Source organism: Castanea sativa, chromosome 5, assembly GCF_040712315.1.
Source record: "Castanea sativa cultivar Marrone di Chiusa Pesio chromosome 5, ASM4071231v1".
Lineage (NCBI taxonomy): Eukaryota > Viridiplantae > Streptophyta > Magnoliopsida > Fagales > Fagaceae > Castanea > Castanea sativa.
In genome coordinates, this window is record NC_134017.1 from 79,265,117 (window position 1) to 79,337,205 (window position 72,089).

Genomic DNA, 72,089 nt, shown 5'->3' on the forward strand with positions numbered 1-72,089 from the left:
TATTGAAATCTCTTTGATTTTGTTCTTTCATAGATTGTGGTGAAAAGGTTCAAATTTGTTGAATCAGAGGGTTTTAAATCTTTTGATACAATGATTTGCTTTGATCTTTAATTTTGCATATTTATGTAAAAATAATTGAATTGTCTATTCAAATTGTTAGGTTACGGAGAGGAATTACCATATTCATCTTGCTTAATTTGTTTCTTAATATTTTGAGTAACATTGTTTACTAAAGTAATTTTGTTAGTAGGGACTGAAAATGTTTCCAATCCTTAGATAGTTAAAAGTACAACACAGACATGTTTGATGCCTGCAGCCCACTGTTATTAATCTGAGTGACATCTTTGAGAAGAGGATTCCATGAAAATTGCATTATCAAATTTAAACCATAACTGAAATATAAAAGTTGCATTTTATAACTTAAAGATATAACATTAAACCTAAAGCATAAGAGCTGGACATAAAGAAATTACGTCTCCATAGACTTATGGGGGATAAACTTGGTAATAGATGTATTATCTCATATAAATTATGTATTCATTTATTTACGTTTTGTATACAGTTGAATATTATGATGAGGAGGTTGCTGGTAGAGTGCATGATCTTGGTACCTTAAATAGACAATCTATATCAATAGTTAAATGAATAACATATTCAGTTTATACAAGGTTGAGATTTCTCAATGAACAAAGTTTCTCTCCAAACTAGTTTGGAGAGAAACCCTACAAACTCATCATATATATTTTATATTGAGTGTGAATTTTAAAAATCTAACCATTAGATTGCATGTTCTTATTACATTCTTAATGCTTACAAAATTTCAAGAAGATCAAAGATCAATTGTTATGTCATCAAATAAATGTTATAATTTCAAGTTTTTGTGATTTAAAGTTGTATATAAAAAATAAGTTAATTGATCAAATAGTAAATAATATCCAATTTGAACGAAATTTGATACATATGTTAAGAACATAAGGAACATGAAATTCAATGGTTAGATTCTCAAAATTCACACCCAAAAAAGAAATATATGAGAAGTTTGAAAAGTTTCTCTCCAAACTAGTTTGGAGAGAAACTTTGTTCTTTTTCAATTATATACAACAAATTGTAATATTCAGTTTGATTTTTATACATGGTTGAGATTTCTCACAGTTAAACTGGCCTTCATTTGGGTTCTATTGAATATTTTGTTGCTTTAATACAATTGGTAGGTTTGTCATAAAAAAAAAAAAAGTGAAATTGATAATTTGGTATAAATTAGTGGCACTACATTTTTGGAATCGCTCTTATAGTGAAAATGTGATTTTTTTTTTTTTTTGGCTAAGTGAATTTTGTGAGACTATTTACTACTGTAGTTGATGTAATTCATAGGTTATTACTATAGGATTTGAATTTCATGATATTTGAATTATTAATTATTGTTAGTTGAAGACATTGGTACTTGCTTCTAGCAAAAACAAAGACAACTATGAACTCTATTGGACCACCCTGATTTTTTTTTTTTAATCTTTTTGGAACTTTGGAACATGCTTTAACTAATTAACTCTTTTTTTTTAGAAAAAAAAAAAAATTAACTCTTGGACTCGAAAGAAAGAAAAAAAAAATCACTTTCTTTCATTTTCTTGAGTGCATGTGTGATGAAGGAAAACTTTTTTTTTTTTTTTTTGGGTCTATTTCAAATTTTGTTGAATGAGCAAGAAATTTCAAGATTACATTTCATTGTCTCTATGTAAGACTCTTAGAATTTAGGTTTTTTTCTCGCAATATTTTTTTTTGGGTATTATCTAATTATGAAAATTTTAAATTTTCACCTATAGTTTGTCTTTTATAATAAATAAAAGTATCCCGCACATTATGCGGGTTATAAGCTAGTTAAGAGTAATGACTAAGTTTTATCACTATAGGTTGTAGTTCGAGATTGCTTCACTGGTGATCACGACTTTACAACAAGAGTGGGGTTGGCATTGGACACATTGGAATAATGACCTATATCCACACATAGCTGTACAACAACAGGAATAATGACATATATCCACATGTAGCCCTACAAAAACAACCCTTACACCTTCTATCCCTGTCAATTTTACTAAATAGGAAGTTCCTAACACAGACCACACGTTATGTGTGTCACATCTCATAAAGGTCCCGGCAACTTCTACCGAAAATGCACCCTCTTTAGGTAAGCCAACATTGCTCTCTCTCTCTCTCTCTTCCATATTCTACCGCGCGTGTTTATGGTGAAAAGAGTACTTGGAGATTTTTTTTGCTAAACAGAGTTCTTGGAGATATTAAAGAGTTCTCTACCGTGTTTATGAACCTTTTTTTTTTTTTTTTTGAAAACCATGTATGAACCATTTAAATACTGTTCATATATTCTTGGTCTTGGTTTTATATACACTAAAAAAGTAAATTTCTTTTGGAAATTACAATCCACTAACGATATATACTTGATGTTAAATTCTTGGTCGCATATATACAAATAAATAATTAAGTATTTTCCTTTTGACAAGATGGCTTTATGATTTGATAGAACTAGTGTATTAGGTTGGTTATGATGTTATGGCCATCTTGTGTCTAGTGAAAGTTTTCACTGGACACAAGCTGCACTCATGGCCATAAATATGATTTGATGGAACTAGTGTACAGTGGAAAACTTTTTTTTTTTTGGGTCTATTTCAAATTTTGTTGAATGAGCAAGAAATTTCAAGATTACATTTCATTGTCTCTATGTAAGACTCTTTGAATATAGGTTTTTTTCTTGCAATTTTTTTTTTTTTGTGGTATTATCTAATTATGAAAGTTTTAAATTTTCACCTATAGTTTGTCTTTTATAATAAATAAAAGTATCCCGCACATTATGCGGGTTATAAGCTAGTTAAGAGTAATGACTAAGTTTTATCACTACAGGTTGTAGTTCGAGATTGCTTCACTGGTGATCACGACTCACGAGTTTACAACAAGGGTGGGGTGGGCATTGGACCCATTGGAATAATGACCTATATCCGCACGTAGTTGTACAACAACCGGAATAATGACATATATCCACATGTAGCCCTACAACAACCGTACCCTTACACTTTCTATCCTTGTCAATTTTACTGAATAGGAAGTTCCTAACACAGACCACATGTTCTGTGTGTCACATCTCATAAAGGTCCCGGCAACTTCTACCGAAAACGCACCCTCTTTAGGTAAGCCGACATTGCTCTCTCTCTCTCTCTCTCTTCCATATTCTACCGCGTGTGTTTATGGTGAAAAGAGTACTTGGAAATTTTTTTTGCCAAACAGAGTTCTTGGAGATATTAAAGAGTTCTCTACCGTGTTTATGAACCTTTTTTTTTTTTTTTGAAAACCATGTATGAACCATTTAAATACTGTTCATATATTCTTGGTCTTGGTTTTATATACTCTAAGAAAGTAAATTTCTTTTGGAAATTGCAATCCACTAACAATATATACTTGATGTTAAATTCTTGGTCGTATATATACAAATAAATAATTAAGTATTTTCCTTTTGACAAGATGGCTTTATGATTTGATAGAACTAGTGTATTAGGTTGGTTATGATGTTATGGCCATCTTGTGTACAGTGAAAGTTTTCACTGGACACAGTAGGATTTGGACACGTGTCTGAATCCTGCTGTGTCCAGTGAAAACTTTCACTGGACACAAGCCGCACCCATAGTCATAAATATGATTTGATAGTACTAGTGTACAGTGGAAAACTTTTTTTTTTTTGGGGTCTATTTCAAATTTTGTTGAATGAGCAAGAAATTTCAAGATTACATTTCATTGTCTCTATGTAAGACTCTTTGAATATAGGTTTTTTTCTTGCAATTTTTTTTTTTTTGTTGGTATTATCTAATTATGAAATTTTTAAATTTTCACTTATAATTTGTCTTTTATTAATAAATAAAAGTATCCTACACATTATGCGGGTTATAAGCTAGTTAAGAGTAATGAATAAGTTTTATCACTACAGGTTGTAGTTTAAGATTGCTTCACTGGTGATCACGACTTTACAACAAGGGTGGGGTGGGCATTGGACCCATTGGAATAATGACCTATATCCACACGTAGCTGTACAACAACCAGAATAATGACATATATCCACACGTAGCCCTACAACAACCGTACCCCTACACCTTTTATCCTTGTCAATTTTACTAAGTAGGAAGTTTCTAACACAGACCACATGTTCTGTGTGTCACATCTCATAAAGGTCCCAGCAACTTCTACCGAAAATGCACCCTCTTTAGGTAAGCCAACATTGCTCTCTCTCTCTCTCTTCCATATTCTACCGCGCATGTTTATGGTGAAAAGAGTACTTGGAGATTTTTTTTGCTAAACAGAGTTCTTGGAGATATTAAAGAGTTCTCTACCGTGTTTATGAACTTTTTTTTTTTGTTTTTGAAAACCATGTATGAACCATTGAAATACTGTTCATATATTCTTGGTCTTGGTTTTATATACACTAAAAAAGTAAATTTCTTTTGGAAATTACAATCCACTAACGATATATACTTGATGTTAAATTCTTGGTTGCATATATACAAATAAATAATTAAGTATTTTCCTTTTGACAAGATGGCTTTATGATTTGATAGAACTAGTGTATTAGGTTGGTTATGATGTTATGGCCATCTTGTGTACAATGAAAGTTTTCACTGGACACAGCAGGATTTGGACACGTGTTTGAATCCTGCTGTGTCCAGTGAAAACTTTCACTGGACACAAGCCGCACCCATGGCCATAAATATGATTTGATAGTACTAGTGTATAGTGGAAAACTTTTTTTTTTTTGGGGGGGTCTATTTCAAATTTTGTTGAATGAGCAAGAAATTTCAAGATTACATTTCATTGTCTCTATGTAAGACTCTTTGAATATAGGTTTTTTTCTTGCATTTTTTTTTTTTTTTGGTATTATCTAATTATGAAATTTTTAATTTTTCACCTATAGTTTGTCTTTTATAATAAATAAAAGTATCCCACACATTATGCGGGTTATAAGCTAGTTAAGAGTAATGACTAAGTTTTATCACTGCAGGTTGTAGTTCGAGATTGCTTCGCTGGTGATCACGACTTTACAACAAGGGTGGGGTGGGCATTGGACCCATTGGAATAATGACCTATATCCACACGTAGCTGTACAACAACCGGAATAATGACATATATCCACATGTAGCCCTACAACAACCGTACCCTTACACCTTCTATCCTTGTCAAATTTACTAAATAGGAAGTTCCTAACACAGACCACATGTCCGAATCCTGCCGTGTCCAGTGAAACCTTTCACTCGACACAAGCCGCACACATGGCCATAAATATGATTTGATAGTACTAGTGTACAGTAGCATTCTCAACTGTGAAAAGAAGAGAGAAGTGGTATCAACATCATCAAATCTTGATCATAGCAGTGCATTTTGATTGAAAGAAACTCAGAGTTAAAAGAAAATGTGGAAGCTCAAGATAGCTGAGGGTGGCAATGACCCTTACATCTTCAGCACAAACAACTTTGTTGGAAGGCAGATATGGGAATTTGACCCCGAGGCTGGTAGTCCAGAAGAACGAGCTGAGGTTGAAGAGGCTCGTCAAAATTTCTACAAGAACCGCTACCAGATCAAGCCCAGTGGCGACCTACTTTGGCGAATGCAGGTACCTCTCCATCTCTACTGTCTACCTTTCATATCCACATTATTCCTCAAGTACTTACGTAGTAAACTGTATAAATACTATTATTCTTTTCTTCCTCTTTTTTTTTTTTTATGATTATTATTTCTGCTTAATTTCAGATGGGGTGGCAGATTGGAAAGCCTTCAATTATGTATTTATTTATAGGTTACGTACCCTCAATCTAATATATACCTATTGACAAATTCTATAAAGTTATTTCTTTTGAATACTTTTCTGTAATTGTCCAATATATATAAGAGGGCCCAGGATTTGGACTCTAGATTTTTTTTCATAGGAAAATCTACTAACTAGAAAAGTGGAATATTTGTAAGTTTTAATTATACGCCTAACTTAAGAGTTTGTAACTCACTTGGCATATTGGTACTTCCCAAAAATATCTTTACGATTCAAATTTTCCTCTCCTTATTATGACTGTTAAAAAATCAATCTTAGGTTTTTTGAGAAATAATTACAACATGCTGCTAATCCCGCAGCTCAAACCTTTTCCCCCTTAGACCCCTAAGCACTTTGCATATGGGGAGGTGCCAATTCAACTACAACAATCCTAGGTTTTATTTTATGATCTAATGCACCCAAAATATGAAAGATGGTCCAAGTTGGCATCCGAAAGCTAAAGGAAGCAAATAATGCAATAATTCCTTAACAATCACTTAATTAGACTTCCATTAATGCTATTAGTAATGGACAATTATTACATTTGTTTTGTGGTCATAATATTAAAGACATTCTGTTGTCTTCTAGCTTTCTTTAGAACTTTTCTTTCTCTCACATTTGTGGGCAATATAATGCTTTAACTAATGCCTTTGCCAAGAGAGCAAAGTTTTCTTTTCCGTTACTGGTTTGGATGGAGTCTGTTCTACCAGCTATTTATAATTGTTATTTGTCGGATTTTTCAGCTATTGAATAAAGTGGCCTCTTTGGCCTGTTTCTCAAAAAAAAAAAAATTTTGATAAAAGAAATTATTTGTGAGGTTTGAGGGTGGTAGCCTTCCACATATATCATTAAAAGAATATTACATAAAAGTGTTTATGATATATTATTTTATTATTTTTTTTTTGATAATATATATGAAATAGATTTAGTTTTAAGCGGTTATTTAGTGTCTTAAAAAATCCTTAAATACGATAAATAAAAAAATTACATTTCAAAAAGTTCGGAATTTCGGATTGCCATGACTGCATGCTACAACCGTTGCACTGTTCCTAATTAATAGTAATTAATCTTCCTTTTCCCCTAAGCCAATTTCGCTGTTCATATTTTATTGCCTTTGCCCTGTTTTTTTGAATGCTTAGTTACTCCTTTGTCATTAAATAAAAGGTTAAAAAATGGTAATTTTTTCTTATACAAGATAGAAATTCAACTTTAACCCAATCTAAGTGTATATGTGTGTGAAATTTCTTCTTAGAGACTTAAATTCTAACCTTTGCTCCCCACACTCCACAAGCACTTAATACTTTAGAGTGACCATCACACTAAGAGTGTGCGGTAGTGGGTAAATTTTTGGATGGGTATTTGTTAGTGAGTGTCTTAAACGAATAAGTCAAGGAAGAATTAATATTAATTTTTGAACCATAATGAAACCTGTTTGAAATACTTTTTTCAATAAGTTAGGACAAACCTTGGGTAAGCGTTATGGTACATTGGAGTATTAATTAGACTATAAGTGATAGTGATATGTATCCAATTTTAATCGCATGTTCCTATTCTGACAAACAAAGCCAAGTCTTTATAAATTTATGTGTCATGTTAATAGATGTTCTTAAAACAATTATATCGCCAAAAAAATTATTATTATTTTTTTTTTTCATAAAAAATTTATAAAAATATTTCCTAAACTAATTACCTTTGAACACACGCTAACATTCTCGTAAGTTTATGAAAGCTCACCTTAAACAAACCAAAAATAAAAGGAGTACTATGCTAGAGATGTGGGGTGTGGACGTCACGCTTATTTTGTATTACATCTTTTGACTTCGTTTTTTTTTTTTTTTTTTTTTTTTAATTGGGGCATTGTTGATTTACTTTTTGTATTGGAGATTATTCGGATAAATAATAAAATATAAAAATTTAACATTGAAAACAATTCGAGTAATGGGCATATGAATACTTTCAATTTATGGGTAAAGATAAATTCCATATCGTTATCACTATCCTGATTTTGCCTTATTGAATGAATGTTCCTTTTAAAAATTATAATGTGTTTACACACACACACACACATATATATATATCAAAACTGTCTCTTAAACATCGTGGTTATACCCAAGGACAAACTTCGGATTTTGAGTTAAGGGGACCAAAGTATAAGTAAAAAAATAATCATGAAATTTCAACTATTTTCTAACCAAATTTATTATTATTATTATTATTATTATTATTATTATTATTATTATTATTATTATTATTATTATTATTATCTCAAATCATCTCTCTCTTCCTCAATTAAAAACCATTGCCCTCAATCTAAATAATTTATAAAACACTCATTTGCATAACTACAGTAATTGTGTAAATTTTCCCAATTAACTTCAAAATAGACCAACATCAATCTATGTATTATTGTACAAAAATGCATTTGTGCTATAATAATTGTGTAAATTTGTAAAAATCCATTTGTGCTAAAGAAATTGTGTAAATTTACAAAGTTACAATAGCACAAATGTATTTTTGCATAATAATATATAGATTGATGTGAGTGTATTTTGGAATTGATTGGACAAATTTGGAGCCTTATGCTATTTTACAATTGATGCAAATGCTATTATAATAAAATCAATGTAAAATTGTAAGGGAGAGGCCCAAAAGTTTTGAAAGAGGGAGCCTAAATATAAAATTGTAAAAAATATACCTATATATATATTTTCCTTCCTTAAGACTAGGGGGCCGGCCGGGCCCCCTTGGGCCCCACCTCGATCCATCCCTGATCATACCAAGATATCTTCCCTAATTGTCATGTATACTATTTTTAATTATAGTTATACTATTAACTTCAAATAACCTATTACCTATATCTAATATATCTGTGATTATGTATGAATGTATGCACATTTTATATATATATATATATATATATATATATATATATGTATGTATATGTATGCATACATACACACATGTGTGTGTGTGTGAATATATATAATTTGGTTCACTTTTTTTCCCTCTCTCTAAATTCCTTGATGTATGTGTGGCTGAGTTTTAATTTTGAGTGAAAAAAAAAATGTATTATTTTTTTGATGTAATATGATTCTTATTTGCTATATGACTTACAATGACAGAACAATTTTTTTATATGAAAAGAATGATTTAAATTTTTAGCAATATCATGTAAAACTTGTATTATGGGAAAATTGTTATAGGGTATAACGATTTTTCTTTTATGTACGTTGGGTTTTGTTTACTCTCAAACCTTCTGTTTAAATGTCGTATCTAAGTACATGAAAAGCTTTAATATAACTTACTTGGAGTGAGTCTCTATTACCATGGTTTTTTTTTTTACTATATATGTTATTATTTGATTTTATTTAAATATTTAATTTTATTATTTATATTTTTTTTCTTAAAACATGCATTGCACAAGCATAATACTAATTATACAAATTTTTGGAATTAATAAGATTCCAGAAAAAGGCTTTAGATATCGAATAGATGTCAGTTTGAAGGCAAAGGGGTCTAAAAACACTGAACTAATTAGCTTTGTAGCCATGTACAATTCACTACTTGTTACTAAAATTAACAATAAAACTATGGACATAACAAAAGTTCACAACATTCTCAAATTAGCCTACCACTTCACACATGCATCCGCCACAATTTGTAATTTTTTTTTTTCAATAACCCCTTTAATTATGAGGTGGTAGGCCAAATTAGAAATGTTGTAAAATTTTATAAATTTTTGTTGTGGTTCTAGAAAGAATTATTATTAAAGCAATCAAAAGATATAAGATTGGTAGGTGTCATAGGTGGATTTAGATCTTCTAGATTTCCTTAAATCATAACCACACTTTAATGTTTTAATGGTCTAGATTCTACCATATCAACATTCTACTAACAATATTCTTAATATAATAAAATAATGTTCCAAACAAAACAATTAAGATTATTGTTAGTGGAATGCTAACATAACAAAATCTAGACCATTAAATCACCATAGAATGGTTAAGATTTAAGGAAATCTATTTGGTATAGAACCCTAAGAAATCTAGAAGGTCCAAATCATCGTGGGTAAGCTAAAATGTACGAGTTATAGCCTAATTTTTGATGAACCTAGGTGGGTAGAAGTGAAACTCATGATCATGGACATGTCAATAATGTGAAACTCTGAGAGAGAAAGAAAGAAAGAAAGAATAAATACGTTTTACTGTTTAAGCAAACTTCTTATCCCTTTTTATTTTCTGGGCTAATTAATTGGTTTGAGAAAAATCATAATTTCCACTTGCTCATGTCTCCCGTTGGTACAACTACAAACTACAAACTATAAATTAATAACAAGGCTTCATTAAAAATTATATATCATATCATACTTTTAGTATACCTGTGCGTTGCACAGTTTTTTGTCAAATTCGGTCCAAATCGGTCTAATTCGGTTGATTTGGTCCACATTGGTCCATTTTGATTCATTTGGTCTAATTCAGTCTATTTGGTCTAGTCAGTCTATTGGGTCTGTTTTGGTCAATTACCATCCAATTCGGTCCATACCAGACCATTGGGTCTAATTTGGTACATTCGGTCCAATTTAGTATATTTTGGTCTAGTTCGGTTCACTTTGGTTCATTTTTGTCGGTTTTGCCCAATTTAAAGCTTAGGTGATTTTTTTGTTTAGATGCAAAATAGATTTTGAGTTTATGATAATGTGGCTATTTTATTTCAAATCCTAAAACATAGGTTAGATAAGAAAAAAATAGCGCTATATATATATATATATATATATATATATATATATATATATATATATATATATATTTTTTTTTTTTTTTTTAAAATTGTTAATAACATATAAAAAAATGTAAAATAAAATAGAAATTTTTTTATTTTATTTAAAAAATACACGTAAATTCTACTATGTTTATCAAAATATTATTAATCAAATACTATAGAATTAAAGAAATATTGATAAAAACAATTAAGCGGTTGAAAATGCAAAAAAAAAAAAAAAAGTTGTATATTTTGTTAAAACACTAACAATATATATATTGGAAAAAAACTAATAGTACGTAGTTGATAAACTGTTTATTCTTTATCTAAAAAATTTGGTATACCTATTTGGCGCAACCATGACTTCTAGACCCAAATTTTATTATATAATTATGATTATTATAATCTATTATAATGCTTGATTTTTAATAATAATTTGAGCTTCTACAATAAAAATCTGTTATATATGTAATTACTAATTTGGACCTATAAAATATGATCGATGTGACAAATTTTGTTCTGGCACTCACAATTAACCACTTGAGGTTCTTATAAAAAATAAAAATAAAAAACCACTTAAGGTTATATTCCTAAACCTATTGATTTCTTAATATTAGCCTATACCCCATATATTGTCCTTTCATTATCATATGCTCTCATTGTGCAAAAATATATTATTGTTGGCACTGTCACGTGATGCTTCCACAAAAAAATTATCTTTAAAATAAATAAAAGAAAATGTAAATTTTTAGAAATATAGGAGTTGTCACTTATTGTATATTTTTAAAGGGAAGACGAAAACAAGAAATAAAAACCATTTCACTTAATTGTCTCGATGAGTAAGGAAATAAATCTAGGTTCACCAAGGATGAGTACGGGAAACAGGATTATATTTTGGAAAAGTGTGAGGTACCTATGTGCGTCCAAAATACTTTTTGGTCTCTACTAAATGAGTAAGGCTAATTTGGTGTTTAATCAATTATTTAATGGATACTTTTATTATCCTAAATTTATCTCAACAATGCAAACAAGTGCAGTTGATAATAAAAAAGACATGATCTATTATCAATATATATATATATAACCGAAGCTTCTGAACCTTTTACAATTTTTCACGTTATTAGTATTTTCTTTTTCTTTTTATTTTTATTTTAGATTCTTTTATTTTAGGTTTTATATCTTATATATTTATTATTTCTCTTCATTGTGTAATTATCTTATCAAATGTTACAATAGTGTAGTTTAAGTAAAATTCTATTAGATATATGTTTCAAGAGCTTGAAAATTCTACTTCAACTAAAATTCTATAACAAAAATAACCCCTAATGCAAATTAGACTTCTAGCCAAATACAATAACACTCTCCCACCGCCTCTACTCTCTCCTATTTAAGAACTGCTTGTGTAGAAGACCTAAAACCCAAAAACTATTTGTGGAGAAGATGTTTGAGGACCCTCACCACGAAGCGAATATTGAAACTGACATCTTTTTATAATGATTGGTCACTGTCTTATATTTATATGTATGGCCGTTTTCTGTTCAGTTATTGTTTAGCTACATTGTATTGTCAACGGAAAATATACAAAGCTATGGAGGGGTAGTTCTTCCTCTTACTGAAATCCATCTTTTGCTGGACTCTTTCAGTTTTAAGATTCTTATTAATACAAATAAGTTGAAGGTGCGTTCGTTGTAACACAATGGCTTAAAAGCTCTTTGCGGTGGAAGGTTCAAAAGCTCTTTGTGGGATCATGTTATAAATCATTATTATCTCTATTACTTGTGAATCTTATTATAGGCTACATCAGTATAAGATTGTCTCTTCCTTTATAGGATGCCTTAGAACATTTATTTAATTGTTTTCAGTTTAATTCTTTAATATTTTTTGGTATTTTAGAAGTTTTAACATATGAATTTTTGAGATATTATTTTGCAATATTGAAATTATTTGATAGATTTCCATGACTATAGAGATGAATTATTTCTTTTAAAGGTAACACTATAGTCACATTTTTTTATGTTGTTTCTATAATTTGTAGGTTTTGACTATTTTGATTCTTTAATTTTTTTTGTCATTTTGGAAGTTTTAACATTGATATTTTTGGGTTTTTTTTTTTTTTGGTAATATCTAAAACAATTTGGCAGATTTCAACCATTATAACCATAAATCATTCTTTTGAAGATAACACATCTTTCTCTTATATTTCTCTATTATGTAGTCAAATATAGATAATTTCTAGATAGTGAATCTTTTGATTCTTTAATATTTTTTGGCATTTTGGAAGTTTTTATATCTGAAATTTTTTTTTTTTTTTGCAATATCTGAAAACTTCTAGCAAATTTTGTGCAAGCCATTACACGTTCAAGCAATAAATTCTTTATCAAATTTAAACATATAAAAGACCAGAGTAATTTATGTGATGGCATAGTTTCATAATCAAGTTAGGATTTTATAAAAATTATTTTAGTCTGCTACACAAATAGGTAGGTTCCCGTGCATAGTATGGTTTTGCGACTAGTTAATATCTAAAAGCTGAAGTGTAGCATTTATTCTAAAAGCTGAAGTGTAGCATTTATTGTTGTTACGCTCATTTGGTCCATTTTGAATATCGAGAATAAATTAGGTGTCATGTTAGACATGGATTTTTACCTTGTAAAAATAGATCTCTTTTGAATTCATTCATATCATTTTTTTGCATTTTTAATCTTTTGTATAGTGGAGAAATGTAACTTAATGCAAATTTTTTTTGCATTACACAAGTTAATGACTAGTAATAATAATAATAATTATAAGTGTTAATTTTATCGTGCAAAACATTTTTTTTTTGTTGGTAAAATTCTATTTTAATTCCTAAACTTTACCAAAAGTTCGTTTTTTCATTCCTAACTTTTAAAAGTTCATTTTGCCCCTAAATTATTGAAATTTTTATTTTTTGTCCCTAAATAATTGACAGTATTTTACTTTCAGTCTTTCAACTTAAAGATTTTTTTTCCTCCTTAAACTATTGAAAGAAGTTCTTTTTTAATCCCTATTTTTGTCTCTAAACTATTAAAAAAAATCTTTACAAAAGTTTTAAGATGAAAAAATAACTTTTTTAAAATTTAGGGGCAAAAACAAATTTTTGGTTAAGTTTACCAAAATAGTATTTTTACCAATTTTTTAGGGATTACGTAAAGCATGTTAAATAGCACATGTATTTTAGGGATCCAAGGAAAAATAGCACTCTTTTTTTGGAGGGAAAATAGCACATTTATTTTATATTGACTTTATGTTAAAAAATTATTAAACCATATTAATAGAATGAGTTGAAAACTTGTTCTATCTAAACTACCCCACCTTAGGAATATTTTTTAGAAGTTGGTCCAAATTCTTCTTCTTTAATTCAACACGTTACAAATAGCCTAAAGCATTTCTTCTATAATAAAATTAATAAATAAATAAAAAAGCCTAAAGCCTTGTCAATACTTGAGTGGGTCTGCGTTGGGTGCAATGGTTACGAATGACTCAGATGAAAAATTAACTTTTTAAATAAAAGTAAGAAGTTTGGGCAAGAAATAAGATAGGAATTTCAGATCTTTTTAAAATTGATAAATCGGACAAAATATAAAAGCTTCAACTACAAATGATAAATAACAAATTTTGTGATTTATAATGCATTTAAGATAGAAATTGCCGACGGCACCAAAATACAAGGTAAATGTTGATGGTGCTATCTTCACTCAAGCACAGAGGTCTGGGAAGGGGTGGTGGTCCGTGACTATGACGGACAAGTTACAACAGCATTGAGTAAGTTAATTCTTCAACCTTTGGGTCCATTAGAGATTGAGGCAAAGGCTATGGAGATCGGCATATCTTTTGCTTGGGATGTTGGTATAAGGGATATGGTGGTCGAAAGTGATTCTAAGATTGTATCTGATGCTCTTTTGGGTTTATTTACCTCACCTATAACTGTGTCCAATATTTTGACTAGTGTAGTCCATTAACTTCGAGATTTTAGATCAGCTGAAGTCTCCCATGTGAAGCGACAAGGCAACAGGCCTGCGCATCTTTTGGCTAAGCATGCCAAAGAATTAGATAGCTTTTATAATTATGTAACCTAGATAGAGGAAAATTCATTGCTGATTAAGTCCGCTATTTCTCATGATGTAACTTCTTCTTAATAAAGTTACAAGTTTTTCATCAAGAAAAAAAAAAAAAATTGCCATTAGACTTGTAGTTTAATTAGTATCTCTTGGTATTTCCAATGGAGATATTCCAGATTCAAATCTCCACCACTTTAAACTATCAAATTTTCCAAAAAAAAGAAGAAGAGAGATTAAATCAAGAATAAAAGTAAAGTTAAAAACAAATAATAGACAACAAATGAGAAATATATTGGAGAGTCTAGGCCAATCATTTAATTTGTTTATCGTTAGGGGATGCAGATGCCAGAAGGTATGTATCATCATTAATTGAGAATAAAATAGGGTGTTTGCAATTATATATTATTAAAACTAGCGTATAACCCTATGCATAGTATAATTCTTACATATATAATTTAAATATTACTGATAGTCATTCATATATATATATATATATATATATATATATATATATATATATATATTTTAACTCTTTAAAAAATATTATTTGATAGAAAATGTAAATTGTTCATTTTATAAAAAAAATTTAAATTTTTTTTATGTTTATTAATTCTAGACTTTTTGGTTTTTGCATGCAATAACTCATTTGGATGGATATTTATGATATGGTCTCATATTTGACTCCAAAAATAAAACTCTCTCTAAGAAATAAAACTCTCTCTAAAAATAAATAATTTAGAACATATGGTACAAAATTATATTATTGTAACGAAGAGACTGGATCTATAAATGTGACTTTGGCTGGTTGAAATAGGAAATGAAATTCTAGAGTATTAGTAGGTGATGATATTGCTGTCACTTGTGGATACATTGTAATCTATATAAAGATTAAAATTTTTTGATGATATTTAATTATATATTAGGCTTACGAATGGTTCATAAATTTGTTGACACTAATGTCATCCTTTTTTTTTTTTTGGTCAAAATGGTTGCAGTTTTTGAGGGAGAGAAATTTCAAACAAACAATCCCTCCAATTAAGATTGAGGATGGGCAAGAAATCACATATGAAAATGCCACAACTGCATTGAAGAGGGCTGTCCATTTCTATTCAGCCTTGCAAGCTAGTGATGGTCATTGGCCAGCTGAAAATGCTGGCCCATTGTTCTTTCTTCCACCCTTGGTGAGTTTCATCATTAAATAGCATCATTGTGATTAATACTTCATAGAACACTAACTATTTTCGCATAATTATTTACAAAGAATACATTAGTAGAGTTTTTTTGCAGTATCGAACTAAAAATATCATACCCAATACAAAAAATTTCCATTTATAAGGATTTTGTGAGAGGTAATTGGTAGGGTAATACCATACTAAATCATTGAGGGGGAGAAAAACTATAGAAAATTGTGCTTGCTTATATAATTTATTTTAATTCATCCAATGTATACGATTGAACATATAAGATTGATTTTAATGTGAATAATACAATTGTTTCCCATACACTGTGCAATTGGATTATGAGATGCCTGCTTGTAACTTCTTATGGTTTTCAAAAAATGCAGGTATTTTGTATGTATATTACAGGACATCTTAATACTGTATTTCCTGCTGAGTATCAAAAAGAAATCTTTCGATACATATATTACCATCAGGTACATATTTTTTGGAAGCTTTACAAGTTAATTGTAATGACAAAATTAGAGCTTCGGCTAAATTTCTTACCTACCTTTTTCTTTTAGTTCAATCTTTCCTATATAACAACAATTTTTAAAATTTTGTTTATTATTAGAATGAAGATGGTGGTTGGGGACTTCACATAGAGGGCAATAGCACCATGTTTTGCACAGCTCTCAACTATATTTGTATGCGTATGCTTGGGGAAGGACTTGATGGAGGTCAGGACAATGCTTGTGTAAGAGCACAAAAATGGATCCTTGATCATGGTGGAGTAACACACATACCTTCTTGGGGAAAGACATGGCTTTCGGTATGACCATGTTCTGTAAAATTCACATCTCAATAGACTTACATACAAAAAATAATTTGTACTGTAGACTAAAATCTAAGAGAGGTGCTACGTCCACAACATTTTTACAACATTTTTACAACAAATCATAGGTGGTTAGTTGTTATTGGTTCAAATTTGAACCTAACACTAAGATTACTTTTTTGCCCCAACAATAACAACCAGTAACATCCTGCCACTTAGAATTTGTTGTAAAAATGTTGTGGACATATCATTTCTCAAAATCTAATCATACTCGTATTACCAATTTGGAATAAATAGGTTAAGTTTCAAATATATACACTCTGGATAATAACTATCATATGATAAATAACTCAACTATGCAATGTTCCTTTATTCTAGATACTTGGTCTGTTTGAATGGATTGGAAGCAATCCAATGCCCCCAGAATTTTGGATCCTTCCCTCATTCCTTCCCATGCATCCAGGTTTGTACAATATCTACTTACTGCTTCTATTTGTATTAGTCATCTCTACTTAAAGTTGTTACAACAAATTTTTACCGGTTTTTGTTTTTTGAAATTTCATAATAAAACTTTTAACATTCAAAATGCTTATTTTACTTATGGCTTACCAATTGCTTTGCCCCTAAAATGTAGCCAAAATGTGGTGCTACTGCCGGATGGTGTACATGCCCATGTCATACTTATATGGGAAAAGGTTTGTTGGCCCAATCACACCTCTTATTCTTCAATTGAGGGAGGAACTCTACAATGAACCTTATAATGAAATTAACTGGAAGAGTGTGCGTCATTTATGCGCGCAGGTGAGTTTACCTTAATTTTCTCCTCGTGGTTGATACTTGTTTTTTTTTGCTAAAAAAGTTTTTAAATATTTCTTCCAATGCATTGATTGTAAAACTATTATTATAGGAGGATATCTACTATCCCCACCCTCTGATACAAGATTTGCTTTGGGATAGTCTATACATATTCACTGAGCCTCTTCTCACTCGTTGGCCATTTAATAAGTTGGTCAGAGAGAAGGCTCTTCAAGTAACAATGAAGCACATTCATTATGAAGATGAGAATAGTCGATACATTACTATTGGATGCGTGGAAAAGGTAATGTAACTTTACAATCAAGAAAAGCAATGGTGAACATCTACTTAGGCTATGAAACAGTTTTCCTAATGTCACAAGCTTTGAATAGGTTCTATGTATGCTTGCTTGTTGGGTTGAAGATCCAAATGGAGATTATTTCAAGAAGCATCTTGCTAGGATCCCAGATTACCTATGGGTTGCTGAAGATGGAATGAAGATGCACGTTAGTAGTTAAATTTAGCAAAACAATTGTAGAATTTTTTTTTCCCGCTGTTGAAGATTTACATTTCACTTTATATTGAACTGTGTAAGAAGACATTTTATAAATTGTTGTATTTTAGGGTCGGCTATGTACACCAATATATACATTTAAACTTTAGCATAAGCCTAAACCTATGGTTTTTTGGTTTTGAGTTTATAATTGCTGAGGTACCTTGCAAGAAAATAAGTGCTTGCTAATTTTGATATTTTGTATGCAGAGTTTTGGTAGTCAAGAGTGGGATACTAGTTTTGCCATTCAAGCATTACTTGCTAGTAATCTTGTTGATGAAATTGGACCTACACTCGCAAGGGGACATGACTTCATAAAGAAATCTCAGGTTTGCTTTTCAATTCTTTTACCATCTCTTAACCTTAATAATCAAGCATACCTTTTGACCTTTTTTCTTTTATTTAAAATACACACACACACACACACACACACACACACACACATGTATCTTGTATTCCCTCAATCTAATTATTGCAATTTCCATGAAAAATTAAAAAGGTCAAAGACAATCCTTCTGGGGACTTCAAAAGCATGTACCGTCACATTTCCAAAGGATCATGGACCTTCTCTGATCAAGATCATGGATGGCAAGTTTCTGATTGCACTGCAGAAGGTTTGAAGGTAATTTACTTTGTTTACATGATTCAATAAAGTCAAGTATTTCACCTCATCCATAATCATTGTGTTCCTCACCAAATTTAATCTATTTCACAGTGTTGCTTGCTTTTCTCAATGATGCCACCAGATATTGTTGGTGAGCAAATGGAACTAGAGCGGTTCTATGATACTGTCAACGTCCTACTTTCTCTACAGGTAAGGATTAACTTAGCTAATGTCTTATCTTCAAGAATACTTATTGTGCACTTGTGAGCATGAAGAGGAAATCCAGAATGCCCTTGGTTTTACTACGAAAATAATATTGTTTAACTACAACAAAATTACTTTTCCAAATGCAAAAGGTCTTCTTTTTTTTTCTAAAGCATCTTCTCCTAAACTTTTACCAATTCCAATTGTAGCTACCATTACATTTGAATGAAATGATAAAACTCTAAAGGCTTTTGAAACTCACTTTCCATAAACCATGGAAGCTTTATTTCCCTCTAGTACATTGTTTATTTCTTAAGTATTTCACTTTATACAGATCAATAAGCTTTATTCTATGGCTTAATGTAGAGTAAAAATGGTGGTTTAGCCGCATGGGAGCCAGCAGGAGCATCAAATTGGTTGGAAGTAAGTAATTATCTCAGAATACTGAATTGACCTTGAAATATTATTTTGGAAATACTTTGAAACTATCTAATTGCCGTTAAATTTAGACATTGACATATATTAATGGTATATTATTTTTCTTCCCCCCCCCCCCCCAGTTGCTTAATCCTGTAGAATTCTTGGAGAATATTGTTATTGAGCATGAGTATGTTGAATGCACCGCATCAGCAATCCAAGCTTTAGTTTTGTTTAACAAATTATACCCTAAGCATAGGAAGGAAGAGATTGAAAACTGCATTAAAAATGGTGTGCACTACCTTGAAGACATACAAATGCCAGATGGTTCATGGTATGTACCTCAACTGGTTTATCTCAAAACATGGAGTGCGAATCAAACCCATGTTTGAATTGAAATTGAGATTCTGCTACAAGTTCTTCCCCTCTAAATCAGATAAATTCATATCTGAAGGAGGTTTACAATTAGATATGTTTGAAACGATTTTTAATTATACAAAGGAGTATTAGAGAAGATCAATTACATGATAAAGCATTTTGATAGGTATGGAAGTTGGGGGGTTTGCTTCACTTATGGTTCATGGTTTGCACTTGGAGGTCTGGCTGCTATTGGCAAGACTTACAACAATTGTCTCACTATGCGCAAAGGAGTTGACTTTCTACTCAAAATACAGAGAGATAATGGTGGCTGGGGAGAGAGCTATCTTTCTTGCCCAAAGAAGGTAAATGTCTCAACATGGAATGTGCTTTGAGCTTCTTTGATAAATTTTCATAATATCTTTGATTCGATCACTATTGATAGCAGTTCAAGCACCTTTAATAACACACCCCATTTTGTTTCCCAAATTGTTATTAAGGGAAGAATCTTTGTCAAGGAAGTTATTGTTTTTTCTAAGCATGAGATTCAGTGGATGGTACATAAATTATGTAGGAATATGTACCTTTGGAAGGAAACAGATCAAATTTGGTGCAAACTGCATGGGCAATGATGGGTCTTATTCATGCTGGACAAGTAAGTTGTTAGTTTAAAAATCTAGCATTATACATACTATCTATTCTTATGTTTTTCCTTCATAATTCTATATCAAAACCTTTTGAATAGGCTGAAAGAGACCCAACACCTCTTCACCGTGCGGCAAAGCTGATAATCAATTCTCAAATGGAAGATGGTGATTTTCCTCAACAGGTATCTCCTTGTAATTAACATAGTTTTCAAAAATCAAAAGAAGGAAAAAGATAATGTTTTAAAAAAAAGAAGAAGAAGATTGACATGAAGATAGTTTTCTTTCTTGCACTATGAAGAACACAGGTTTAAACTAGCTTGTGAAACTAGGTGATTGAAACAAGAATTTTTTATCAAAGTGGGAAGAGGAGAAAGACAAAGTAACAAACTCTGGAAATATATTATGCTTGAATTTTACTACCAGCGTTTTTTAACCATTTATATAATTCTTTTATGCCAGGAAATCACTGGAGTCTTCATGCAGAACTGCATGTTACACTATGCAGCATACCGAAATATATATCCGTTGTGGGCTCTCGCTGAATACCGCAAGCATGTCCCATTGCCATCTAGAATCACTTGAGTGAAGCAGTAAATTCTGTAGTTCAAGTAATATATGAATGACAAAGAAATAAAACCCAGTTTTTAATATTCTTACTATTCCGGGTTGTAGAAGTTCATAACATTATTCGGCAGATTTGGATTCCTATAAGCACTCATGTGGTACTACTTGAAGGAATATCTATGTAATAATGATATAGACACAACCTTTTCCATGATTTCCTTTTGAACTTATTATCATGACTAGTTATTATTGACATTACAACAAAATGTATTTTCAGTGACGAAAAAATTCGTCACTAAAAGTCTAGTTTTTTGTCGCTAAGGATCTTTAGCGACGAAATCTACTAGTTAGCGACGAAACTCATTTCGTCACTGAAACCTCGTCGCTAAAAGTTCTGGTGACGAAAAATTTCGTCACTAAAAGTCCAATTTTATTTTTTATTTTTTTATTTTTTTACTTTTAGTGATGTAAACATTTCATCACTAAATGTTTTTCTTGCTAAAAATACTATTCAGTGACGAAAATATTTCGTCACTAAAAACACTTTAGTTTATTAAATAATATCTAGTGACAAACAATTTTGTCACTAAAACTATTTTCGAGTACATATAGTGATGAAAAATTTCGTCACTAAAACTATTTTTAAGAAAATCCAAGCATATATAGCGACGAAAATTTTCGTCACTAAAACCATTTCTTACAAAATTCAGCTACATTTAGCGACGAAATATGTCGTCACTAAAATAGTAGTTTGTTGCTATATTTGTGACGAAAAAATTCGTCACTAAAACTTATTTTTTGTTTTTAATTTTTTCATGGCTTTGATATTAACCTGTGACCTGTCATTACATTATTAAAACCTTACATTTGAATAACACATTTATTTCAACAACACATTTATAAAAAAAGATCCATACATTCCACAAGTAAAAAATAAAACAAGTATTCAATTCAAACTCCTTCCATACAATAATTATTTGCAACAAATACAATAACTCAAGATGTTTTATAACAATACAAAAAGTGTAGCATAATATAATTAGAACCAACGGAGAATGTCCTCATATGTCTTCAAGTAATGCCAAAAGTAAATCCCCTAAAAGCTACCAATAAGAAATCTGCACAAATATAAAAACAATACTACATTAAAATCGTAAAATAAAAACATTAACTGTGTTATAAGAAACATTTCTAACAATGTATTAACAGTAGCCACACCAATGAATTAAAATCACAACTCCTAATGTATAAGTTGTAGAAAGCAAGTATATATTTTCAAGTGTAATATAAATATTTCATAACAGTAGCATATCTATTTCATTCTTTAAATATTACGTTCATGATATAAGTAATAGCATCAAAATGCTAAAATTATCATATATATATATATATATATATATATATATATATAGGATTCAATAAGTCACGAACATAAATATTTACTTAAATCATGCTTATATGTAATATCTCTAATTAAAAGGTTTTGATGCATAATAATTTTCTAAATAGTCTTTATACTTATCAAATACACATGTCACATATCCCTTAGACGCGAGAGATTTGTATAAGAGGAGCTCAAGTGTCCATTTTCTCGTTCTCGTCACCTAGATGAAAGACCAAAACTTATTACTAACAACTCTTCCTAAATATATAAACTTATACATCAATCACAACCTAACTCTCAAACTCAAGAAAATCCTTAATTCCCATCACACAAAGTTTCCTAAAGCACATGATACATTCATCAAACACATTATAAACCCAAACCATAGAGAAACCAAGGCATAAAATTTATTTATGATCAAAACATACCAAAGGATGAGCATACTAATTTATAGCTCAAAACATTCACCCTAACTTTAGAATTAAATCCTCAAAGTTAGATGTATCATATGCTATTCATTGCTCATTTCAACAACATATGCCTCATTTGTAAAATACAAATGGGTTGTCCATACACATCCAAACGTCATAAAATTCTACAGAACCGCTTCCCTAGATGTCTAGTATATACCATATCAATTTTAGAGTCAAACCATAAAACCATGATTATTTAAAAATCATACAAGACAACATGTTCAAATTTGTCCTGACAGAATTTCATGCAACTTAGAAATTAAACCATTATTTTTATATAAATCCAAAAGTTGTGAGAAAACTTCCATTACAACCATGTGTGTCTTAGTATTCATAAAAACTACTCTTAGAATCCTAATTCATGGAATATGATTTAATCCAAATTTTTCTTGTTGTAAACACCAAATCTGTCACAATGACAGCATTAACATGTTTTCTTACAAAATCTTCAACTAATAACAATTGACCTTCACTTCATGTGGGTATTTTATACCTATACTGTACATGTTAGATTATATGAATAGACATCTAAAAGACCATGATATCTTCAATCTTTCAAATAGCTTACACAAAACCACAATTTCAGCTTCTAACAAGCTTTGATTCAACAACATTCTCTTCACCTAGATGAAAGACCAAAACTTATTACTAACAACTCTTCCTAAATATATAAACTTATACATCAATCACAACCTAACTCTCAAATTCAAGAAAATCTTTAATTCTCATCACACAAGGTTCCCTAAAGCACATGATACATTCATTAAACACATTATGTACCCAAACCATAGAGAAACCAAGGCATAAAATTTATATATGATCCAAATATACCAAAGGATGAGCATACTAATTTATAGCTCAAAAAATTTATTATTCAAACAATAGGCTTTATAATAATTTATTATCTAAACAATTGGTAGGCATATTCAAATTCATGTTTCTAAAAAAGCTAAGTATTAACCCAAACAAAAATTTAACCAAAGTTATAAAAGGGAAAGAGAAGACTTTCTGATGGGATATTAAAAAAAAAAACACAATACCAAAACATATATATATATATATATATATATATTAAAACATCAATTATAAGAAAGAACAAAAATTCAGTGAGAGAGAGAGAGAGAGAGGTACTCATAGTTTTGTATGGGAAAAATATGGATTGAATGGGAAAATGATATCAAATTTATACAAAATAAAATGGGTAGAAGAAGAGTCAAAATATAAAAAAGAGAAAGGAAGTATAACGGTAAAGTAGTGAGAGGATAAAAAGGGAAAAAAGAAATGGAAAGGTTGGAAGAAGTGTAACAGTAGGTGTGTGAACTAACAGGGAGAAGAAGAGTTTTTAATTTTTAATTTTGGAAAATAGGGGGAAGAAAAGTTTAAATAGAGAAAAGAAAATATAAAAAAAAAATAAATGAATAACGTGGCTGCTAATGTGGCTCAACGGGAGCGTAGTAATAATAAATACTACGCTTTAGTTTTTAGTAATAATATAGATTGTTGTCTTTCTTGGTCAAGCAAAATCTAGATGGTACGATCATTAATGTTGTTGTTTTTTTTTTTTTTTTTTTTTGAGAAAGACGTTAACGTTTTGTTGAAAGTTGAAAAGTGCCAAAGGGATGAAAATGTAGGAAATAACGCATAGTTTAACTCAAAATGGAGTCATTTGGTAAAAAAAAAAAAAACCATTGAAATACGTATCAAGACTCAAAAGTGGTTGAAAATGTAGCTTTAAGATGAGTGTTTTTCAAAAACATTATTTTTTTTAGAGAACATATGTAAATATCTGAAATTATGTGTTCATTTTTTAAAAAGTCTCTAAAAATAAATGTCAATATTTGTAAGTTCCATGCCAAGCTAATTCCATTTCATGTCTTCAATGTTTTAACAAAATTTTTACACCACGTTGATTAGACTAAATAGTAAATTACATTTTTTTTTAATTTGGATATATTCGGTGAAATTACCTATCAAGATTCACATTTCCCTCCCTTATTGTTGTAATTATCAAATTATAAATAAAAATAAATTTGATCATTTAAATTTTATTCTTTAATGTTTAAAATTTTATATTGATCAACATATTATATTTCATCATTCCATCCATAATTGATTCAATATTAAAAATTGATGGAAAAAATTGAGACAATTAAATATATAATAACAAACTAAAAGTCTTATAGCTCAGTTGATACTTTTTTTTAATATTTCCAACTAAGACATTTAAGGTTCAAAACCTCCAGCTTGAACTATTGAATTATCAAAAAGACATATACACAAGAAAAAAATTAAAATGACATAAGTTTGGTTACAACCTTGGTTGTGCTAATTTGTTACTTGTTCATCAGAATTGCGAGAAGGCTCTAAATATGATTAGGAAGGTGTTCAAGCAGAGGCTTGCATCTCCAGAGAAGCGTAGTCCAAGAGACTTCCTTGACACCATCATTGGCGACATGAAGGTTGAGGATTTTCTAACTGCAGAATTCGTAGTTCAAATGATTTTGTTCCAACACTTGCGTTGGAACAACTGATTGTAAGTTCTTTCTTTTTAAAGCATTTTTAGCAAAAATTAGAGACACACATACACAAACACAATTTCCCCCCCCCCCCCCCCACCCCCCCAAAAAAAAAAACTTGCATAATTGTTATGTTAATTTCTTAGGTTGAGCACGAAGACATTCTGAAAAAGAGGGAGAAACCGGATTAATCGTTATCATGGAATGCATATGAGTCCATGGCTTATACACTTCAAGTATGTTTAATAGCCTCTCTCTCTCTCTCTCTCTCTCTCTAGATATATATATATATATATATATATATATATATATAGGGTAAATTGCAAATCACACCCCTAAAGTTTGGGATAGTTTGGATTTTACACTTTAAAGTTTGAGAAATTGGACTTTATACCTTGAAGTTTGATTTTGTTAGCAAAATTCCACCTTCAATTAGTTTAAGTTGTTAAGTAATACTGTAATGCGCTGCCATGCTGATGTGTATTTTTTTTTTTTTTTGCCAAACTAGCCTCCCCAAACTAACGGATGGTAGGGTTTTGCAAAACGGAACCAAATTTTAATGTAAAATTCAATTTCTTAAACTTCAGGTTGTGAAATCCAAACTTCAAACTTTATGAATGTACTTTGCAATTTACTCTTTTATATATATTAACTCTTTTAGTTTTGATATTTATGAGTTATGACTTGATTCCCTATTGGATTTGTAGGTTGTCAACGAAGTGTTGAGGTTGAGAAATTTCGCCCCTGGCATGTTTCGACGAACACTGAGGGATGTACAAGTAAATGGTAATTTTTTAAGGAATTTATTTGCATAAGAATTTTCAACATGAATAAGAAATCATTCACAATATTTCAGCTACTAAGTAGTATATGTCATTCGCAGGCTACACAATTCCAACTGGTTGGCCTATATTCATAGCCACTCCTGCTCTTCATTTAAAGTCAGATATATTCAGCGATCCACTTGCTTTTAATCCACAACGTTTTAAGGTGAAAATGAAATTAATTCCAATAATGAATTTAAATTTAATTAAGCTAGATTTTTTGACCAATTTGGTTTACAGAATGCTACTTTATATTAAGCAAGTGGAACTCAAAATCTTTTTTGTTTTTTAATATAATGTTTAATGAGCAATAATCAAGCAATTTTTCTGCCAAGTATTCCTTTGTCCAACCTTTGGTTAAAAGATAGATCATTAGCACACCTAATTATCATTTTTCTTGTTTCTCAAAAAAAAAAAAAGATTATCATTTTTCTTTTGCTTGAAGAGAGGAGCCATCAAAATTTTCTTCTACATTTTTTATAAAATCCTTTTTGTTGTTTGGAAAGTCTTTTTTCACGTTTTTTTAACAATTTTTTCTGAGTCCATTTTAGATTGATATCATTCTATGTCATGATTAATTATATAGGACTGCAAATCAAATTTAATGTCCAAGAATTTCATGCCTTTTGGAGAAGGAATGAAGCAATGTGCTGGTTCTGAGTATACTAGGGTTTTTATTGCCGTCTTTCTCCATGTCTTGGTGACAAAATATAGGTACTTTTCTTTTTCTCTTCTTACATTCTATCAATACCCTTAGCATGACTGCCGCACACCATTAGTTTGATGGTCACTTAATAAGTATAAATTCTTGTGGAATGGGGGGACATATGTTAGGATTCAAGTCGTCAAGAAAGACATTCATATACATGTACACTTACATTATGTCAGAATATAATTTCTATCTTAGATTTAATATATATATATATATATATATATATATATATATATTAACCAAAGTCTCTCTCTCTCTCTCTCTCAATACACTTTTTAATGTGTATTAAATAGTTACAATTAAATTCTTTTTATTTGTAGGTGGATGAAAATCAGGGGAGGTGACATATGTCGAGATCCATTGATCGGATTTGGGAAGGGCTTGCACATCAAGCTCATGGAAAAGCACCATTGAAGATATCTATATATGCGGGACTTTTGTTTTGCTATATATTGACTTGGCATGTAATACGGTTAAATGATTGTTTAGTTATCAATCTCTAGTTTGTGGACAATTCTTTTTTTTTTTTTTTAGAAAAACTTTTTGTGGACAATCCTCTTGACATATGTGTTATAAACTCATAGGTAGAACTCACCCATGAAAACCAGCTTGCAAGGAGAGGGTGCCCAAGAGCTTATAAACGCATGGTTAAGCTTACACTTAACCAATGTGGGACATTAGGATCATAACATACCACCACACTCTGCAACCAACGTCCACGATGGCTCACTCTAGCGACACTGACCCGTTGGTAGCCCTTTCTCTTTTTGGTGGCTCCACTCAACTATCAGTAATTTTAATCCAGCCTCTAGGTCGCCCCTTCTGAGATCTGACCACAAAGCCGCAACTCATTTGTTCCATACTTAAGGAGCTACACCCGATTAATCGGGACGATAGTTGGCTCTGATACCAAATGTTATAAACTCATGGGTAGAACTCACCCTTATAAATTGGCTTGCAAGGAGAGGGTGCCCAAGAGCTTATAAATGCATGGTTAAGCTTACACTTAACCAAAGTGGGACATCAGGATCATAACATTCTTTCATCTTTTCTAAGCTAGACCTTAGATCTGGATACCACCAAATTAGAATGAAAGAGGAGGACATAGAGAAAACTGCCTTTAGAACCTATGAGGGGCATTATGAATTTTTGGTTGATAGGCCAAAAACGTATTGAACCCTTGTGATGGATTAAGTTGATTAATTAACCAAGTTTATTAATTAATCAAATTAACATGCAAACGCGTGGTAGCACAAATAAATCACCAATAAACTAAAGTGCAGCGGAAAATAAATTGACACGGTGATTTGTTTACGAATGGGGAAAACCTCCAAGGCAAAAACTCCATCGGGTGATTTTAAGGTCACCACTTGCGAGAATCCACTATTATCACAACAAACGGTTACAAGTAAATGAATCTCAGTACCTTATACCAACCTACAGTTGAACCCTTACCCCAATACCCAATTGAATTTGTTTTGTAGTGACAATCTTTCCTTTTCAATGCACGGCTCTTAGTACATGACTAACCAATTATGCGGATCTCAGTACGCAACTTACTCCTTTGCACGAATCCCAATACGTGACTAACTCCACAACAACCCTTTGATTGTTAAAGTTGATTTGCAGCAGCTTTACATAGAAACACCAATAAGATCTTCAATGTTGGTGGAAGAGAATTTTCTTGGTCACAAAACCCAAAGGCGTACAAGAAATGCAGAAAAAACTCTTTTTTCTGTAGGAGAAGGCTAGGGTTTCAAAAAGAAAACCTTTTGAAGTTCTCTAGGGTTAGATTTTTCTTTTTCCACCTCCTTTAAATAGGAGCTTTAATAGGCTCTCCTATTCCAAATAGATTTACACAAACCTTAAGTTTTCCTAGTCTAATAAGAATTATACGAACCTATAAACAAATAGGCTTTTAGAGTAAAAACTTTGCTAGCTATAATTAGGAATGGCAACGGGTCGGGTTCGGGCCGGGTTTTTGTATACCCGGACCCGACCAGCGGGCCAAGACCCGGAACCCAGACCCGGCCCGATTATTAATCGGGTTTTTTTTTCGGGGCCCATACCCGCCCCGTCGGGCCCCACGGGCCCCGCGGGCCCCGTTTATCTTCTTGGGCCCAAATCTAGCCTAACAAAATTTTTTTTTTTTAAGCTCATTAAATTTTTTCCCTAAATTCAAGCCTATTCAAGCCATTTAACATGGCCCAAATGCCAAAATTTGGCATTTAGGCCACATTATAGGGCAACCAAATCAAACCAAATTATAAGTTAATCATAAATCAACAAATCACAACTAAGATTTTAAATCAACAAATCACTTAAAAAGCTATAAAATAAATCTCACAAGTCTAGGAAATTACAAAATGTCTTATCCTCCAACTAACAAATGAAAAAGACTAAGAAATTCTTACAAAATGTCTTATCCTCCATAACCGGGTTTTTATCCGGGGCGGGTTTCGGGTTAGGTTTCGGATTTTTTTATAAAACCCGGACCTGACCCGAACCCGCTTCGGGTTTTTAAAAAAAACCCATACCCGACCCTATTCTTTATCGGGCCGGGTAAAATCCGGCCCATTAGGGTCGGGCCGGGCCGGGTATCCGCGGGCCGGATCTAAATTGCCATCCCTAGCTATAATCTGAAACCCGTAAGCTCGATCAATCGAGACATCTGTCGAGCTTTAATGAATCTCGACAGATTGAGCTTTTGTCGAGGAGGTATCAAGACCTGCAGTTTGCACTTTTCTTGGGCAGTTCTTGAGTAATCCTCATGTCTTCAATTTAACCACTTGTAATGATCATCTTGAACCTACTTAGATTTACCCAAATACAAGTAAAGTGCATTTTGTCAAAAGATATGCCAATTACATAAAAATATGTCCCCAACAATCTCCCCATTTGGCAATCCGTGACAAAACCACAAGAGTACATTGAATGTCCTAGAATACATTCTACTCAAGATTACAGAATAAATAAGCCTAGTCTAAAAAATTTGAACCTTGAAAGTTGCCGCAAGAAGAAGGTTCGGAATCTTGACTTGGCTTTAACTAGTCTTTCCTGAAAGGCACTAAACAAAACACATCAAGGTACCATGTGAAAAACAATGACAAGTTAAATAAACAAGAAACATGTGTATAAAAAGAGAAAAGAAAAAACACATGTGAGATAAAGAGTGAAACACATACATCATCACATCATGTATGTAAAAATGGTTACAAAACCAAAAGATACACAACACAAAAATATATCAATATCAATGTGTATCAAACTAACTCTTCCTAAGTTAGTTACATAAAAAACTTTCCTCCCTTTGACATGAAGTTCTCACCCTAAGTCTATTACTCCCCTTGAGGAAAGACATTCAATTATCAAATTTCTCCCCATTTTTGAAACGATTGTCAAAGGGCATAAAAAGCCAAAAGACTTGATCGGAGATAGAAAGAAAACAGATATAGAAGGAACGAGGAGAACAAGGAACCATAGACCTACAAGAAAAAGAAAAACAAGATGCAATGGACACAAAGAAAAAAAATGCAAAACAAAAAATGAAATGCATGCAAGGGTATCTCAATGGATCGAGAGGTGTTGAGAAGCTATCGAGCATACCTCGACGGATCGAACAGCTATCGAGGAGGCAGGAGATTTCTCGATCGATCCACCTAGCTATCGAGAAGTTATCAAGAGACTAGGAGATTTCTCGATTTATCCACCTAGCTATCGAGAGGTGTCGAGATTGTGATAAGATGCAACTGATGAGCTCGACAGATAAGCCAAGTATCGAGAGGTGTCGAGAAGGTATCGAGATGGCTTAAAAACAGTTTTTCAAGGAGGAGAAAAACACAGATATGAATGCAATCAAACATGCAACTAAGCCAATGATCCAACTAACATTTTAACCTCTCAAAACATCTCTTAAACAACAAAGAGTTAAGCATTTAGCTCCCAAAAAAACACACACACACACTAAACAAGCCTAATTAATTTTATATTTCAAAAACAAGTTAAGACAGTTTAGTGAACATATATCAACACATGTAAACCTTGTGATGACCAAATCACATTGTACCTGCACATGTATCAAGAGTAACAAAGAATATTGCGTATTGTGTGTGAAAAACATCGCAAGATTGCATAAGCATCTCAAGGTTATGACGATTTGAGATATGAGACAATCACTTTAACTCACACACAATCATAACTATTTGATAAAAACTATCACCTTCGAGGTACATCCTAATGAAAAAAAAGTAATTTAAGTGTTTTTTCTATTTTTATTTTATTTCATTTTCCTTTCTTCTCATTCCTTTTGACATCCAAATGGAGGGTTGGTTTCTATGACTTTATTTACAGCATCAGTATATAGACTTTATGATCAAAACCGTAGGAGTAATTGAATATTAATTATTATTATTTTTTTGAAATCGAATATTAATTAAAATTGAAATATAAGAGACAAATAGTTTTTCTAAATCATGAGCAGTAGACCTTCTCAAAAAAAAAAAAATCATGAGCTGTAGATGATTCATAAATTTGGGGGGTCCACGTTCAGGTCGACTTTGCTTGTCACCGTCTTCTTTAATTTAGGGTAATTTACGGTTGTGATCCATTCCCTCTCATGCTTGATTAGCCAACATCTTCACCAAATCACATCAGCCAGGCCCATCTCGTGATCTTGTGTCCAAATTAAAATTAGCTTCCTACTGCCCCCACCTTTACTTTGAGCATGACTCTTAAAGCACCAATTAGGTTGTGGGCTTAGGCTAATTACTTATATAACACTCAATTTATTTGTACTGCACTAATAGACAAAGTTTAGAATCATACACTCACTGTACACTAGGTTCAAACAAAAATCCAATAACCTGACACCTAGACCTGTTCGGATTTTTAAATGGATCATTTATACATAAGATTTAGTCAAATCTAGTCAAACCTGACGGGTTTGTAATAACCTAGATGAGTTTATATACATAACCTAGTTGAATTTGTAAAATTATATCTATTCGGATTTTTAAATGGATCATTTTATTGACTTTTTTATTGTTTAATGCGTTATGACATGGTAATTTAAAGATAAGAAAACTTAAAGAATTTTAAAAAAATGCACTTCTCTATTAGTTTACTTACCTCCAAGACTCCTATCTTACCAAAAGACTACTCTATATTGTGAAATCTTGATTTTAAATTATAATTGCTAATTTAACTAAAATCGTGAGGCGAAATCATATTTTTGAAACACAATTTTAGTTAAAAATTATACTATTTCACCATTTTTCTGTTTTAATTGAAATTGTGTTTTCAAAATGCGATTGAAAATTTGAAAACATGATTTCAAAAGCAATGTGTACAGAATGTGCAATATCAAGTATAAAAACAACATTTTCCCCCATAATTTTACACAATAACAAAATTGAATAACTATTCTAACAAACACAGCAATAAACTTATAATTGGATTAGAACCAGAAGTTCATATATTTCTAGAAATTTACAATGTTCAGGCTGCCAAACTGTACTCTCTTTTTTTTTAAAAAATGATGCCAAACTGTACTTTAATACTACTTAACCACACAAGCCAAAGATTCAGGAAAAAAAAAAAAAAAATGATTGGTAGAAAAGTTTGCTATAGCCAATTTTCCCCCCACCCATAGACACAAAATATTCCTTATCCGAAAAGGAAATTCCACTTAACAACGTTGTACTCTTTAGCCGTTAATTTTAACCATGCTTCTTAGTTCTCAAAAACTTGTAGCCACAGCTTTGCCACCCCCACCACTCTCAGAAAGATTTCCTTCTTCTTCTTCTTCTTGAATTCTCAATTGGGTTTGGTGGTTGGTTCTGATGTCAGTTTCTCTGCAAGCTCTCACTAGCCTCTGCGCTGTCTCAGTCTCACACCGTTCATTAACGAAGCCTCACTCTAGTTCTATCAGAATTCGATGTTCCTCTCTTACTGGGTTTCAAGAAATGTCCACAGAGCCACCCATGGAGTCCAGAACTGACGATGTTATCGAAATGACACCAACAAAGAAGAAGAAGAAGAAAAAGAGAGACTTTGTACCAAAACAAGATGACCCAGAAGAAAAAAAACAACAACAAGAAGAAAAAGAGGAGGAAGAAGAAGGAGTTTCTATTTCGAGAATAAAAGTGCCGAGGCAGAAGTACATCCCGGTTTCAAAGGCTGAGTTGCTAGACGCTATTGTTTTGAAGATGTTTCAGTCTCAGCAAGACGATGGTGATGGTGATACCCAACAGTTTCTTCTTCTCTCATCGTAAGCCCCCAATTTTTTTTTCTTCTTTAATAGTATTGTACAGGGTTTGTGAGTGTATGTGTGTTTAAGAGAGATTTCTGCTTTGTGTAGCTGCTTGTGGTGCATATATGATCAATCAAAGGTAAAAGAACATGAATTGAATAGAACTTTTCTGCAATTTCACTGATTAACGAGTTTCTCACTCTCACAGACAGTCAAATACAACCCTTTTCTAACTGACAGAATATGCATGTATGTATCTATGTAAAAAAGGATTCACACAAAACAATATAAGAGAACTATTTAGAATGAATAGATTATCTGTGTTTCTGCTTAGTAGAAGATATTGTGTATCTTTTTGTTTTTTATTCTTGATTGGTGGAGTTGAGAAATGTGATAAATGACCAATTGTCTCAAAATTTTAAGCTATTAAGTATTCTAACACTCCCCCAACTTTTTAAATGGGAGATAGAGTGGAGATAGAGTGGAGACAGAATTCAAACTCAAGATTAGCAGCTTTGATACCATGATAAAATACAACTTATCCCAAAAGTTAAGCTATTAGGAAAGGGTGAGATTTATCATTTAATTATTATTCTAAAAAATTGGACAGAAAAGGACTGTATAGGGAGAAGATCATCTGAACCATCTAGAGCACTGTGCATGAGATATAAGAAGCCTCTGTTCATGATAATTAAGCACAACAAACTGCCTGATACCTTCACACTCATAGCCAGGAGAAGCAACAACTAACTACTTGACTAATGCTTAAAATTTCAATAAAACCCGTTTATTGTCTTATTTCTTTTACAAAACGATTCTTTCTCATGGTATCTCATTCAGCCTATTGTGAATACCAGCATAATTGTTGGAGTTCATTGCTTTCATAGTAGTCCTGATACCTTTATCTTTTTTGCTTGTTTCAGTTTTCTCTAATTAAAATTTTGAGAATGCCTCCACACTCACTCTTATTCTACTGAGGAGATCAGTTTCTGAAATTTCTAACCCCTTTTAGGTGGCTCTTCCCTGTCTAGAAACAATCTCAACCTTTTGCTTAGAATCAGCTTTAAAAATCCTGCTTATTGGTGAAAGCCCCATTGCCAGGGTTGTTTTGAACCAACTCTGATGAACTAAGCTTTACTCTTAGCTAAATGGATTAAGGCCTGAGAATAGGCTGAATTCCTAGTCTTCCAGTGTTTGTAAAGACCCTTTTATTTCTCCTAATTATTACATAATAAGTAGTTGCTCTGAAGATTTCTCCTCAAAAATTCCACTTTCTGCACACGGTATGGTAGATCACATCACCAAGCCTCCAGTGATTATGAGCCATTCAAATTTTTATTCTCTGCTCCCACTTGTATGGTAATGCAGCAGCTGCTTTTCCTATCCATATATGAAACTATACATTGTTATCCTGATCTTGCTCCATGCCAGTTTATGCCAAAGATTCTCCCCCATGTTTTCCTCCATAGCTTGCTCAGAAAATTTAACTGAAAAGTTTTCTTTATTTTTGGGACTCCATGCTCTCTCATCCTCAGTACCCTACCCATCAGTGTGAAGGGTGTTGTTTTCACCAGATTCTATACATTCTGTACATTTTCACAATATGCAGGGCCTCTCCAAACAGCAGTTGTGCTCGCTTATTTATGTATCCCAATTTTTGAGATTTCCTTTCACCATGATATATCCAAGAGTTCATATGCTTGGTCAACAATCAAAAACTAGAAGCAGCTTTCTGCTTGAACATAAAGTTTGTGGTTATTTTGTGTCTATATAAATGCAAAATTTTTCATATTTTTATGTAACTGCAGGTGCTTGGACACCATCCTTCATGCTGAACACAAAAGCATATTAGAAGAAATGCGCACTGATTATTCCTATGCTTGTTCCATAGAAAAAGAAGAAACAATTAATGATGGTTCAGCTACTTCCGACACAGAAGTTGTTGCTGATGAGGAGGAGGCAGAGTCTACTGGGGATGGCATTAATGGAATTGGGAGCATGGAGGGATATAAGGAGGAAGAGATCAAAATTGATAAGGCTATTTCTTTCATCCACAGTCTGGACTTGAGAAATTTCTTGGTCTCTTCAGACAAATCTGTCAAGAAATATTCTGATAGTGGATCCAGGTTTATCACAAATTGTCTTGAAGACATTAGACCGTTTTCTAGTTGACTTGAAATAAGTTCTTTTATGAATTGGATACTAATTTGCAGTTGCTGCATAAGCTAGAGTCTTTATTTATTTTATGGTAATGGCCAAATAAAGGAGATAACTTTTAAGCAATAAAGGCCAGGGTAACGCACCATGAGGGCTTTGAAAACCTTTTATGTGGCAGATATCCTCAGTGTCTCAACTCTTAAATTTTAAAATGATGCAACATGGCCTACAGGTAATTTGAGTGTAAAATGTTCAAATCTACATGAAAGCTCCAAGAAATAACTTGTTAGCTTGAATATGAACATGATACTGCAGGTCAATAAAGAAGGGAAGGCCTGCAAGATATATGGCAACCTATAGAATATGTGTGTGTGTGTGTTTGCATGTGCACCAGCAGATTTATCAACATAAGGAGGAAAAAAATATTTCAAATTGATATATTACTTGTATAAGAGTTTTTGTCGTTCCAGGAAAGTGAACAAATCATTTTAGAGATTACAACAATAATTCTATGAGGAAAGTGATATTTACAATAAGTCTGATTTGATTTTTGTTTATTCATAGTATGTTTATTTGTTGAAACTTTTTTGTGAGAATATACGAAGGCTTCCTAGATGTTAGATGGTTATATGATGTATTGTTTCTTTATATTCAGGTAAACATATATGATATTGTAGTTGTTGTTCAGCTTCATCCCTCAGGTATATTGAACTTATAGTGCAAATTTGTTCACAGAGTTGCTGTTGCCACTCGTTTCCAGCGTGCTTTTATGCAACTTCTTCACGACGCTCAGTTTGAAGAATTATCAGCTAGGGATTTGATGTTGACATCTGCACTTAACACAGATTATCTCCTTACTTTGCCAATATATGTTGATTGGAAGAGAGCGTCTGAGTCCAATGCAATAATATTCAGGTGATGTTATATTTTCTTGAATATGGTGCTTTTGTCTTAAATATACAAGAAATTTGAACAAGCCAAATCATGAAATATGGTATAGCTGTTATTTTATGAATTATATACCATAATACATATTATAATGATTGCATTAAGTCCTGAGTTGATGACCAACATGTTAACTAGAACTATACTGAGAAGTTCCCAGGGTACTTCCTTATGGTAAATACCTTGTGGTATCTGAGCTACCTAACAAATCCAATTTTAGTGGCTGAAATTGGCTAGATTTGGGTACTATTGCTAGAATCCAATCACTTCACTTTTGAGAAGTGCCCAGGGTACTTCCTTATGGTAAATACCTTGTGGTATCTGAGCTACCTAACAAATCCATTTTTAGCTGATGAAATTGGCTAGATTTGGGTACTATTTCTAGAATATAACACTGGACTTACCATTGCTAGAATTCTACAAAATCTAACATTTCATCAATTTTCCTTGCAGGCGGGGTTATGCAACTGAGAGGCAGAAGGGCCTCCTAATTGTTGAAAAACTGGATTACATACAATCCAAACTTCTGAGAGGAATTTTTTTCATTATATCAAAACCTTTAGGGAAACTTGGAACCTGGATAAATGAGGTAACTCTTTTTTTCTTTCTTTTTAACTTTAGTTTTCCTCCATTATGAGGCAGTCTCATGGTTAAACTTTTTGATGGTTCTCGAATATGTAGATCTCATAGATAATACATTAATTTGGCATTTATCTTTAATGAAAAGATAAAATTAGAAACTGGCATTTATACACATTTACACGTACCAACATACTCATATGGATACATATGTGCAATTTGGTTGTTAACAAGGAATGAACTTTTAAATTGCTGTCACTGTTTTCTGCTTCCCTGGTCCGTGAAACTTCCCAGTGCTACCTACTTTAATCTTTTTCTCCTTTTAACTCTTCTATTCACTTATAGAACTTTTTCAGGGATGAATACTGTCCTTTTTTTTTAACTTGGTTGAATGTTTATCAGTAGAATTTCCATAGATTTGGCAGACATCTTTTATGCCTCTACTTGAAATCATAGTACTTTGGTTACTAATCTTAGCTAATTATATTATATGGCTTTGCATGTTTATACTGTCTGTCATTATTTTCTATTGGCCTATCTGTAGAATTTCCATAGATTGGGAAAAACTCTTTTATGTCGCTGCATGTAACCATATTACTTTGGTTGCTTACATAAGGTAATTATATGTCTTTGCATGATTACAGTGCCTGTCATAATTTTATATTGACCTGACTTAGAAAACTGTATAATTCAGATGTTAAATGCATCTGATAAATGCGACTGCATGATGAACCGCATGGCTTGTTAGTAGTTTCAAACGAGTTTGATATGATAACCACTACATGTCTGAAACTATTTCTGATGAGACAGAACAATCTTCCTAAGGTCTTTTACATTGAAAAGGAACTGTAGGTTCTTTCCAATTGATAGTAATTTCTTCTTTGATGCAATTAAAATTTTTAGTTTCTTAAAAACATTCATTTTGTGTTCTTCTTTTCAATCATAGTCCATGTTAGTTTTGACGGATGTTATCTCTTCTGCTGTAGAACAGGCTTTGAGAACTGCTAGTCAGACAGAAGAAGTTCAAGAGTGGACCAAGAGAACAAAGCTTTGGCTTAAAGAGCTCTCAGTTTTTCAGCAATTATTTCTCAATAATCAACATGCTTCTGATGATCAGCTAGGAGTGGATCAATTATCAGATACAGACCTTCCTATTTGGCTGGCAGCGCAGAGGGCAGTAAGTCGTTATGAAGGGATTTTGTCACCAGTTGGTCCTCGTGGAAGGCTCTTGAGGAAACTGCTTTCATGGAGTGGACTAATTCCACCCACACCTGAAACACCGCATGAGCTTGATAGTGACAGTAATGCTCCTGAACTTTACAAGAGGTTGGCACCAGTTAAATCCCTTTCTTCTCATAATGTGGCTGTAGTGGTCTATTTTTTATTTTTTATTTAATTATTTGAAATCGTGTTCGCCTCTCATTTGCTGCTTTTTTCCTATTAAGGAGAAAAACCTATCCAAATATTGGGTTCCTTAAAATAAACAAAGAATTAACATAAGTGTTGCAGTTTAAAAGTAGAGTCTAATGCCTTACTTATACTTGGTTTCTTTCACTAGATAAAGATATTTTCATGTAAATTGATGCATTTACAGATTAAAAAAAGAAATGGAAGTTCTATTTCTGTTAGAGTGCCTATCTCTTAAGGATGTTCTGTATTTAACTCCTTGTCCATGCTACCATTGGTGGGGTAGGGTCTAGGAATCTCTCAGAGTTCAAAGAATAAAGTTATTTTTGTAGTTTCTATAATTTCATTTTTGGATTAATTTAAGAAAATTAAACTGTCAATACTTATTTTTGCTCAACTAATAGTACAGATATGAGTACACTTCAAAAGTTGGCATGTCCATGCAAAGAAAGAGAGCTAGAAAGTTAAGAATTTTGTTGGACCAAAAATTAGTTGGAACTGAAGCTCTTTTGTAATTCCATATTCATGCCATGTTAGCATTTTGTTTTCTGAAATTTTTTTTAATCAGTAGTTATTTAAGTGAAAATCAACCTTTGAATGACCGAGTAACAAAAGAATTGTTCACCCAGGCCTATTTTCTTATCAAGAATATCACTTAATGATATATGGAGACCTGCGACAAGGAAATTCTGTGGAAATGATCTTTGGAAGATGTTTAAAACTTCTATTTCTATTCTTCTATCTCAGTCAATTCTGCAGGTATTCCCCATATCTCTCCTGTTCTAGTTCTATCGAAAATGTTGTCTCTAATGTTGTTTGTTATGGACAATCCACTTAAGAGATGAAGACTATACCTTTTGCCCATTTTTGGTAATCAATCCTCTGTATATAGTATATACTAAAATAAAAATGAAAAGAAAGACAGAATGCTTCAAAATATTAAAATGCCTTTGAGAGAGAAATAAGGATTCAGAATAAAGGACAATGGATGGGATGGTGATTGTTCTAAAAAGAATGAAAATTATAAGGTGGAATTTGTAAGATAAAGGAAAAGAGGAAAACAGTTTTAAGCACAAGACAAGACCCATTCACATAAGAAAAATGGTGGTAAATACAAAATTTAGAAAGCATTATTATTTTTTTTTTTGATCATAGAAAGCATTATTATTGATATTGGGTAACTTTAAGTAGTTCCGATAATAAGGAATGCTTTTTCTTATTTTATTTATTATATTTTATAACAAATAAATTATTTCAGAGTTGCGTGAGCTAAGCAATCACAGATGTTGGTAGAGTTCTAAAGAAATCACCTTATTCTTCTGATTGAAGAGTGATCCAATTCAAGTATTATAGTGCAGCTTAGGGTTTCCATTGTCACTATACTCATAACTATATCTGCCTTTTTTTAATTATGAACTTATATGTCTCCATCTTTTTATTTCTATATCACTTAGACTTTACACTTGCTATCATTTATACAGATACAGTTAAAATTTGCAGGTTAGTCCTTATTCCTAATTTTAGGGACAGCAATCATTGATGTCTTACCACAATTTTTCCTTCTCATGTCATTTTAGTCCCAATATTAACATTAGTTTTGCCCTGTATGTACTGTTACTCAAATTATGATCCCCTCTTTCTATATGTATTCATTTTGCATTATGAAGCTTGTCAGCTATAATAACAGCTTAGTCTTGTAAAGAATATAATGTTCTAGGGATTGCCAATATGAATCAGCAACTATGTGCTAATCGCTGGTGCCTTTTCTAGGAGCCAGCATTCCAAGAATTGATTTTACTTTATACTGAGGAAGATGGCAATAATGATGCTGAAAATAAAGCTGAGGTTCCACCATTGCAGTTAAAGATCTTTGAAAGGATTCCTATTCCGGATTTACCAGTAAATACTTCTGAGACTGCAATGTCTATCAAATGTCCAATATCTTAGGCTCATCTCATGTGATTTCCTGTGCTTATTTACCATTTTTGATAGTTATTTATTTTGTAATTTGAAAATGTTTGCCTGTGAATTTTCATATTGTTGTCAAATTTGTTTGTAGGTCATCTTCCCCCACAAAAAGCTATCTTTCCGTATCATAGACACGGTATGAATGGGTGGATGAATCTTCATTACGTGTTTGAAGTATTTATAATTAAATACCACAAAAAATATGTTTAAAAAGTTTTCCTTTGCATTTTCCTTTGCATCCATGACTTGATGATAGCTATCTATTGGAAGGCCATATGTGTGTGTGTGTGTGTATCAAGTAACTAGTATCATCAAAATTTGCTAGAATGGGTTTGTTTTAATCTATGTCTATATGTATAAATTATTATCAATATAGAATAAACTGTTAAGCAATGAGTGCTCTGCTGAGTAGTAACTAGTATCATCAAAATTTGCTAGAATGGGTTTGTTTTAATCTATGTTTATATGTATAAATTATTAACAATATAGAATAAAGTGTTAAGCAATGAGTTCTCTGCTGAGCGCTGAGAAGCCTGAACGGCCTGAAAACAAATGGAAAATAAGGCTGACAAAACTATGTCTGTTAAATTTGATGGTAAGAACTACTACATCTACCCCACCCTACTCCTTCACTACCTTAGCCAAGAACTATGGCTAAGATTTGTTTTAAGATGCATATGAGTTGATCATATTCATTGAAGTGTTTTTATATTTCAACAAAGGTGTTCAACATAATTTATAAGATATAATAATAGTGGGTAGTGGGTGTTGGACCAAAGAATCTACCTGGTTAATACATACCCTGTTAAGCCATGCACATCAAGTAGTCATACCTGTAATGCAAATTTTGATAATGTTTTTATAAAATAGTAATGAGATAATTCTATTGACAAAAAATATGTTTCAAATCTCTAGCCTCATGTCTGGGAATTGTGAACTTGTAGGTACGCTTGGATGCTGCCACAATTGTGGGACTTTTGGCATTCTTCATAAACTACAAATTTGAAAACATCTCATCTTCTCCGTATGTATTTCTTAGATATTGTAAAATTGCTTTTGGAATTTTACTAACATGGCAGCAAATAGTATATTGCAGATAGAAAGTCTAATTGATTCTTATATTAACTTCTCATGATATACTTATGAATTCTTAAGGTATCAATTGTCATAAGAGGCTAACAAGCTTAGGCATAAGGATTACTTGCTAGACACTGCTTTTAACATTTGTCTCTCGCTAATGGTCATTTTCTTTAAATCCTTTGAGTATCTTCCAAATTTAATAAGGCATTGTTTGTTTTCTATATATATATATATATTTAATTACTTTAAAACATTAAAAGTGATCATGGTGATTACATATATCATGCTTTGATCATTCACCTCTAACATGTGCTTTGAATTGAACTTATTGCAGTTTTTTGATCTTTTCTTTATTGTTATTTACACATGCACTTGGTTTCCTTTGCTTTTTCTAGTCATTACTTCTAAGGGATTTAGAAGACAATATTGTTTTCCCAGAGTAATGAAACATTATATTCGAGAGAGTTTATTAAACATGCAGAATTGGTAAAAGTCTACGCACAATGCTTATCTCATAACTGGACCTTGTCTATAGTGACCCTGGCAAAAGTTCAAGGAGGATTATTAGCAAAAGAACACTGGGATATATATATATATATATATATATATATATATATATATATATATTTACCTTCCCCCCCCCCCCCCAACAATATTTGCTGTAGAGCAGGGTTACTAAATAATGATATTGTTTCCATTCTTCTATGTTATATCCTTTTTTATTGATCAGTTTGGTTCTTTAATGAAGTGAAAATCTATCTATGAAAATTTGTACCATTGCTTTTCCATTGATTCCTTTTAGTTTATAGTAGTATGTAATAATATCTTCTGTTTATAATTTTCTTTGTGAAATTTCTGTTTTAATTTTGTTTTTACATTTTATGTCAGATCAGCAGTAATTCTTGATGTGGTTGCTATAAGTGCTCTTATAATTTATGTGACTCGTGTAGTTCTGGGTTACAAGCAGACATGGGATAGGTATCAAGTGAGTCAATTCAATACATCGTATGCTGTCTTGAAGATGATTATGATCTAAATCTATTCAAATTAAGTTATATAAATAATGTTCTAAAAGAAGCCTTTGTTGCAGTTATTGGTCAACAAGACCCTTTATGAGAAAACCTTAGCAAGTGGCTTTGGCTCAGTGCACTTTCTTCTAGATGCTTCTGAACAGCAGCAAGTAAGAAGTATTTTAGTTTTATTAGTTTATTTTTGAAACTTGTACAGCATTTATTTGCTAAAATTTTTTTGGGGCTAGAGTATGTTATAACATTGCAAGGTTCTAAATCAGTTGTCTTTTAGCACTGATGTTTATTGTATCATCTTGGATTGCAATTATTTAATTACTATCTATTACAATACTGTCATTTTCTAAAGCCTTACATGGCCACCTGCTATACTTTTCTCAGGCCTTCATTTCAGCAACTAGCTGACTTAAAGCTTGCCAGTGGTGACTGATACCAACTAAATACTTAGTCCTATTTAGCCATGTAAAGGGATATTTCTTCCTTTATATTGCAATGCAAAATGGTTGATTTTATAAAATGTTAAAAATATGACTGGCTTTATGTGGTCTAGGTGAGAAGACTAGTAAAGTAACTCATAATTGTAATTGTGGTGAGTAACATTTAGTTATTTAATTTTAAAGAAGCATTAGTGTCTAACGGAGCACCAAACACAAGCAAAGTACTTGCCTTAGTATGACTAATGTGGAAAATATTTTGATGAAGATAGGACAAATATTGATGTAGGACAAAACTAGAGGGTCAATTTTTTTATACTTTTTAATGTAATTTTCAGATTTTTAGGTTTTTGGAATATTTTCTTTTCTCGTTGGTATCATAGGGCTTTTTAAGTTGAAATGGTGTCCTTTGTTTAGGAATGTCGTAATTTCTGGTTAAGTTCTTTGGCCCCTATGAATAGGCTTTTTCAATGTAGAAAGGCCAAAAAAAAAAGTATATTTAAATATTCTTTTGAGATTACTTAATATTTTTTAGTATATTCTTTCCTTTGGGACTTTAGAAACTCTCTCTAAATTTAAGATTTTGCACCTTGTTAGAATGAGATTAAGCCTTTTAACATTTTCCATTCTACACTCTACATGAACAAAGTTTATCTCCTCTGTGCTTCTAGTTTACCTATTGATGATTATGCCAACATTTAAGAATAACTATTCTTTTCCCCTTGCATTATATGCAGTACAAGGAAGCCATTTTGGCCTATGCAATCCTGCTCAAAGCAGAGAATGGCCAGGTTTGCCTTCCCTATCTCAATTTAATGTTTCTACTATATCCTATATGATCAGGAAGCTTTATAGGATTTTGTAAACCTACTTTTTTTTGTGCATAGTAAAGTAAAATCATCTTTGACTATATGCTTCATTAACAACATACACCACTCTTGTAGCTGCTACTTGCACACATTTCATTGTTTATACAGGGTACTTGGTTGTTTCATATTTAAATTATTTCATGACAATGCAGAATAGATTTCTTTAAAAAAATTAATTTTGATCATAGATGAAAGGGAAAACATATTGGAAATGGTGAATAACTAAGTTGCTCAACAATTTATATATGTTTCAAGTTACTATTGGAGATCAAAGTGTTCAAAGACATATGTAATGAATAATCTATTTAAAGTGGAAATATATCATGTAAAACTAGTGGAACTAAAACCAAAAAGTTTACATTTACTAAAATTGTAAAGAGTGCTTGTCCTAATGACTTATCAAGATAAAAGGTCCTGGTCCTTATCACCTAAGATTCTATATTGAGTGGCCTTCCTGTGATCCTAATTGAATGATTCCGAAAAAAGTGTTACAAATTACCTATGAATAATGCTAGACACATCACAAATTTTGCCACGTAACCTTACAAGTAAAGAAGTTATTTACACATTTATTTATTGTTTAATTGAAGTGGCAGCAATCATATTCATTGTCACATCCTTCCTTTTTTTTTTTTTTTTCTTGGTAGCAAATTGATAGTAACATTAGCATTTTCCATTACCTATTCTATATGCATAAATATCAAGGCTAATTATGGGAGAAGGCATATTAGGCAGGAATTAATTAATTTTTTTTTTCTTGTTTGATCAGAAAAATAAGATTAAAAAAAAATTCAATTAAGTAGTGCAAAAAGCTTTTCTTTACAGATTGAGGTCTTTGTACTGGTGCTGGAAACCTAGAAGCAAGCTTTCCGTTTAAAGCCTACATGGTTATGGCCAACATGTTTGTAAATTTTTTTCAGTTTGTAATTAAAGCTAGTTGTCTGAACTATAAGAATTTTAAATGATACTAACTCATACAAAAAAGTTGTTGACTCCAAACCTATCTTTTTATTTAAAACCATCATTCTTATTTCTGGCTTTATTTAGGTTATTTGGTTTAACAAAAATGTATGCCTCTTCTGAAGTCCATAGGGTAAATTTACTGCCAGTGTTTTCCAGCGTTGTTTCGGTCATATAGATCACCTGGAAAATGTGCCAAATGCAGGTCACTTGTCGCCAAAGAGTTGGAGACAAATGTGAGAGATTCATGTATGATGCATTTAAAATAAAGGTAACAAAATGAGTTCATTATGGCCATCCAGCAATGCTGACTATATGTATTCTTTGATCCATAAATATGGCAAGTAACAAAAACCAAGAAAGATTATATGCATTTTGTGATAATTGAGTTTTGCAGGTTGAAATGCCAATTGACAAGGCAATTAGTACATTGTTGAGGCTGGGCTTAGTAACTGAAACTCCAATTGATGGAAGCAACAGACTGCAGGCTGTTCCATGTCCAATGGCATATAAGGCGCTCAAAGAACTTTGGAATAGTTTGCTCAAATAAGTTTGATTCTTCATATGTAGGATTGATTTTTACCGTAGATATCAAATTTTGGCGAAATATAATAGAATTTGGTGTTATACTTCTCTTTTTCTTTTTCTTTTTTGGGAGGTGGGGGAAGGGTGTTAAAGGTCATGTAAATGTTGAAGCTCTTTCTATAGGGGTATCAGAAGGTGTAAATTGCTTCTAAAAATTCGAGTTTCAGTAATATAGGCATTATACTTATATTTGAAAAGAAAACAAATTTTACACTTCCAAATTTATATAATAATTTAAACTTAATATAACATGTTACATGTATTCTACATAATGGGGTGTGCATTGTTTTTTAATATTCTAGATATGTTTAAATTAGTCAACTGATTATAGTATTTATTTTAAAAAAGGTCTTTTAATAACACCTCCATTTATATTAAAAATATTGTAATTATAAAGTTTAAATATTTTTAGTAAATTACATTTTTCATATATATATATATATTTTTTTTTTTTTCAATTCAAAATATATTGTATGTTCCATTACATAAAACATATAAAAATAGAAAATACTTTTAACTAACACATGCACTATTTAACTTACAAATTTTACTTTATATTCTTAAAAATAATTACTATAGTTCGTTTCACAAAAGTTTGCAACTAGTTATTGTAAAATCTCGGTTGTTCTTAATAGAATGGGTTTGAGTCTTGCATTTTGGACAATTGGGATTAACACACGACACTAACAATTTTGGTAGTATTTAACTATTTATGGCTTCCTTGTCATTGGGACCAAGGACCTCAAGTATAGGCCAGAACATTTAATTAATATACAACTTTATCACACATGGAATAGGTACAATTTTTAACAAGATAAAAAAAAATCAATATAATCTTATATAAAATTAAATTTCCACAATAAATCCGTTTCGGGCCCAAAACGTGCTAATGGACATGGTTTTAAAGCCCAAATTAATATGCATGATGTATAAAATCAGGTAACAAAGTATCCCTGAATAATATTATTTCTATTTTTGTAGATGACACTAAAGCAAGTCTAACTCTTGGAGAAATCTTGAAAATCCATCAGTTGAATCTCTGAAAACATAGCACATTAATAAAGTGAAACACAACTTAGTACATAAAGTGGATAAATAAAAATATACAAGAATATGCTTCCAAAAAATTACATAGTCAATTATTAAAAAAATGATATTTAATGTACAAAAGTCATATTAGACAATATAAAAGCTTATTAGCACATATAGTATAGAACCTAAAATTTTTAGCATTTAGCAACTTAAAAAACTATTTTATCTATTTTAACAACACACTTTACAATACACCCTACATCAAAGCTTCTATTTTTTACATTACCTGAAAACTATTCATTTTTTTTCATTTCTCTCTCTCTCTCTCCTTTTCATTTTTTTTATTCTTCTCTCTGAACTCTCTTCTTCTCTTTTTGTCTGAACCAAACCCACAAGTCCACAACCCCACCTCTACAACCCCAAACCCACGGCCCCACCTCCATAAACCCACACTCACCACCTCTGCAACCCCACAACCAAGGACAAACGGAGACTTCGACAAGGGGGGCAACGATCCCCCCTAATTTAAAAAAAAATATATATATATATATATATAGGTACCAATTTTAGCAATTTTTTATAAAATTACACTTTTGCCCTCTAAACAATATCACTAATTCTTTTATGAATACTACTACAGCTACAAACTTTCCTACAATATATTACAAACCATTGAAGTAGTAAATTCTTATTAGTTTGCGTGTGAGTTCATCACTTACATCACATTTTACTTACTAATAACCATTCACCACATTAACGATTTGTAAAAAAGTTTGTGACTTTAGCATTTTCCTCTTTTTAAAGGTCAAATCTAAAATTTGAAACAAAATAAACAAGCCCAAAAAATTATCTAACAACAAATATTATCGATAGTAAAGCTGAAAACAATTAAGCCTAATCAACCAATTTTACCCAAAACAAATAACTTGGCCCTTTAAAAAATTTAAAATAAAATAATTTTGTTCATATATAGATGCACACATAAAAAACACAAATAAAAAATCATCAGCTGTTAAACAACAGAGTCGGAGATTAGAGTCGCCGCATGCAACCAATAGTGAAGCCGTCCCTCCTAACTTCAAGTCCTGGCTTCGTCCTTGCTCACAACCCCACACTCACCACCTCCACAAACCCACACTCCGGCCAGCCTCCTTCGGCAGCCCTTGCTCCGGCCATCCTCTATCTAGCTTCCTTTCTTTTGATTTTGCTTAGACCCAAACTTCATTTCTTTTGATTTTGCTCAAATCCAAACCTAAAATCTCAAAGTTTTCCTCTTGGGATGAAAGAAGAAAGTGAAAGAAAGCCAAAGGCCGGTGAAAGAAGAAAAGAGAGAAGAAAGTGAGACCGGTGAGAGAAAAAGAGAGAAGAAAAGAGAAGAAATGAGAGCCCATTATCATAAATCATAAATCATTTCATGACTTATACAACAGATATCATATCACAAACTTATAGAAATTAGATTAAACTTGATTCAAACAAGAAATTTCATTAATATATTGAATCCAAAAAGAGTAAGTTTTTAGAGACAGAGAGATGTTAGGAATTATTTACCATATTCAAAATTGAAGTTAATTCTTCGATTCTTCATATAAATTACGTACAACTGAAGTTAGAGAGGTACATTCCGTTGATAACATTGCACTATACAAACCATAAAATTAACGAGTTGAGATTGTTTACAATCATGGAGCAATAATCCAGCAGTCTGCAGCTATATAATATGTTGGATCAAACACATGCAATTTGTTACTGAAACAGTTTTGAAAAGAATCTAAAATACATGATGCAAACTCTTTTTTTTTAATCTTCCCAAGGGTCCGTTTCTGGTATTTTCGAACAAAGATCAGTTTTTTCATACAGGCACCGAAAAAATAGTCCTTGCTTGATGATTTTATTATTGAGTTTAGAGGGATTATGAAGCAAGTTTAGAAGTGAAGAGGGAGGAGACGAGGTAGGAGCAAGTTCATTTGCTTGCACAACAATGACGAGAAGGATAACCAGTTCTATTATCATCACCTTGAGTTTCTGATCAATTTCCTAGCCATTGATTTTTCCCACTTCAGAAATTTTCTTATTTTGAAACTAAAATTTATAACTATGCCTAGCTATTCCTGAGGTTTAAACCCTTATATGCCTCATGTGCATTTGAATGGTTTGAAACTTTTGAAATAAAGATTAGTTAATCTTTTAATGGTTTATTTAAATCCTTACGTCATGGTAATTTATTTTTCTCTAGGGTCACTAGGTATTGTAATAATATTTATGTAAATATGTGAATTTTCAGAAAATTCAAGTAAACTTGCAAGAGTTCTCTTTGGTTCAAAGGAACATGTTGCAACCTCAAATCTCAATAAGTAAAACTTAATTGTAGTTAAAGGCTCTAGCTGCACGTGAATCCCCATCTAAAATAGAAAAATACATACAGTTTTGGACCTTTGGTAGTACCAAAGGGTTGTACTTCAGTTATTACTCCAAAATAATTGCAGGAACTTCTCAAACGCTTTCAATTATCACGTCATAAAACACCTAAGGTTGCAGCCACGCCAATGCTTTAAGATATAAAGAACAGCACCCATTATAGTCACAATCCTCTATTACAAACCTCAGTCCATAACAACACTACAATCACTATTCTCAAAGATTAATGTTAGGAACGCAACATTTTTTACAACTGTTGACATAGTCTGTTATAATTGAAGCAACATCACTTTCACCTAGTTCCACCACTGACGCTATTTTAATTATATTCACAAGTCATGTCAACAGTAAGTTGTTTATGAGCACATCCTAATGACTGCGACAATGGATGATCTATCATTAATACTTCTTTAGGTTCAAATCCATCGATATCTATGACATTAATCACTAACTAATGCTTTCTCTATTTCTTTCTTTCTTTATATATATATATATATATATATAAAACCATCAAAGCATCTCCCATATCTTAGCTTAAGACTCACATGCACATAATTAGGAGAGCATAATCAAGATTTCTATTATAGAAGTAAGATGCAACCCTTATATCTCATGTCAATCATCAAGCTCAGGGAAAGACTAACTAGGATTTGAACTGAATTTGAAGAACAATATGATTTTCACTTTGACTATGACAGTTTCTATCAGTAAGTAATTTGGTTTCTGCATAAACCCTCATAAGCTACTGTTAGTTTCAAGTTTCAATGCCATCCAATAACATAGTTATAATTAAGGAATAATGAGTAAACCCAGAAACAAGGCCTCCATATTTCTTTTGTTTTTCTTGCATGCCGGAAGTGGCAAGGGTATAAAAGTATGCGGCCAGTTGTAAAAACCACCAGTCTTAGAAAAATGTATAATAAGTCGGAATCAATAAAAGCCTTATCAGTGTAGTCCTCAAATTGCTATTTCCTCCAAAACCAATGCTTTTCTTGAGTAGAAATGCTGACCAGCAGTAAATAATAAGTTGAATAACTTAGCCCTTATCATTCAAGAGGTTGAGCTTTAGTAAACACGAATACTCCTCCGCCACCAACGGCACGACCCAAAAGCATATTATCATCCAAATAAGAAAGGTAATATAGTCCTCCCACTGATTGTCTACAATGCAAATACATTTAGCACTCACACTTGTAGGAAGCATCATAAATTCATAATTGATACAATATATATGATAAACATGACATACCTTCCTGGGTTACTTACAGGGATCTGAGCTCTGAAAGCACGGATAAACTGCAAGATCTGCACACAACCATGAATATACTCTCAAAAGGATATATAACAATCTAACTGTTGTCTTAGTAGCAAACAAGCTTAGGTAATGACATATCTGCAGAGTCATCGATAAAAGCCAAGAGCATGGCTAAGATATAACAAGTACCGCACTCTCTTAATAGTAATGTTAGACTGTTGAGCTAGCCTATTATTGGCCAAGGTTCACAGATAACAGAGCTGTCTAAATGGTGACTATTAACAGGAATAGGACCTATTTAGATGCATATGAAACTACTTATGTAGTCAAGTTACCTGTAGGCTTAAAAATGATCGTGGCAGTATTGCTGGAGCTATTAGAGCTTGCAGCTCTTCACTGACATTTATATTTTGAATAGTTATCTGCCAAAAACAAATTGCAGGGTTTAGCTAAATTTACAAAAATTAATACTTCATGTAGTTTTTCATAGCAAGTAAAGAAATACCAAAATATCACAATAAGCACTCACCAAAAGAAAGAAGTGTTCTGCCTTTTTCTTGCTATACTATACAAATAGATACTATCTTTTTATCAATCTTAATTCTTAAGTGATGCTGGAGTGATCTTAAGATCTCCATAATCTTCTTGGATGACTAGACATTTAATATTGGCCCATTGCAAAGACATGAAGCTCAATACTTTGTTCTCAGCCTATAATCTATACTGAGATCTGGAAATGAAGAGGCGGTAAGTCCGGCAAGAAGCATAAATATTTTTTCACCTGAAATTTGATCAGAATGCTTGCTGATAACAGGTCTGACTCCAAATTAATCCAAACTCAAAGACAGATCATTAGTTTAGCACATTTTAAGTCTACAGCAATATGGTATTGCAAATCTAAACAAAACAAATTTTGCCTTATCTGCAACCTCACTACGAAAATTTGATCTGTTTTGTTGGGAGTTAGAGCATAAATAGACAAGTTCATCCATCATGCAAAATGATTACCTGTGTGATGTTTATTCCTACAGATGTGTTGGCTCAAATGAATGATGCAATAAAATAAATAAAAGATAATCTGAAGAGGACTGACAGAGATGAGAATCACTTCCAGCTATGATGGAGCTACAAATTGATTAAAATTTGCAAAAATGAGAACAAGAATGAAACAAAACCAGTAGTCAATTTTTTTTCCCTATCTTGTTTGGTGTGGCAACCAATTGAAATAGCTGATGTATCCTCTTCTAGGCAATATAAACTGGACTGTAGCTTTTAAACAAATTTTCAATATTATCCTATTTTCTCCCCTCATTTGCATATATCTAATTAGGTGAATTTACATATACTATATGAATATATTAATCAAATAGAAAACTCAAATAGGATGATACTAAACAAAAGGACAAATGCATAGAATATGACACATTTAATCTATTAAGTTCTGTTGACAATACTTCCAAAACAGTCAAACAAAATTGCAAGGAAGTGGGAACAGTTGCAGCTGATACAGCTCAACAATTTTGGATGTCATATTTCATATAGGGCAGGAAAACTAACCTCTTCAAACTGAAGGTAGATATTACGTGCAGAAACAATTTCAAATTTTGCAGATACAAGCAGAGTGGCACCTTCTTGTTCCTGCACAGCAAATAACCATGAAGTCACTTCAAAGAAACTGAAGGATTTGTGTTTCATGAAATATGAACGTTCTCACATTCCCACAACTCCATAAACAATATAAAGAATGTGGATAATCTTCAATAGTCCCCTAAAGTTTGCATGCACATGAAGCATCTCCAATAAACCCTGTTTCTTAAATTAACTAAATACTCACCACTACAAACAAGAAGTTACCCATAATCAATTTAAGTCAACCATCACAATAAAATGTCGGAATTTAGTAAGTACATTAAAATTAGCTTACAGGAATCTAGAAGACACGTATAAGAGAAGCAAGGAAATACTCTTACTTTCATAAACTCAAGATTGACAAGATAGCCCAGGACCAAACGACATCAATAAGAATATGGAAAATTGTTAATGCGCTAATCCTTTGTATATGCTATGAGAAATAAATTTAAGGATGTGTCTTTCTGCATGTGGGTGTGTATTTACGTATCCAATATGTATAATGTATTTGCTCATATGTGTATGAGGTGGCCTTTTTCTTTTCTATTTTTCCCCTTCTTACTTTCATGCCCAATTGCTGTGTAATTTCTTCAAGGCATGGGAGATGAAATGTTTGAGTAAGGAAAGGAGACCCTTTCACCTTTGGTGTCTTACAATGCATATTTTCCTAAAAGATTTGAAAGGAACCTGTGTTATGAAGAAGAGGGTTGGGGGGGATATTCTTCTTAAATCATCATGTTCTTTAGGCTGCCATTTTGGGGAGAGTGTGATGCTTGAATATTTATTTTAATTTTATTTTCATTGAGAAGAACCTCCTCTAATGGCTTCTCTTTTTTTTCTCTTTTTGTTCATTATGTTTATATACTAAATGAATTGCACTTCTACTCACCTTTTGTTACATCTTAGTCAATATCAATATGAAAGATTGAGAGAAGCATCCCCATTTATTCAAACAACAAGCTGAAGGCCTTTTTATCATATGCACTAGCTGAAGCATCCCCATATGTGAAATCTCATATACATTGCTGGAAATGGCAAATGACAAGCAGAAATTACTGTTGCTCTACAATATTCAGTACTGTTCTAGCATACTGAGGAACCTATCATTGAACATAAACAACTGTAATAAAATTGATATTGTGTGACTCAAAAGAAAACTAAACATAGAGAATAATGCGAAAGTGAATTAGAATTATACAGAAAATCCAGACTCAATGCAGTGCACGCTTTCAAGATCTATGTTTTCAACTTAAGTAGAATAGCTTCCAAATAAGGCAGTGGGAGGAAAGGAAGGCAGATGTTTACCTCTAACAAGGTTGGAATACTCCATCGAACAACATTACGGATGACACCCCCATTTGATTGATCTCGGCACTCAAATTTTTGAAATATTTGCCCAACCTAGCTCCACATTCATGCAGAGAACAATGTTTTAGGGGGAAAACACAGATATAAAGGAAATAACAAATCTAGTGATGGACATTTCACATACACCTAGACAGAATAAGCCAGTGTACATGAATTTTAGACATGAGATGCGATAAAAAAAAATTTAAAAAAAAAAGAAAAAAAAAGGCATCTTCTGGCAGATAATGACCCATAAAAACTGTCCTTAGGCAAGTTCTTCAAGCCTCTTCATGTATAATGATTTCTGGAAATAAAAATTTCATAACTAAAAGAGGGGATGCATAACTAAGAGCAATACAGTGTTCAGAAATATAGCTGAAGGAATTGCTTAGAAGTTATATCAAAAGAAGAAAAACCTGAAAGAAAGGAAGTCTAGCAGCAGCTTCGAAAAGAATGAGAACATCAGGGGCAGAAGTATACTGCAGGCGCCATGTCCCATCCAACTTTACAAGATCAATTGGCAAACCCATGTTATAACCCTCCACACTCACCTGCCAATTATAAACATTTCATTAGTTATATTTGAACAAACTCACTTTTACATACCTCTTCCTCCTTTTAATCAAGTGAACATCCCATGTAGAATATAGAATCTATAAGCATAAGTACGAAGCAAACAAATATACTGGAGTAAAACCATACAAGAGCCTCCTCAATGGAAGAGCGTTGGTCAGCAGTTGTGACAAGTCCTCGTTTTGTCTCTTGGATAGCTCTCAATAAATCATGCTTTTTGTTCTCTACCACAAATTCAGATGCCTAAAAGACCAAACAAAGTCAATATTTATGCAAAATAATGACTAAATATGAATAAAAACATAGGAAAATATACTTTTCCACTCTAAACTTTCAACCCATTTACAGTGTCCCTCAAACTATAAATTTGCTCAATTCACACCCCAATTTGACATGACTGTATCAATGTGACCCATTCTATCTAAATTGGGTATTAAATTGAGATGGAAATGGACATAAGAGCCACTGCACCACCCTACATTCTCATTCATGCGTAATGCCTAAAAGACCCTCACTGGTTGCAATGTGAAACTTCCATTTCAATCTCATTTAACACAGATTTACATGGTATAGGGCACGTTAATACAACTCTGTCAAATTGGGGTGTCAATTGAGCAAATTGATAGTTTGGGGGACATTGAAAATGAAGGAAAAGCTTAGGATGGAAAAGTGTAATCTTTTCCAGAAATAAATAGACAATTGAAAGATGAGTTCCAAAGATTAAGAAGAAAAACCTGACTGGTTTGGGTAGCTGCAGTTGCTAAACATGGTGAAATTCTCCGGGAGTACAGATTTCTATGAAGAGCTGAGCCAAAAGGTTTAACCTCATAGATGGCTCTGTTTCCTTTTGGTGGATACAATGGAGGCACAAAAGCCAAATCCATATCTTAAAAAAATACAAATACATATACCAAACAAATCATATTATGAATAATAAGTTGATATTAAACTCAGAACAAACTCAATTGAATGAAAATAAGCTCATTGACATCCCAATTAGATTGGCTCTACGGCCAGTATGGGATTCAAATTATAAAACTCACAAAAATCATAATACTAACATTCAGACAATGAGCCAATTGAATTACATGCACTGAATCATGAAATCCCAGTGTGAATGGATCAAAACCCAGTTTAGCATTCAAACTAACTAGTCCAAAGGGACTCACATCACGTGAAACTTGCTAGAAGCTCACAAACAAATAAAAGGGTGTCAAAATTTCAATGAATAATTTGCTAATCTGCAAGCAAAAAAAAAAAGTTGTTTTGAAATTTGACTCAATAAATTAAAATTTTTGATTAGTAAAAAGAACGAGAACATACCTAACAAGATTTTAGTCGAAAAGATTGGTGTCAGGTGAGCACTGTTATATACAGTTAAGGTTAGTTTAGTTCAGTTAAGTAAAGTCTTATCTCATCTGGATTTTACATGTACAATAGAACTGAGTGGCTGTTCTGAGGTTGGAGGGGGCGGGACCCACTATTATTATTATTTTTAAAGCGGGTATTTATAGCCAAGTGGAGCAAGACGGGTCGGGTAAATTATCCACCGTCAATAATAGCTATTTCTCTACATATATTGAACCTACTCCACAAAGCAAGTCTTAAATATTGGACCAAACACAAAGAACGGGAAAAAGAGTGTGTGATTTCTGGGTTTTATGTAACTAATCAATTTTTTGAACTTTTTTCAATAATTGGATAATTAAAGGAATAAAAATTTGAACCTTGAATGTTTCATTAGTAATACCAAAAGGTTTTGGTTAAGGTTTTTTTTTTTTTTTTTTTTTTTTTTTTTAATTCGTGTCATCCTTGCAAAATTAATGCTAATTTTCTTTGTATCCTTCCAATTTTTTCAAACACCAAAAGGACAAGTAATAAAGTTCTTTCTCAACAAAAAAAAACAGTAATAAAGTTCTTGGCTTAATATTTGTTTTTAATTATTTCATAAGGGAGTCTACATCAAGTTCCCTGTAATGTTTTAGGGAACTTTGGGCATTTTTTCCATGATTGTAAGGGGGAGGTACAATTGTGTTCCATTAAAATTTTAAACTTGCCAAAGTTTGCAATTTAGAGCCCTTCATATTGGATTGGGCCAACAAGAATAGGTTTTACTTGGATTGAAGCCTTTGGACCTACTAGGTTTGAGCTATGCAATTTCACCTCAATTTTCTTTTCCTTTTTCTTTCTTTTTGAGAAGAAAATTTACTACTATTTTCAACCAAGAAAAGTGTATTTCTACTTTTCGGTTACTTGTTTAGCATAAATAGGAAACTAGTTAAATTATGATTTCATTATTTTAAAGTTTTGCTCCAAATTACATTCGAGGAATTTTCTCCAATTCATTATGTTTTTATTTATAAAACTATGAAGGTGTATTATATATGTAATTGCCAATATTGGTAAATTAATTAAAGTCAAAATAGCAAAAAGCGTAAAAAGTACCATACTTAATTTAACTATAATTTTTTATAGAAAATATAAAATATAACATAATTAGAACTTTCCCTTAAAAACAATAATTTAATAAGAACTTTTTAGTATTAGGTTGTTTATCCAAAAAGACAACGTGTTTTATTTAACGCTAAAAGCCAAAATACAAAATTTATAATAGAATGCTAACGTGAATTTACACCATACATTATACATTATAGATTATATTTTATATAGATATTTTTTTTTTTTTTGAGAAGTTATATAGATATTTATACCATACATTATACATTATAGATTAGAATGATTCTATGATAAATGTAGGCTTTCGCAAGTTATTAACATAAGTGTTTGTTTGGAGGAGCTTATTTTCATTCATTTATTTTGTTTATCATGCAAAAGTTTAAAATCTACAATTTTGTGGTAAGTATTGTCAAAGGAATGAGAAACTAGAATAAAATTTTCCATTCTTCTCAAGACAAGAATATAATGAAAAATATTTTAAAAAAAATTTAATAAAAAATACACTTATGAATGTAATAAAAACATGTTACATGCCTCATAGAATTGAAATCCTAAGCTTTTACTAATTCAAAGGTACTTAGTACTTGATGCCTCTTGTTGCTTTTCTTTTTTAACTAAATTGGACAAAATATCTGAATTGAATATATTTAAGACTTAGAGAATTCAATTGAGCAAAAGTAAAGTTAAAAAATTAAAATGAATTTTCAGCCAAACTTAAATAGTGCAATTTGCATTTTAGCAAAAAACTGAATTTGCATTTTAGCAAAAAACTAACATACGACAAACATATCATGATTAAATACAAGAAAAACAATTTAGAATTAAATAATATGATTATGTAACATGTCATGATTATATCCATTATAAAAAAATTAGAATTAAATAGTATAATTATGTTAATGACAAACATGTCATGATTATATCCATCACAAAACATTTAAAATTGAATAGTATTTTTTTTTTTTGTTGGTAATAGACAATAGTTTTATTGCAAACAAATCAAATTGTACATCAACTAATATAGAAAACACTTATTCAAGGAAAGGACTACTAATCCAACTGAACATGGAAAAAAAATATAAATTATTTTTAAATTTATTCCATTAATTCATTTCATCTAATTCCGTTGAAATTTTTCTATTAAGTTTGTAATTATCAACTGGAAATTTATTTTTTTGATAAAACAAATCTCAAATAAAATATCTATAAAAATAATTTTATAAATTTTTTCATGTGAGAAGAATATTTTTCTAATTGTAATTTTTTTAACATGATCAGACAAAATGTCTAAATTGAAAAAATTTGAAACTTAGAAAACTCAATTGAGTGAAAATAAAGTTAGATGATTGAGATAAATTTTCAGTCAAACTTAGATGTTGCAATTTGCATTTTAATAAAAAAAACTAACATACGATTATGTTAATGACAAACATGTCATAATTATATCCATGAAAAAAGATTTAAAATTGAATGGTATAATTTGTGTGTGTGTGTGTGTAATAAATAACAGTTTTATTGCAAATAAATCAAATTGTACTTCAACCAATACAAAAATCACTAATTAGAGGAGAGGGGCAACTAGTCTAATTGAACATCAATAATAAAATATTTTCAAATTTATTCCGTTTACGTATTTTGTCAAATTCCATTAAAATTTTATTATTAAGTATGCAATTATCTACTAAAAAATATTTTTTGAAAAAATAATTCTGGCATAAAATATCTATAAAAATATTTTTATTACTTTATATTTTTTTCATCTGAGAAAAATATATTTTTTAATTGCAATTTTTTTTTAATAAAATCAAATAAATACCTGAATTGAATAAATTTGAAATCTAGAACATGCTTGGTATATTGAATAAAAATTACAAGAGGAATGGTAATGTTTATTACTATGGACAAAATGTCTTGTAAATGAATAACTAAACATATTCTTATGTTTGGCAGTAAATCATAGCATTAGAATAAAATTTATTAAGATCTATATTTAGGAAATATTTTACTTGTTCAATTATATTTCCTAAATTTTTTTTTTATAAATTTGAGAGAGAAGTTATTTTTATGATTTTTAATTTTTATAATTGATATTTGCATATGGAAAATTTTTATATTTAAAAATATATTAATTTCAAAAATTGATAAACCTACTAAGAAATAGTTATTACAACCCTTTTAGAAAAAAATAATTATTCCTCATTTTAAAAAAATAGTCATTCATAAGGAATGACTATTCCTTGTAATGAAAACCTAACCAAGCTATAGAATAGCTAAACTATATGAATAACTAGTATATTTAGGGGTGTGCACATGTCGAGTTGGGTGGGTGAATGGCAATATTTTTAACCAACCCGTCAATGGTGGGTTGGAAAAATTCCTATTTGGGATCGACCCACCAATTTATAAATCTAGCTGATTGGTTGAAATTCATAATGGTTTCAACTCGATAAGTTGGCAAGTTCAATTGACTAAATAAAATTATTTCAATTAAAAGGGAAAATTGGTTGCTCCCTCAAATAAAAAAGGGAAAGAAACATTGAAATTTTATTCAAAATAATTACAAATACTACATTATTTTTTAATAGAATGGCTGAAATTTTATCTCATTGAAAAGAAAAACATAACAAAATTTGATATTAGATATGTACATAGAGTAAGAGTAGTAAAACGAATCTTAGAAAGAGCGGTTGGAGTTTATTAGGGAAGAGAAATGTGAAATGAAAAAATAAAAAGAAAGAAAAAGAGATGAGAGAAATAAAGTGGGTATAGGCAAGTGGCTCAAGTTGTGGTGGGTTATAAATATCTCAACCCACTATTCAACCCGACCCGCTAAATTATCTATCTAATTCGTCCAACCCAACCTCATTTATTGGACCCGCAAGGATTAGGTTAGATCATGTAAATCAGGTGGGTTAGACAATTTTTTTGCACAATCCTAATTACATTACAATGTTTATTACAGTTTATCAAACATACTCTTGGAGGACTTAATTAAGAAAAAGCAATGCTAGAGGACTGAAATGAATATACAGTCAACCTTAGATGGTTCAATTTTTATTTTAGCCAAAAACTAACATATAGATATGATAATAACAAACATTTTATGGTTAGATCAATGAATAGCAATTTAGAATTAAATAGTATGATTAAGTTTTTTGTTTTTTGTTTTGAGAAACGTATGAATAAGTTAATGACAAACATTTCATGATTATATCCATGACAAAAAATTTAGAATTAAATAGTATGATTATATTGTTGACAAACATGTCATGATAAGTACATCCATGAAATAAAAATTTAAATTATAAAGTATAATTATTTTTTGAGTAATAAACGACAGTGTAATTGCAAACAAATCAAATTGTACACCAACTAATATAGAAAAAAACTAATTCAAGGAAAGGGCAATTGATCCAACTGAACATCAAATTGCATTCAAGTATTTTTCCCAATTCCGATAAAAATGCTATTAAGTATGTAGTTATCTACTGGAAAAAAAAAAATTTGAAAAAAATTCTCACATCTAATATGTAAAAATATTTTTATTAATTTCATTTTTTTTTTCCATGTGAGAAAAATATGTTTTTAATTGCAATTTTTTTAATGCAATCAGACGAAATGCTGAATTGAATAAATTTGAACTTGGAAGACTGAATTGAGCAAAAGAAAGTTAGAGGACTAAAATTAATTTCAATCAAAATTAGATAGTGCAATTTGCATTTTAGCCAAAAAAAATAACATATATACAATTATGTTAATGACAAACATGTCATGATTATATCCATGAAAAATAATTTACAATTAAATATTATGATTATGTTCATGACAAACATTTCATGATTATATCCATGACAAAAGCTTTAGAGTTAAATAGTATGATTATGTTAATGACAAATATATCATGATTATATCCATGACAAACAATTTAAAATTGAATAGTATAATTTTTTTTTTAGTAACAAGCAACGGTTTTATTGCAAACAAATCAAATTGTACGTCAACTAATATAGAAAAAAACGAATTCAAGGAAAGGCCAACTATTCCAACTGAACATCAAACTGTAAAATATTTTTAAATTCATTCAATTTAGGCTTTTAAAAGCATGAGATCTTCACGTGTTCTTCACTTTTCAAAAGGTTTTCTCTCTCTCTTCGACCAGTCCAGATTCAAAGCAAATTTTTTTGTCGTTTTCTCTCAATTTTTCTTCAAGGGTTTTGTCTTCTAGCACCAGTAAGACTCTTTTACCCTTTCTTTTTTGGTTTTACTTCATTTTTCATGCATTTTTAATGCATTTAAGGGAAAATTTCTAACCTATTGAAATTTGGGGTTTTTGGTGTTTTCAATGATTTCTTTCAAAATTGATCAATGGGTTTTTGTTGTTGGATGATATTAACATGTTCTTCATAATTTAATTTGATCAATTTGATGAATTTGGAAAAATTGAAATTTCTAGGGCTTGAAACTACCCGAATTAAGGATTTTATTCAATTAAGCATAAATTGATGAAATTGGTTTGTGTTATTGATTCATTTTGTCATTATATGCTATTATCTAACTTGTGTAATGATAAATTGATCAATTTGTTGAGATTTTTGAAAGTGGGTTTTCAAAATTTGGGTTTTTGATATAAACTCCATGTTCAAGCCAAATTCTGTATTTTTAAAGTAAAATTGACCTATTCTCACTGCATTAGTGCATGCATCATATGTTACTATTGTTCATGCATCATATAGATTGTTATTTTCTTTTCTTTTTTTCTTTTTTTGCTCTAATTGTGTCTGATGCAGTCTGCCTTTGGGTTTTTTTTTTTTTTTTTTCTCTTTCCTTTGGTTCTTTTCTGTTTGTCCTTCCAACCTTAGCATCATGACTAGGAAGACTAGAGCCAATAGGAAAACCACCTCCACTTCCACTCCAACTTTTGATAGTGAGAGGTTTCTTAGTGAGAAAAACCAAGAGACCTATGAGAAGTTGAACATCCTTAGGTATGTATGGGCAGAGAGAAAGGTTGTTTTAGATGAGCTTGATCCGGAGATTAGGAGGAACTTTGAGTGTAGGGGTTGGTTATCTTTGATGGATATAGATCACCCTCCTCCGACTACCCTAATTAGGGAGTTCTACTCAAACCTCTCCGTTCACTTCACTTCATCCAACATTCAGTTTGTGAAGAGTTGGATCAGGGATGAAGAGTTTACCAATACTCCTTCAGTAGTGGCTTCGGCTCTTGGGGTGCCTGTTGTTCATCAGCCTGTGTATCCTTATGATGAGTCACCTCCTCTTCATGATATCATGTCCTATATCACTGGTACTTGTATCCAGTAGGGTTCTGATCCTCAGATCACTTCTCATGAGTTGACCTAGATTCATTTTTTGCTATTTCGGATTTCTTGCCATTCTATCTGGCCCATCTCTCACTTGCATATCATTCATATCGAGAGATGTTCATTTTTGTATGCTCTTGTCATAGGTGCTCCTACGAGTTTTCCTCATCTTTTCATTCGGTCTTCAATTGAGGTCCATAGGAGTGGTTCTTCTACTCATGCTTTTTTCTTTCCCATGTTTATACATCGAATTTTGTTGCATCTAGGTTTAGATGAGTTTCATGCTTCTGAGCCTATACATATTATATCTCCTACAGGTGCCCCCTTTCTTAGGCAGAGGGCTACTCAAATGCGAGCTAACTCTAAACGTCCTAGAGTTGAGTCTTCTTTAGGTGTTGCACCTCCTCCTCCTTCTTCTTCAAGTGTTTCCGCTGCTAAGGAGTTTGTTGATCATGTTGCTACTGATCCTCCATCTTCTACTTCGGATGATTCTAGCATTCGTCGTATGTTGGACACTGTCATGACCATTCAAGTGGCTCATGGTCAGCTTTTGGTGAATGTCCACATAGAGTTTCAGGCTTTACGTGCAAAGTTGGCGAGTCTTAGACGGTCCCCTCCATCACCTCCTTTTGATGATAGGTCTTAATTACCCTTTGGCAATTCATCACAAAAAGGGGGAGTACATATGGATGGAGATAAGGGGAGATTGAGCTTTGGAGCTTTAGATTGTATCTAGATACTTCTTTTTGTATATTCTTTTGGCTCATGATGATGAATATGTTAGGGGGAGACATTTTATTTATTATATTCTGTTTCTTGTTTCATTGTGCTACATTTGCTTTTGATTTATATTATGAGGTTATTCATGTTATATGTCTTTTATTTTATGTTATGTGAAATCAAGAATTTATTTTGTTTTATTTGTATTTTCCACACATGCGTTTATGTGTTTGTTGAGTATTTTAGGAATTTACAGGTTGATTCAGTTGTGCTGCTGTCCACACTTGCAACTGATAGATAGTGGTTAGGTTGAATTGCTTTTTGGTTAGGCATTTTTAATGTAATGGGTTGTTTGTGTAACTTTGAGCGTTTTGTATTTTGTGTTTTGTCACGGATTGCTAAAAGGGAGTTTGTTAGGTTCTAAGAATTTAGGATCTAAATGTATTAGAACTTCAATGTGTAATGTTAACAAACCATGATAAAAACTTAGAGTCTCAATTAAGGTTGCTCAAAGTATGTTTAATATAAAGTTGGAATCGAGTAATTGCAGAAAATTACTATTCACTTTCTACAGGGCTCGATCGATCGAAAATTAGACTCGATTGATTGAAGCTCATCTAGAATGTTTTTTCTGTAGAATCTCCAACTTAGGCCAAACTCGTTTGACGTGTAGGGTTTTATGTTTTGGCTTAAGCATAAAAGGAAAAACCCTAGCCATGTTTTAAGTTGGTTGTTTATGCTGTGTGTATGAATCTCTTGTGAGATCTAGAGGTGTTTGTCTTCATACATACTTAGGGTTATCAAGATCGAGATTGATGTTGAGAGCTTGGTGATTGATTCAGTTGCTACATAAAGAACTTTCAAGAAATACAAGTGGTGTACTTGTGGATGCTGTGGATTTGAGAAAGAAGTAGTCCGTGGACTAGGAGCTATCACGTGGTTGTGATAATAAGTTTTCTACTCGAAGTAGCAATAGGATGTTAGTGGTCTAAGTCGCTATTATAAAACTTCAATTCTTTCATAGTGGATCTTGTTTTACCTTAAGGATAGTTAGATTAAATCCTCCCCAGGTTTTTTACCGGTTTGGTTTTCTAGGGTTATCATATCGTGTGTTATTTACTTTTTCGCACTGCTTTACATGATATGATTTGTTTGTGTTAACCTAGATCTAAATAATTTACCTAAATTAATCACTTGGCTAAATAACTAGGTTAAACAACTTGTGTTTTAAGGAGTCTAAAAACGTACAGATTAGCATTTAGCAAGAAAGGTTGCTTTGTGTTATTTTCCTACAAATTTTATGGACAAAAGCAATATGGAAATATATAAATATTATGTAATGAGGTATAATATATAATGGTATCAATTACTTCAAGTATTTTCTACTTTTTTAACAGATTTTACAATTTTTTTTTATCTTTTTATCTTTACACATATATCATTCTATTATTATTATTATTATTATTATTATTATTATTATTATTATTATTATTATTATTATTATTATTATTATTATTTGTGTTTGGTTCATATTTTTAAGGTGAACCATATTCTTTGAAATTTTGTTGTAGTGTGTTATATTTGCCTAAAATATAACTAAACTTTATTAGTTTTAAATTTACTATTTAAAATTTCCATCTCTTAAGGAATAAGGAGTTTATCATAATAATAAAAACTAATCAAAAAATTACAATGTTATTTGAACCAAAATTAAAATGAAACCAGATGAATAAAAGATAGACTTTATAATAATTTATTACTCAAATAATTGGTAGGCTTATTCAAATTCATAGCCATGTAGATTGTGTTTTAATATAAACTCAAATACTTATTTAAAAAATAAATAAATAAAGGGAGAGAGAAGACTTTGTAATGGGAAATTAAAAAAACAAAACACACACACACACACAAAATACCAAACCACATATTTATAAAATGAAAAGAATAAAAAAAATCATTAACCTTAATTAAAGTTATAAGAAAAGAACAAAAATCCACCCAGAGAGAGAGAGAGAGAGAGAGAGAGAGAGAGAGAGAGAGAGAGAGAGAGAGAGAGAGTACTCACAGTTTTTGTATGGAAAAAATATGGATTGAATGAGAGAAATGATATCAAAGTTATACAAAATAAAATGGGGAGAAGAGGAGCCAACATATAAAAAAAATGATGAAGGCAGTGAAATGGTAAATTATTTGCTCAAAAATTCAAAATATATTTTATCAATATTTGTATAAAAAGAAAACGTGCGATTATGTTAATGACAAACATGTCATGATTATATATTCATGACAAATAATTTAAAATTAAGAAGTATGATTATGCTAATGACAAGTGAAGTGTTATATCCACAATCTGCCACTTATAATTTTTTGTAAAAGTGTTGTGAAAATATTATGAACATAGCAATTCTCTAATGACAAACATGCTATGATTATTATATATCTATGACAAACAATTTAAAACTAAATTGTATAATTAGAGTTTTTTTTTTTTTTTGAGAATCAAATAATATAATTAGAGTTAGAAGAAGGTTGTATAAGCAAAAGTTAGTTTCTTTTTCAGCAAACGTGTAAGAACCACACAATTTTCGAGAGGGGCCTCCAATAGGCCCCGCATGCATGAGAGCGTCGCCACGGCGAGTGGTAGAACAAAGGCCCACGGTTTTCCATTTTAGGTCGGGCATCGACACGTTGATGTGACAATAAATTAATTTTTTTATTTTGACCGTTTGCCAAGTTAGCAATTTCCATTCAAAACATAACAACAATGACTCAATTGACAAGTTACTAAAAGGTTAGGGACTAAATTGACATAATTAAAAAGTTTTTGACTAAATTGAAATATGGTATAAAGGATAGGAACCAAATACATAGTTTACCCAACATATTTCAACTATCTCAAAAGAAAAAAAGTTTAAACTCAAAAAATTTAAAAGGACAAAATACATTAAGGATAGGGACCAAATTTTAACTATCTCAAAATAGGGTTGGCTTACCTCAAGTTTTTTTTTAACTGGCATTTCCTTTTGTTTTAATGAGAAATAGCTACATCACCCACTAACTAAATGAAAGTAGAGATTAAAGCCCACTACCATTTGCCATTGTGTATTTAAAATAGTAGGAGATGTCCAGTTAAAAAAATACTGGAGGTAAGCCAAACCCCTTAAAAAAATGTTTAAACTCATAAAATTTGAAAGGACAAAATACATTATCTTTTTAAAATCAAATAAATGCCACTTTAGTAAATTTATTAAGGTTAATACGTTGCTCTTATGACAATTGCTAATAGACCATTTTAGGAAAGTTTTAATACCATTTTTATGAGAAATATAAAAAGTTGTCCAAAAAATCAATTATTTTTTTTCCCATAAAAAGTTTTTAAAATATTTCATAAAACAATGTCTTCAACATATATATTTCATGCTACTTCTCATAAAAATATTTCATAATAGTTTCTAAAAATATTTCATAAACTAATGCTAAAGAGTAAAGACTCTTTAGCATTAGTTAACTTTTCACAAAAAAGAAAAAAAGAAAAAAAAAAGCATTGGTTAACTTTTCCCATTTATATATGCCTTCTCAAAATAAAAATTCCCATTTGTTAAAATTTTATTCATTAACTTTTTATAGCCTACAATAATTTATGACGTCTTAAAAGAAAGCGTGGACAAATAAGATAGAACAACTTGAGTATAAATTTATTACATTAATTTATTCAATTAAATAATTATTATGTAATTATATACGATATCACTTAATATCAATTAGAACATTATTCTTGGCTACACTGACAAATTTTAAGATAGTTATTATGTAAAAATGCAGTCAGATTGGCAAGGTTGCAACTAATTGTACCATAATGCATGGTATTGTAATAGGTATAGCACGTTGGAATATTGGGCATAGAATAAGGTATTCTACTGCTACCTGAAGATGCAACGGTAGATATTCTTATTGACTCTGACCACGGGTCATGGAGGGCTGATTTTGTAAGGGAATTATTCTTAAATTTTGAAGCTGAAAAAGTTTTAAGTATTCCTTTGAGTACTCGTATGCCTCCAGATAAATTAGTTTGGGCTGCCACACCTAATGGTACTTTTACAGTTAAAAGCGCTTATTGGATTGCTATGGAAATGAAAGAGGCAGAGCAAGAAGGCACTTCTGGTAATGCTAACCAAAGCAGGCTTTGGAAAACTATTTGGTTGGCTGAGGTGCCGAACAAAATTAAAAACTTTGTTTGGCGGGCTTGTCAAAATATTCTACCCACAAAATTCAACCTTTGCAATCGGCATGTGCTCAGTTCAGATGTCTGTGACCAGTGTGGCCAGAGTAGTGAGACGACAAGTCATGTACTGTTATTTTGTGACTTTTCCAGGTCTGTGTGGGAATCTTGTAATCTGTTAGTGGATTATCATTGGAATTTTGCTGATGTGGTTTGGAAGATAGTTTGTGATGTGGGATCATCGACTACTTCTCTTGCTCAGTTCATGGCAATCGCATGGAATATTTGGAGGAATAGGAATGGTATTCGACTTGGTGAACAGCCAAAGAAAAAGGAAAAATTGATCCTCAAAGCGTCAAGGTTTATCTCTGAGTTTCCAGCTGTCCAAGACCCTCCAATACCTTCTGTTTGTTGTTCCCGAACTAGTTGGTTACCTCCTGTGCCGGATGTCTACAAAGCTAACGTGGATGGAGCTGTTTTTAAAACTCTTTCTAGTGCTGGATTGGGTGTTCTTATCCGGGATTATAAGGGTCAAGTTGTGGTAGCTTTAAGCCAACGCCTTTTTGCTCCTTTGGGTCCTCTTGAGGTTGAAGCCAAAGCAATGGAAGCAGCTGTGATTTTTGCAAGAGATGTTGGTATTCAAAATATTATATTTGAGGGAGACTCTTTGCAAGTCTACAACTGTTTACATGGAAGCTTCAAAGCCCCTCCTGCTGTTGCTAATGTTCTTAATGGCATTTTGTTCCACCTTCAATCTTTTTGTTCTTCTAATTTTTCACATATCAGGACGGAAAGGAAACAAGCCTGCCCATATTTTAGCTCAACATGCTAAATTAGTTGATGATTTTGTGGCATGGGTTGAGGAAACTCCCAGTTTCTTAGAAACTGTTATTGCCTCTGATGTACCAGCCTCTATATGATTGCTATTAATATTATGCTGTTTTTCCCATAAAAAAAAAAAAAAAAAAAAAAATTAAAGTATTCTGCCTCAAGAAAAGTCATGATAATAAAAAGCATGTCGATAGGTAACCCCTAATTGGCCACATTGGAAGTTGTAAGCGTATCCAAGAAATTGATTAAAGCATCTATATTTAGACATACCTGATTGGTAAAAACAATGAACTAAAAAAGGACAAAAACATTCAAACACCCACCCCATCTTTATTTTATTTACACAAAGAGCTTTCCTCTTCCTTTTTTATTTTTTTTATTTTTTATAGTTCGATAGTTGTGATTTGTGAATAAGAGGAAGGGGAAAATTTTTTTGAACCATATACGTTTCCGTTGCTGAGACTTCTATAGTTTTAGCTGCAGGTGATATTGAGGAAGCATTAATTGATATTGTAAATCTTGACTGAATTTTATGAAATATTTTAAGAGTGAAGCACATATACATACTTGAGAATGGTAACACTCAGTTCACACGCCATTAGATTACTTGGTATTGTGCTCCTTCTCCCAAGGAAGTTCTCTTTTCTATGAGAAGGGGGATTTTACTTGTTGGAAGTTAAGAACACCATTCAAATTAAAACTTGGTCCTATGGTATTTATGGAGGATGCATTTCACTTATTCATTTATCAAATATGTAATTGAAGGTGTAAGAAGATCTCTTTTGTCTTTAGTGAATGATAAAAATCTTATGATGTATATAGTCATGTTGCATAAATAAAAATAGAGGTGTACATGGAATTAAAATTGTACTTCTCTCGTATCATGGTACACAATGAATTCTCAATCGATCAAGAATCAGTAACATAGTTACACTCAAAATTCCGGGGAAGTCGGTGCTTTTGTTTTCAAACCTTACTCATGTTATTTCAATATTGTTAAAAAAAGAGGCAATGTAATCTAATAGATTCCACGTATCATAGAAAATTTAATTTTGTACAAGGTACATACCTCATCATAGAAAATCTAAACAAAATAATATTTGATTCAAAGAATGAGATACTATATACACTTTAAATTTGCAAAATGTCAAATTTCACTTTGAGTTGGAAGAGAATTCTAATACAGTTGCGTGAAATTAATATCAAAGTGTTTATGAGTTTTTGTTTTGTTTTTTTTTTTTTTAGAGATGTGTTCATGAGTTTATTGAATATCTTAATGTAGAGCTTTGTAATTTAATAAGCATTTTTTGGCTTATATCCCTCTCTCCCTCCCCTAACATCGAAATATAAAAAAAAAATAAATAAATAAAAATGTTGGTTTCAAGCAATAGATCTAACCCCAAACTTCACTGAGGAGATCGATCAAGGAGGGATAACTCTACATCGCATTAATTGTGTACTCCAATAAACTTCTAATACATCGAAAGAAGTAGAAAGCTTTTAAACGAACATAAAGAGAATTTATATATACACACACACACATACACACACACATATTCTTATCATCGAGCAAAGACACTAATTAATTTTAGGAATAATTATAGTAAACCTACCTGTGGTATGACCCGTTTTCACTTTGCCTACCTGTGGTTTAATCATTTACACTTTGCCCACCTGAACTTCAATCCGTTACCCATCTATTACCCACCTCACCCTCAGATGTTAGAAAAACACTTTTTTATTCAAAATTAGAACATAACACGGATCAAAACACGAACCCACTTTTCTTTTCCTCATGAGCCCTAGAAATGCAAAAATCCCCATAGAAACCCCATTCAGCATCTGATATTGAAATAGTGTTCCAAGTGAAACCTAGACGAGCAACGGGTTGTTCGAGGAACTAAAATCCTGGTAAGAAATCAATCACTATTTAGGTTTTTACTTTGGGCTTGTGGTTGTTTTATTATTATTTGAGTAATCAGTCAATGGTCAATGTTATATGTAATAGAATGAGAATATTGGTTGTGTTTGTTGATGTTTATGAAAAATGTGATCACCTCTTGTTTGGATTTGTGTTTGTTTATGGGCATTTTGTCTGCTGTGGTCATTGTGTCTCACAGTGGACCGAATGGGAAATTTTAGTGTTTCTGTTGGTTTAAATTTTAGTGTTTGCATGTGCTATTTAGTAAAACAGAAACAAAAGCAAAGCAGAAATGTGGTCCCTCTGATGTGTGTGTTGCATCCCAAAAGCAAAACGGAAACATGTAAGTGTTTACTCTTTTGTGTCTTTTGTTTACAATTCTTTAATTGTTAATTGTGTACGTGTCAAATGGTAATTTGTTATTGCAGATGGATGATGAGGAAGTGAAATTTGAGGTACATTATGAGGGTACTTTTGTATGGAACCCTAGTTTAGAATACTTTGGAGGGAAAGTTCAAATAGTGCATAAGGATCCTGATTGGCATAGTTATTTTGAAATACAAGGTATATGTGAGGACTTGGGGATTGATGAACCGTGTAGGGTTTATTATTTAGGTCTTGAGGGCAACTTGGAGCAAGACTTGAGGCTCATACAAGATGATCAAGATGTGATGCCCATGTGCAAGCTTAATGAAGGAGGGCCAAGAGACACCATCATACTGTATGTGGAGAGTGGTCATGCTCCACTTGGGGTTGGTGCAGGAGCTACTGCAGGGGCTAGTGTAGGGGCTGCTGCAGGGGGTGCAGGGGCTGGTATAGGGGGTGGTGTAGGAGTTGCTACAGGGGGTGATGGTAGTGTGGGAGTAGAGGAGGAGTTTGATTGGTTGAATGAAGGTTTAGAAGGAAAAGACTTTGCTGATGACATTTTTTGTGAGTCTTCTCCACCTCACACAGTGCCATCTAAGCCTAACATTGTTCCAACCATTGATACACCACAACCAACCACTGATACACCTTAGCCAAACACAAGTGCACTTGGCCCAAGCAATGTTCCTCCTCCAAACATAGATTTAGATGAAGAGTGGGCTGAACCAGCTTTAGAGGATGATATTGCAAGTGTGGATGGTTCTAATGATGAGCAGAGGCTTGGCAATTTGGAGTTCAATGAGAGGACTGATATGGCAAATGCTAGGTTGGTAAAAGGGATGAAGTTCCTAAACTCCAAGGTGTTTAGGAAGGTTTTGAGGGAGTATGTGATTCAGCATCACATTGATATCAAGTGGAAGTTGAATGAGAAGAAGAAGATTTTTGTACATTGTAAGAACAATTGTGGATAGAGGTGTTATGCCTCAATGGTGACTAGAGAATGCACATTTGAGACCAAGATACTTTATCCTGAGTGTACCTGCCCCTTTACATGTCAAAATGGACAAGTTACATCAACCTATGTGGCAAACAAGTATTTGGAGGATTTTGGTAAGAATCCTAATTGGGAGGTCTCAGGTGTTAAGCACCATGTGATGCAGCAAATTTCAGTTGATTTAAGTATTAGTCAGGTGTATAGATCAAGGAAGGCAGCTAGGGGACTGATTATTGGGAATGAAAAGGCTCAGTATGGCCTACTTAAAGATTATGCAGAAATGATAAGGAGGACAGATGTAGGAAGCAAAGTGATTCTACAAACAGAGATGGAAAATGAGAATGTAGAACCCAAGTATAAAAGGATGTACATTAGGTACAATGCTCAAAAGGTTGGCTTTCTAGGTGGTTGTAGACCCTTTGTTGGGCTGGATGGATGCCACTTGAAGGGGAGGTTTGGTGGGCAATTATTGTTTATCACTGCCAAGGATGGAAATGACAATATATTCCCAGTGGCAATGGCTGTGGTTGTGGAAGATAACAAGGACAGATGGATCTCGTTCTTAGAGCAGTTTGCAAATGACATTGGCAAGCTAGAGGAGCTCAATCTGGTATTCATCAGTGACAGGCAAAATGTACTATCATTAAATGCTTACCTTTTACATGCTTACTTGCTGACATTGAATGCTTACTTGCTTACTTGATTGCAGGCTCTTCTACCTGTAATGGAGACTCTATTCCTAATTGTGGAGCACAAGTATTGTGTGAAGCACACATACAACAACTTTAAGGTTAACGACAATAGCATGGAGTTGAAGAGTGTATTGTGGAGGTGTGCTAACACAACATCAGTCAGGGAATTTGAGAGGGCGATGGACCATCCTAATAGTTTGGATGAAGAAGTTTGGAAGTACCTAGCGAGCTTGCATAGTGGACCAGATCCCACTTTTCTTCAAGAGTTTTGACAGATTGTTTGATAAACAATCTGAGTGAGAGTTTTAACTCTATGATTGTGAAGGCTAGAGACAAGCCCATCTTATCAATGCTGGAGTGGATTAGAGTTAGGCTTATGACCAGGCTGTATACAAAGGAGATTGGCATAGAAAAGTCTGGTGGTAAGTTGTGTTCAAGCATAAAGGTCAAGTTGGAGAAGTTAAAATTAGAGTCTAAGAGCTTCTGTGTAATGCCATCTATGAGGTTTGTGTATAAGGTTGACAATGAGAGGGAAAGGCATGCAGTGGACTTGGTAAGGAGGACATGCAGTTGTAGAGCATAGGACTTGACAAGAATCCCCTGCAAGCATGGAGTTGCAACCATTTTTGTGAATCGTGAGAAACCAGAAGACTGCACCCATCCATGCTACTACAAGGATGCTTTTGTGGGGACATACAAGACACCCATACCTCCCATGCCTGGTTAATCTGAGTAGATGTCAAGTGGCCAACCCAAGCCTGTTGCACCTACTATCTATAAGCTACCAGGTAGGCCACCCATAAAAAGGAAGAGAGATATTGATGAGCCAAGGAACCCTTATAAGTGTCTAGAGCAAACAAGCCAGTGAGGTGTGGAAGGTGTCAAAAGGAAGGGCACAATGCAAGGGGATGCAAGGCTAATGTCACTGGTGAGACACCATGGGAGAGGGGTAAGAGATTGCAGAAAGGGAAATCTATAAGTTTTTACAAATTTTTTTATTCAAATGCAAAATGCCAATAACTGACATTGTGAAAACATGCTCATATTTGGTTGTAGGGAAGTGGAAGGCCTTCTACACACAGACAATGATCCCAGGCCCCATCTTCATCACAGACACAATCCTCAGCTCAGCCTTACACTATGGCCTTATCCTTATCCAACCAGGAAGCAGGGTCACAACCACAGCCATAAACTCCATAACCACAAGCTCCATGGTCATAGCCACCAACTCCATGGTCACAGAACCCAAGTTAGTGGTACTCTTCAGACTTCAGGTAGAGGAGCTCCTTAGTTTTCTTCAAGCCAGCCAGCAGCACACACCCCTATAG

General features: G+C 32.0%; 5 protein-coding genes across 11 annotated transcripts; 4 read left to right on the forward strand and 1 right to left on the reverse strand.

The window, feature by feature from the left end:
- The first annotated feature begins 5,304 nt into the window (after positions 1–5,304).
- On the forward strand, positions 5,305–21,029 carry LOC142633913 (beta-amyrin synthase-like). Of its 3 annotated transcripts, none has more exons than XM_075808174.1 (17): positions 5,305–5,656; positions 15,681–15,866; positions 16,250–16,339; positions 16,477–16,674; positions 17,056–17,140; positions 17,312–17,478; positions 17,585–17,776; positions 17,865–17,978; positions 18,235–18,354; positions 18,525–18,647; positions 18,741–18,839; positions 19,200–19,256; positions 19,394–19,584; positions 19,795–19,972; positions 20,182–20,262; positions 20,353–20,436; positions 20,714–21,029. In XM_075808174.1, the coding sequence occupies exons 1-17, from the start codon at positions 5,456–5,458 to the stop codon at positions 20,834–20,836; spliced, it is 2,289 nt and encodes a 762-aa protein (XP_075664289.1). In that variant the 5' UTR covers positions 5,305–5,455; the 3' UTR covers positions 20,837–21,029. The 3 variants fall into 3 exon arrangements, with proteins under 3 accessions (XP_075664289.1, XP_075664290.1, XP_075664291.1); XM_075808175.1 differs by having other exon boundaries at positions 16,477–16,599; XM_075808176.1 differs by lacking the exons at positions 17,585–17,776; positions 17,865–17,978.
- Positions 21,030–25,409: 4,380 nt separating this feature from the next.
- LOC142635893 (beta-amyrin 16-alpha-hydroxylase CYP87D16-like) lies at positions 25,410–27,141 on the forward strand. Its single transcript, XM_075809949.1, has 5 exons — positions 25,410–25,427; positions 25,899–25,977; positions 26,075–26,181; positions 26,602–26,729; positions 27,048–27,141. The coding sequence occupies exons 1-5, from the start codon at positions 25,410–25,412 to the stop codon at positions 27,139–27,141; spliced, it is 426 nt and encodes a 141-aa protein (XP_075666064.1).
- A 5,274-nt stretch (positions 27,142–32,415) lies between these two features.
- On the forward strand, positions 32,416–45,195 carry LOC142633439 (uncharacterized). 3 transcript variants are annotated; one of them, XM_075807681.1, is made up of 14 exons: positions 32,420–32,995; positions 34,786–35,103; positions 35,870–36,049; positions 36,533–36,668; positions 37,650–37,984; positions 38,695–38,824; positions 39,836–39,964; positions 40,125–40,169; positions 40,978–41,057; positions 42,002–42,098; positions 42,204–42,293; positions 43,313–43,366; positions 44,610–44,675; positions 44,802–45,195. In XM_075807681.1, the coding sequence occupies exons 1-14, from the start codon at positions 32,568–32,570 to the stop codon at positions 44,952–44,954; spliced, it is 2,241 nt and encodes a 746-aa protein (XP_075663796.1). In that variant the 5' UTR covers positions 32,420–32,567; the 3' UTR covers positions 44,955–45,195. The 3 variants fall into 3 exon arrangements, 2 of the variants coding, with proteins under 2 accessions (XP_075663797.1, XP_075663796.1); XM_075807682.1 differs by lacking the exon at positions 39,836–39,964 and having other exon boundaries at positions 32,419–32,995; XR_012843910.1 differs by lacking the exons at positions 43,313–43,366; positions 44,610–44,675; positions 44,802–45,195 and having other exon boundaries at positions 32,416–32,995; positions 42,007–42,098; positions 42,204–42,264.
- A 4,009-nt stretch (positions 45,196–49,204) lies between these two features.
- LOC142633876 (putative plastid-lipid-associated protein 10, chloroplastic) lies at positions 49,205–54,721 on the reverse strand. 3 transcript variants are annotated; one of them, XM_075808133.1, is made up of 10 exons: positions 54,567–54,652; positions 54,305–54,484; positions 53,978–54,129; positions 53,368–53,486; positions 53,087–53,216; positions 52,629–52,724; positions 51,252–51,332; positions 50,030–50,116; positions 49,689–49,744; positions 49,205–49,600 (listed from the first exon to the last, which is right to left on the reverse strand). In XM_075808133.1, the coding sequence occupies exons 3-10, from the start codon at positions 54,125–54,127 to the stop codon at positions 49,486–49,488; spliced, it is 834 nt and encodes a 277-aa protein (XP_075664248.1). In that variant the 5' UTR covers positions 54,128–54,129; positions 54,305–54,484; positions 54,567–54,652; the 3' UTR covers positions 49,205–49,485. The 3 variants fall into 3 exon arrangements, with proteins under 3 accessions (XP_075664248.1, XP_075664247.1, XP_075664246.1); XM_075808132.1 differs by lacking the exon at positions 54,305–54,484 and having other exon boundaries at positions 53,087–53,221; positions 53,373–53,486; positions 54,567–54,721; XM_075808131.1 differs by lacking the exon at positions 54,305–54,484 and having other exon boundaries at positions 54,567–54,721.
- Positions 54,722–70,061: 15,340 nt separating this feature from the next.
- Positions 70,062–72,052, forward strand: LOC142635894 (uncharacterized). Its single transcript, XM_075809950.1, has 4 exons — positions 70,062–70,679; positions 70,779–70,970; positions 71,087–71,265; positions 71,818–72,052. Exons 1-4 carry the CDS (start codon positions 70,062–70,064, stop codon positions 72,050–72,052), a joined length of 1,224 nt encoding a protein of 407 aa, XP_075666065.1.
- Positions 72,053–72,089: the final 37 nt, after the last annotated feature.

Coding starts and splice junctions, on each gene's coding strand:
- LOC142635894 (XM_075809950.1), top strand. CDS start 70,062: ATGGTGACTAGAGAATGCACATTTGAGACCAAGATACTTTATCCTGAG. Junction 70,680..70,778: donor AGCTAGAGGAGCTCAATCTG/GTATTCATCAGT, acceptor ACTTGATTGCAG/GCTCTTCTACCTGTAATGGA. Junction 70,971..71,086: donor CTAATAGTTTGGATGAAGAA/GTTTGGAAGTAC, acceptor ATGATTGTGAAG/GCTAGAGACAAGCCCATCTT.
- LOC142635893 (XM_075809949.1), top strand. Junction 25,978..26,074: donor GAGGGATGTACAAGTAAATG/GTAATTTTTTAA, acceptor TGTCATTCGCAG/GCTACACAATTCCAACTGGT. Junction 26,730..27,047: donor GTCTTGGTGACAAAATATAG/GTACTTTTCTTT, acceptor TTTTATTTGTAG/GTGGATGAAAATCAGGGGAG.
- LOC142633876 (XM_075808132.1), bottom strand. CDS start 54,127: ATGGATTTGGCTTTTGTGCCTCCATTGTATCCACCAAAAGGAAACAGA. Junction 51,333..52,628: donor GTATTCCAACCTTGTTAGAG/GTAAACATCTGC, acceptor TTTGCTGTGCAG/GAACAAGAAGGTGCCACTCT. Junction 50,117..51,251: donor TCTACCTTCAGTTTGAAGAG/GTTAGTTTTCCT, acceptor TGTTTTTGGCAG/ATAACTATTCAAAATATAAA.
- LOC142633913 (XM_075808174.1), top strand. CDS start 5,456: ATGTGGAAGCTCAAGATAGCTGAGGGTGGCAATGACCCTTACATCTTC. Junction 17,141..17,311: donor ATTCCTTCCCATGCATCCAG/GTTTGTACAATA, acceptor CCTAAAATGTAG/CCAAAATGTGGTGCTACTGC. Junction 18,648..18,740: donor GCACTGCAGAAGGTTTGAAG/GTAATTTACTTT, acceptor TCTATTTCACAG/TGTTGCTTGCTTTTCTCAAT.
- LOC142633439 (XM_075807681.1), top strand. CDS start 32,568: ATGTCAGTTTCTCTGCAAGCTCTCACTAGCCTCTGCGCTGTCTCAGTC. Junction 39,965..40,124: donor TTCCTATTCCGGATTTACCA/GTAAATACTTCT, acceptor ATTTGTTTGTAG/GTCATCTTCCCCCACAAAAA. Junction 40,170..40,977: donor CTTTCCGTATCATAGACACG/GTATGAATGGGT, acceptor GTGAACTTGTAG/GTACGCTTGGATGCTGCCAC.